Source organism: Budorcas taxicolor, chromosome 3, assembly GCF_023091745.1.
Source record: "Budorcas taxicolor isolate Tak-1 chromosome 3, Takin1.1, whole genome shotgun sequence".
Taxonomy (NCBI): domain Eukaryota; kingdom Metazoa; phylum Chordata; class Mammalia; order Artiodactyla; family Bovidae; genus Budorcas; species Budorcas taxicolor.
The window spans coordinates 33,412,334-33,466,454 of NC_068912.1; the positions used below are offsets into that span (position 1 = coordinate 33,412,334).

Here is a 54,121-nt window from a genome sequence, read left to right on the forward strand (position 1 = left end):
TGCTTTCAGACCACAACAACATTTAAAGGAAGAGTAAGAGTTGTCATGAACTATCAGTAAAAGAAAGCAATAAATAACACAGAGGAAGACTCAACAACAGAAACAATGTCTGTAATAATAGAAGTATTAAAGACATTCCATGGAGAAGGCAGTGGCACCCCACTCCAGTACTCTTGCCTGGAAAATCCCATGGATGGAGGAGCCTGGTAGGCTGCAGTCCATGGGGTCACTAAGGGTCGGACATGACTGAGCGACTTCACTTTCACTTTTCACTTTTATGCATTGGAGAAGGAAATGGCAACCCACTCCAGTGTTCTTGCCTGGAAAATCCCAGGGACACCAGAGCCTGGTGGGCTGCCGTCTATGGGGTTGCACAGAGTCGGACATGACTGAAGCGACTTAGCAGCAGCAGTAGCAAAGACATTCCAAGTGAGGGTCCTCCGAATATTAGTGAAAAAAGCAGAATACAAAACTATGCACATTATGATCACAGTTTTATATCAATAAAATGAGAGAAAATGTATATATAGTATACATGCAGATTAAAAAAAGGATAATATTAATAGTGGTTGTCTTTGAGGGATAAGGTCCATCTAGTCAAGGCTATGGTTTTTCCAGTGGTCATGTATGGATGTGAGAGTTGGACTGTGAAGAAGGCTGAGCACCGAAGAATTGATGCTTTTGAACTGTGGTATTGGAGAAGACTCTTGAGAGTCCCTTGGACTGCAAGGAGATCCAACCAGTCCATTCTGAAGGAGATCAACCCTGGGATTTCTTTGGAAGGAATGATGCTAAAGCTGAAACTCCAGTACTTTGGCCACCTCATGCGAAGAGTTGACTCATTAGAAAAGACTTTGATGCTGGGAGGGATTGGGGGCAGGAGAAGAAGGGGACGACAGAGGATGAGATGGCTGGATGGCATCACTGACTCGATGGACGCGAGTCTGAGTGAACTCTGGGAGTTGGTGATGGACAGGGAGGCCTGGCGTGCTGTGATTCATGGGGTCGCAAAGAGTCGGACACGACTGAGCGACTGAACTGAACTGAACTTGAGGGATGGCAATGGCAACCCACTTCCAGTACTCTTGCCTGGAGAATCCCATGGACAGAGGAGCCTGGTAGGCTGCAGTCCATGGGGTCACTAAGAGTTGGATACGATTGAGCGTCTTCACTTTCACTTTGAGGGATAGGATTATAAGATTAATTTCACATTTATATTTTATACTTTCCTGTATTTCCCAAATGTTTTATTGTGTTTAGATATTGCTTTCATATATAGAAAAATAAGTATTACTTTTTTGTTGTATCCTAAATCAAACAGCCTCTTTAATCTTACACTGCCACCCACTTGTAGCACTTTACTGAGTATCTTCCACATTGCCTTTCAGGAACATCATGATCCAGAAACACGATGGCATCACAGTGGCAGTGCACAAAATGGCTTCTTGACATCTCGTGTCGGTGCTCCTGCATATCAGCTCTCTTGCAGCCTGTCACAGGGACTCGGTCGCACCTTATGTGAATTAGCTCATAGAACTATTAAACCATTCGTGTAATATGCATTGGGCACTTTTCTGTTAATTTCAGAGTAGGTTGCTTTTTGACACTCTGTGGATTTAGTTAGGAAAGGATCATGTTTTGAAGCAGCAGGTTTAGGTCACCTTGTATATAGAATTTTGTTAAGTTTAATAAACCTGGTTGGAGGAAAGCTTGGATCTTTTCTGAATTCTTTAAACTCTTAACAAATGTTCATTTTTTTAATTATCAAATTGTAATTTTTCTTAAAAAGGGTAACTACTCCAAATTGTTCTCTTTCAGAAGCTCCTGAAATACATAGATTCTCACAGAAGCATCTATGGATATGTAAACCAAGTCAAGCTTACTGTTACCCCATAATAAAAACATAATAGCAGATATCATAAGTATTTACTATATGCCAGGAACACACTTAATTCTCATTAACAACCATATATGGGTTTTCCTAGCAAAAAGGTGGAAGCAACTCAAATGTCTTATTGATGGGTGAATGGATAAGCAAAACATGGTATATACATACCATGGAATATTATTCAGCCTTTAAAAACTAAGGAAGTTTTGACACATGCTATAGCATGGAGGACTCTGGAGGACATTATGATAAGTGAAATAAGCCAGTCACAAAAAGACAAATACTGTATGATTCCATCTATATGGGGTGCTACCAAGAGCAGAAAAATTCATACAGACAGGAAGTAGAATGGTGGTTGCTAGGGTGAGAGGGGAAAAATGGGGAGTTACAGTTTAATGGGTACACAATTTTTGTTTCACAAGATGAAAAGAGTTCTAGAGATGGATGGGGTGATGGCAGCAACAATATAAATTATTTAATACCACTGAACTGTACGCTTAAGGATGATTATGATTTAAAAAATGATTATAATAGTAAATTTTATGTTTTATGTATTTTACCACAATAAAAGTTTTAATTTAAAAATGAATAAAAATACCACATGAATAAATAATTCAGCACAATTCCAAGAGGAAGATCAACTTATAAAAGTGAAAAGGATTTTTCTGTATCTCAAAATAGAAAACAAAACATTTGCAATAACAATAAAAATAATACATTTAGGAATTTAATAAAGGATAAAACCTATATAGGGAAAAAATTTTTACTCAAGGATTAAAAAATGAGCAGCACTAAGTAATTATGAAATATAATAAAACAAAATATCAAATCTGCAAAGACTTTTTCCTGAATATAGTTTTCCTAATTTTTCAATATAGTCCTAATAAAGATGGCAGTAGAAAATTTTTTTGTTAACTTGATACACTTTTCTAATATTTCATGGAAGAATAAAAGTTTCATAAATAGTTGTCAAAAAAGCCCATATGGTAAGTACTCATTTGTCCCGTTTTGCATTTGTATAATTAAGGGATTAGCAGTCACCATTTGTACCTAAGATTTCAACTCCGAATCTTACTTGTCTTGGTTTCTCCCATACAACAAGGCAAGTCATTCATAATTATAAATAAATTCCTTCCCTCCAGAGCGTCCCTCCCCTTTGCTCACCCCATCCCTCCAGGTCATCACAGAGAGCCAGACGGGGCTCCTTGTGCTATACAGCAGCTACTCACCAGCTATCCAGCTCACACCTGATAGCATGTACATGTTGAGATGGGCAGAAGGCCTAAACAGAGCCTTGTTAACAGCCCGATCACTGCAGAAATAGGTATGATTGGCCAGAAGAAAATCTACTGTTCGAAATACGTGCTATCTTCTTTTTCAGCCTTTATCATTCTCAACAACAGAACAGTGCACAAGCAGATTAAAAAGTCTTCATTTTGTTGAATTTGAATGCAGCTTCTGTTGCACTCTAGCAGTTTAATATCTGACAGTATAAAAAGAAATCTCCAGAATAATATTCAAAAATACCAAGCACCTATAAATAAAAAGTGCTAGTTTAAATTAAGCCCAGTGGCCTACTCTTATAATTTAAGAAATGGTGGGAACTCTCCCCAAATCTTAACTCTTCTGCACAAAGAGTGAGGACAGAAGAATTCCGCTAAAAATAAAATCTTGGTAGTTCTGTATTAACACTCTAGGTCCCCAAGTGCCAAAAAGTATTCATGGGATATGTTTGTCAGTGGATTGACAGTGGTGACAGGAAAACCATGCTGCATTCTTGCTGAGTAACTTTAAGGCCAAGAAGGCTGAGGGAATTATTTATGCTTAGTTCAAGATCCTAAAAGCTTTATTAAATCAATTGGGTACAGATGTCAGAATTTAACCAATATTCCAACGGTGGTTTAAGAATTCTGCTCTTGATATTAAGCCCCACATGATTAATAAGAACCATTTTCAATGAACTAAGTATACCAATAGCAGGTCATTTAAGTGCAGTTACTATATATAGAGTCCTCACAACAAACTTTCAAATAATATTAGCCACATTTTACACGGCTGGAAGCAGAGTCAGAAAGGGTAACTTGCCCAGAGTCTGCAGACTTAAATAATGGTAAGGTTGAGATTCTAACCAAGTTTGCATTTCCCACTGTACCTCAGAGTTTTCTGTATGAAAGATATGTTTCAAGGGGTTCATCTCTTACAGCATATTTGCAGCTTTCCTAGCTTCAGTAAATGACTCACTGTTCTGCTGCATTTTAAATCGGACCCCGCCCTCAGTATCAGAGCTGTCTATCAATACAAAAGCCTCTTGTCATCCTATTATCAGAATCATAGACAGCCCTGCTTTAAAGAGTAACAAGTTCCTACCCCTCCCCCACAAAAAAATCTTACAGATGTTTACTAAAAAGTTATTTTTAGAGTATGATCCATGCTACCAACCACACCACACATAACTGCCCACTTAGAGGGCATCTTCTCAAACCACAAAAGCTCTGCTTTTTAAAAGCCTGAGAAGCCCCTTACTTTTTAAAAAGGAACATGCATAAATATGTGCAGATTTTCCAGATAAAACAAGAAAAACACACATTGGCCTAAAACACACTCTGGTTTAAAACCGGGAATGTTGGTGGTGGGGAGATGAAAGGCAATTTCCTATTTACTTTTTTTTTCTTTTTGATGTGGAGGGTGGAGCAGAGGAAGGAAATGGGATAAGAAAACTGAATTATCCCAGTTATTTTCTAGGAGACTCAGCCTTCACCATTTCCAAAATGCAATGGGAAAAAAACAAGTTGCATTAAAATTATAAGTATATACCTTTCATAGGAGGTGTTTGGAGTTAAGGTAATCAAGTATAGAAAAGTAATTAAAACAGGGCTTCGAACTTCAAAGTACTAACCAGAATCTTCAGTCATTTCACAGAAGCACACACAGAGAGGCTGCAGGTTGCCATTTGTAGCCCAGAAATATCTCTCTGGAGAAGGAAATGTCAGCTCACTCCAGTATTCTTGCCTGGTAAATTCCATGGACAGAGGACCTAGTGGGCTACAGTCTATAGTGTCACAAGAGTCAGACACAACTGAGCATACACCTCTACTGGACTTTACAGGTTTCTCAAACTCCTTAGGTCCAAAACAGAACTCAACTCTCCCCTTGTTTCTTTGTTTTGTATCTGTCCCAGCTTGGGACCTTGGAATTAGCCTAGACTTCTTTCTCATTCCCTGCATCCTGGCAGTCTTCCAAATCTGTTTCTCTTAAAGAATTCATGGGCCTTGTTCATTCTTCTGCTTGATTTTCTTCAAAAATACCATGTTGACTTAATTTCCAAGTTTAAATGTATTATTTGTACAGGCAGTATTTTCTTTAGACATTCTTTAGGGATTTTTTTAGGTATTCTTTAGACAATGCGAACATACAAGAAAGGTAGTCATTCATCCCACCAGCAAGTGATAGTTTATATTATTTTACTGTATTACTTGTATTTCAAAAAACAACAGCTTACATGCTTGGGAACAAATGTATGCTTGCTATATCTTGTTTTGCTTTGTCACTTAAGTAGGAGCATTTTTCTTGTCGTTAACAATTCTCAGGAAGCATGGTCATACTCTTGAGAGTCCCTTGGACTGCAAGATCAAATCAGTCAATTACAGGAAGTCAACCCTGAATATTCATTAGAAGGACTGATGCTGAAGCTGAAGCTGAAGCTCCAATACTTTGACCACCTGATGTGAAGAACTGACTCATTGGAAAAGATCCTGATGCTGGGAAAGGTTGAAGGAAGGAGGAGAAGGGGACAACAGAGGATGAGATGGTTGGATGGCATCACCGACACAATGGACATGAGTTTGAGCAAACTCCAGGAGATGGTGATGGACAGGGAAGCCTGGCGTGCTGCAGTCCATGGGGTCACAAAGAGTCCGGCACAACTGAGCGACTGAACAATAACAAACTGTTATACTCTATGTGCTGCTCTTAAGTTCTTGCCAAATAACTCTGATAATTATCTTTGTTAAAAAAAAAAAGAAGAAACTATTTCCCAACTCTGGGGCCCCACCCCCTGCCTTGAGCATAGAGTTAAAAGATAAATCGAAGCATATTTAAAGTGATAAAGAGTTTTTTTGAGCAAAAAAATATTTGAAGCGGGCACGGACAAACCTGAAGAGGTTAGGAGCAGTCTATCATCAGGAGTTTAGGGAGAGGCTTGTATTTCAAAAAACAACAGCTTACATGCTTGGGAACAAATGTATGCTTGCTATATCTTGTTTTGCTTTGTCACTTAAGTAGGAGCAGAAGCAAAGCAAGGCAATTATTGATTGGCTACAGCTTAAAGCCTAGTTCAGTTCAGTTCAGACACTCAGTCATGTCCAACTGTTTGTGACCACATGGACTGCAGCATACCAGGCTTTCCTGTCCATTACCAATTCCCAGAGTTTGCTCAAACTCATGTCCATCGAATCGGTGATGCCATCCAACCATCTCTTCCTCTGTTGTTCCCTTCTCCTCCTGCCTTCAATCTTTCCCAGCATCAGGGTCTTTTCTAATGAGTCAGTTCTTTGCATCAGGTGGCCAAAGTATTGGAGTTTCAGCTGTGTGTGAATGCCTGTCTCTAGGTTTTAGTTTCAGACTCTTTAAGCATTTACAGGCTTAGGTTTGGGTTTGTTTGTGTAGGCCACACAGCACTAGAGCCACCTTAAGTTTCTAGTGGCCTCCTTCTGCTTTAGCCAAGTGACTTATCAACTTCTTGTATTCGCTACAGTACCAGAGGTGTTGATCCAGGTATAGCGGGAGGTTTGCCACGGTACAGACTCTTCCTGGTTTAGCCAACAAGTAATTTAAAGCAATTCTACTGTCTCAAATCATCTTACCAAAAGCCTAGGGACTTTTGTTGTGTAGGTATGGCTTTAGCAAGATTCAGTGAGTTGCCAGAGGAGCATTGTCTTCCCAGGCATTAACAGAGAGAAAGAAAGTAGTGAAAAGGCAAAATGAATAATGGTTTCAAATAGGAGATGAAGATCTTGATCTATGATCTTGGGAGAGCTGTCCACCTCAAGATGTTATCTGTTTCTGGGGAGGAACTTCCGTAAGCCAATTTTAATTTTAGGTCTCCAGTTAGTACACAGTTCTTGGAGTCCGGAGGAGCCCTTTTTAATTGGGAGATATGGACCCAAGGTTTAAGGCTCTGAAGTTTTACTGCTGACTTGGTGTGGTACCTTCTAAGGAGGTTCAAGAGCAACCTTTGTTTTTAGTGATTTCAAATCAGAAGGGTGGGAGAAAATTGGAAATCTTAGTTTGGAGAATAACTAGATATTTGAGAAAACTAGAACAAAACTAGAAAACTAGAACAATTCAGGATTCAGCTTAGTTTACAGGTATTTAACAAAAGCTCAGAAACAATGAATAGGACTAGAATGTGATACCCACAAGATTCTATTATACTTTTCAATTGAAATTTAATTTTTTTGCAATCACTCCCATCATAGTAAGACTAACTTGTTTGCAAAATAAGTCTAGTCTCATTAAACTTGGCCTGATTATTTTCAGAGGTGCAGTAAGAATAGTAATTGACCATACAGTTTCTTTTAAAAAGCTCTTATTCTAGAACTTTTTTTTGCTAGAACTTTTAATAAGGAATCTTAGATTGAACTTTTAAGGCTCTCCAGATTAAGAAGCCAAATTAAGAATTTGTCATTTCAGACTGTATCTGGAATACCTACAGATTTGGGTGAAATCCTCTCTTCTTGAGGTTCCCAAGATATCCTGAGGTTCCTGGGCCTGCCAGGAAGTGACCATTCTTACTTAACTGGTAAAGTTTCTAGGAACCCTGTAAACAAGATGCCAAGTCAGTTTTTCTTTAGGAGCTTTATTGCATCCATAAATTCAACCTTAGTTCCTTAAAACTGTCTGGTCATATCTGATTTTATGTATATTCTCAAACATGACATTCTAATCAAAGCCTTGGTAATATACAATGCTTTCAACTGTGTCCTGTTATAAGGACATATTCTTATTGGGCTTATGTAAATCACAGTATTGCCATGAAAATAAGAATACGTAACAAATTTCCAAATTCTGGAGGGATCAGGTAGGGAAAAAAAGTGAATGTTTCACTTTTGTTTACCAAGGTACACTTTACCAAATTGCCTGAAGTAGTTAGTTTAAGAGAGAACAAGGTTTTGTTAAATCTGGAAAATAAAACATTAATGAATAAGCAGTATTTCAAAGAAAAAGTTGTTAAAAAATTATCATCAGTTCATTTAATCATGTTATTAATTCTTATTGATATTGAATCCTGTCTTTTTCCTTAGCTTTGAAAATTCTTACCCAGTTCACTTTTATGATCTTAAACTTATCAGAAACCTGTATTCTAGATCTTTCCATGAATCTCTCAAGACAAAGAGGGACTTCTGTGAAAGCATCAGTAAATAAGTCTCCGTAAATGACGAAAAGACTTTTTAATAAAGTCCTTCCATACCTTTCCTTACCCTCCAGACACATTTTACCTTCCTTCTTACTTTACACACACAGTTGTTTCCTTTCACCCTTGTATTTCTAAGTGGTTTTTAATTACATATAATGATTAGCATTTATAACCTTAGAATCCTTACTTTCTAGTAGAAACTAAAGAGAAGTAAGCAACTGTAGACTGTCTGTTACACTAGCATTCTGTGGATTGGCACATTTATAAATACATTTCATAATTTCAAGAAATATATTTTTCCTCATAGTAAAATTTTCAACGTGGCATAAAACATGTTTGCCAATAAACCCAAATATCTTTGAAACAAGGGTCTGGGGCTCAGTGGTAAAGAATCCACCTACCTGTGCAGGAGACACCAGTGATCTTTAGTTCCTCTGTGATAAGAAGCCAAAGTAAATACAAAATCAAAAGTAGGTAAATCTGTGTTCAATAATTAAGGTTTCAATATTTTATTTTATTTGGAAATGATCTAGATAGTCAACGAATATCCAAAATTTAACTTCGTATAACTTTTTCCTAGTTTCCAAATTGCCCTACACACAGTTTTTGTCCTTCTAATAAAAATCACCTTCCTGAGATCTACATTTCAAAGAAATGTCTCTTGAGATCTAGAATACTTACATCTCCAAGCTCTAAGGCACAGAAGAAAGATGTTAAGTTCCACCAAGAAGGACCCTGATTCCTTAAATCCAGATGTTTTATAACATCTGCAAGCCTTTTGAACTGAATGGGGAGGTTTCGAGATTGGTAAAAAGGATAGGTGGGCTTTTCATTATTTCTAGAGCTACATTTCTGTTCTTGTCAAGACTTGATTTTTAAGAATGATTTGTAGTCCTTCTTAATCCCTCAAAGAACTGGGTTGCAAGCTAAATGATATGAAGAGGCCCAAAGGACCCACCCATCCAACTATATTATCTTCAATTTGCTTCTTCATGTCAGGGAGATTCTCAACTAAAATGAAAATTAAGATTCCTCTGTTCCAGATTTAGGGCTGTGCCTCTTTTGAATGGTTTAGTAAATCCTTCCAGAGTGGCTTCAGAATGTTTTTCTTTTTCTCTGGGTACCCAGTTTCCCTTCAGCTTAGGGAAGAAGGCCTAAAAAATGTTCCTATCATACTCTGAATATCAGCTTCCAATGTGGCCAACTTCTAACCATGGAGCTCACTAAAAAATCCTTTGAAATATCTTACTAACACATTTTAGTTGGGACAAACAGTAAATATTCCTGGCAATACCAAACAAAACTTTCTTTTACTTTTAAACCAAAGGTATCCATATCAAATGAATCAAAACCAAAACCATGGCTTAATCACGGATGCAAGAGGCATTCCCAAAGAAGATGAAAAAGATATTACTCCCTCATCCGCAAGATCCAGAGCCACTTCCAAAGATGGCCAAAGACAGACTTAGACAATACCCCTGAGAGAGGGCGACAGTGGATACTAGCTACAAACAGGGTGCCACCCACATTCCTGTCCAGCCATATTTTGGGGGCCTCCAACATGACAGCTGAGCTGCCTGCACAGATACAGAGCTGCCAACCTGCATGCTCTGATGGGCAGAAAGCCAAGTCAAGGTCTCAACACAAAACAAGATAAATGAGAAAGAAATAGCAGTCCCTGGGTGTAAGAAATAAAAACTTAAAAATGGACCATTTTCAAGAATAGCTAGCTTTGAGTGACAGCTTGCTGATGTAATAGCCAAGAGCTGGGTTACAAAACTGAAAAGTGCAGGCAAAGGGAGGGCAGGATGCCTAGTATTTTTGCACTTGTTTATCCTATTGGTGAATTCAAAACATCATGCCACCCCATGGACTGCAGCACCCCAGGCTTCCCTGTCTATCACCAACTCCTGCAGCTTGCTCAAACTCATGTCCACCGAGTCGGTGATGCCATCCAACCATCTCATCCTCTGTTGCCCCTTCTCCTCCTGCCTTCAATCTTTCCCAGCAGCACAGTCTTTTCCAATGAGTCAGCTCTTTGCATCAGGTGGCCAAACTATTGGAGCTCCAGCTTCAGCATCAGTCCTTCCAGTAAATATTCAGGACTAATTTCCTTTAGGATTGACTGGTTTGTTTTCCTGGGAGTCCAAGGGACTCTGAAGAGTCTTCTCCAACACCACAGTTCAAAAGTGTCAATTCTTTGGTGCTCGGCTTTCCTTATGGTCCAGCTCTCACATCCATACATGTGAGAAGGAATAGGTGCTCGAGAAAGGGAGAAACAAGATGTCAAGGGGCCAGCCCATAAAGTGGAAGGAGATAAAGCTACATGATGTCTGGGAAGATTGCTTACTCCATAGTACTTATCTAATGAGGAACTGGGGGAGGGACTTATGTGCTAGGGACAAATTGCTCATTGTAATGACTCTGGATGTGCCTACCCACCAGACACCCAATCTTGCAAGACCATCATTAAAACTTTGCTTCCCACTCACCTTCTGTCTCCAAGTCTGAGTTTGGGTTGGTGTGTTTCTCACACTGGGGAGGGGAAGAATCCAATCATCAATGCAGATGTAAATGAAAATTCACAAGCCACCATTCAAAGATCTAATTTTTTTTCTCCTGCCACTCTGAATCTAGAATGGAAGGAACTCTGTAAAACTGCACCATAGGTGGTGGTCCAGAACTGACTTTGGTAAGAATTCTCACCCTTTTGGGGCTTCTGCCAGTTTTCCCAGGATCTTATCAGCAGGCTCTCAAGCAAGTGGGGTGTCCCAGCAGGTCTCATCCTGGCCACTAGAAACTTGGGGAACCACTGACTGAAACCGCCTGCCCTGTCCTGGCACCATAGTAATCACTTGCATGAGTTAGCTTAAATAAGAAATCCGGGTAAGGAATGCAGAACAAGCTACCAACAACCAGAAATATTTGAGAAACGTCAAAAGGTGAGAGAAGACCCCAGTCCATATGTCCTACCAACCTCCCAGAATCCTGGCTGGAATCCATCTTGGCTGAACAATGTGAGTGCCACCAGGAAGGATCTTGAGTCAAAGGTGTTAGCCAGAGACAACCCAGGAACTAACCCCATCACCATAAAACCTGAGACTGTAAGCCATGTGGCAAAGGAGCTCTGCTTGTTTCCTTATCCTGAAGCTCTCTGCCCAAGTGCCCCTTCCCAATAGTCTCTTACTTTGTCAGCACATGTGTCTCCTTAGACTATTAATTTCTAAGTGTTAGACAAGAGTCCACTCTTGGGCCCTGGAAGGGGTACGCTTCTAGCAACAAAATTGTAGGGGAGAAAAAATAATTTTCCTTCTACTCTTAAAGTGCTTGGCTGAGCCCCTTTTTCTCTAGAGCACCTCATAAGTGGATAAACTTTTCTAGGTTAAAAGCTTTCCACTGTGGCCACTGTAATACAAGATTATCTTTGGTAAGTTTAGCCTATTTGTCACCCTTAAAATTTTATTCACCTGAGACCTCACACAGGACCAGCCCAGTTTCAGTCCAACCCAACCCTGGACCCAGGGCAACTCCAGCCAGTTTCTGAATGCAGTCTGGAAAAACTAATGCTCAAATAAGGTCTGATGGTTCATGAAGCAAAAGCTGCAGAGCTGGGATGGAGGAAGGGCCAACCCCCACCTCCAGAGGCAATGAGACAGCAGTGAGCCCAGTGGGCTCACTGGGTATCAACCTTGGGCTCCTCAGGGTCTCCTTCCTTTGCTCCCTCTTCTGATACCAGAACTATATTTGAACAAAAATCAGTTCAAACTGCACAGTAACTAGATATTGGGAGTGCTCCACTGACTGGAGCTCAGGGAGAGGTTTTTACAGAGAGAAGGCAGAAGCAAAGTAAGGAAGTTATTGATGGGTCAAAGCTTAATTCCTGGCTGATTGTGACTGGTCATCTTTAGGTTTCTATTTTGTAGCCCTGTTTCAATTTCTGGTTTGCTTTCATAGGCTGACTTGGCATTAGAGCCACCTCAGTGTGTTGGCCTCCTAGTTTAACAATAGTTATCCAAAGGATTTTCTACTTGGTTTACTCTGGTGCTTGTTTTTGAGATCACGGTGAACAAGTCTATCTTCTGGGTCAGGGTGGGTGGAGGGAAGGGCCTAGTATAATGTCAAATCCCAGTCTCCCCTCCTCCCCTCAGGAAGTAAAGTCCATCAGCAGGAGTGCCTAAGTTGGCTCTAGCCCTGAGCTCTTACAATGCTTGCTTGTTTTCACAGGGCAGCCGAATGAAATGCTTTAGAAAAAGCAACATTCTGGAAAACCGTATAACTTTTCTTCCCAGATTGCTTCAAGTCTGTGGAGGATTCCCTTGCTGAACGCCACATCAAAGGTAGGATGAAAATGGGGTTGTGTTGGAGTTTGTTCTTTATCATGTTTTGAATGACCAGCATCTCTCCCCGCACAGCCTGCTCACCAGACAGTCATGCCCCACACTCTGCTGGCAGATTCTCCTTTCCAGGAAGAAACAGACTGCCTGCCTATCTGCCAGTGGCAAATAAAGAATGCTACTCCCTCTCTCAGAATATTTACATTTTCCTTTTGCTATTTCTCTTTTTATGTATTTATTTCATTGAACCACTTGTGTGAAGGTAGAAGACATGACACTTCACTCCTGAGCATTTTAGCACACGTCTCTTAAGAACAAGCACATTCTCTGACAGAACCACGAGCCCACAATCACCACCAAGAGATCTAACCTGGTCTACTATACAGTCCTTATTCAAATTTCCCCAACTCAGTTCCCAAAGTCCTTCCCAACTTTTTACAGGCCTGGAATCCACTCAGGGAAGTCATTGCCCTTTGTTGTCACGTCTGCTGCTAAGCTGATAAGTCACTTCAGTCATGTCCGACTCTGTGCGACTCCATAGACGGCAGCCCACCAGGCTCCTCCGTCCCTGGGATTCTCCAGGTAAGAACAGTGGAGTGGGTTGCCATTTCCTTCTCCAGTGCATGAAAGTGAAGTCGCTCAGTCGTGTCCGACTCTTAGCGACCCCATGGACAGCAGCCTACCAGGCTCCTCCATCCATGGGATTTTCCAGGCAAGAGTACTGGAGTGCGGTGCCACTGCCTTCTCCGGTTGTCATGTCTATTTAGTCCCTAAGAATATTTTCATTTCAGCAACTGCTGTGAAAGGGAATATCCAAACCTGAAGTTCCCCATTCCTTTGAAAATTTCTCTAATTTTAAGAGCTTATTACCCAGAGGACCAGAGGGTGGTACACAATTTTGCCCTAGGATTTGACTTCAGACCTGGGGGGAGGACAGTGTGAGGAGTGACCACCCAGCAATTAATGAGGTCAGGCTTTGCAGTCAACTCCTTTGCAGTTCCTGCCTGAAGTGAACTGGTCATCTTTTAGAGGCCATTCTCACTTTTCACTTCCATGCACTGGAGAAGGAAATAGCAACCCACTCCAGTGTTCTTGCTGGAGAATCCCAGGGATGGCAGAGCCTGGTGGGCTGCATCTATGGGGTTGCAGGGTCGGACACGACTGAACCGACTTAGCAGCAGCAGCAGCAGCAGCAGCACACTGGTGTAAGAGAGATTTCTGTGGTTGTTTTGATGTCCTTCATATCACAGCCTTTTGTTACATTTTTCTATTTTTTCCCATGGTTCTGCCTGGTTTGTGATTATGGAATAAACAAAGATTAAGGGGAGTCTAGTTGGGCAGTCTTATGTTAAGGACATACTGCAAGAGAACTCTCAGCACTCTGGAATTCCAGGGGAAGTCAGGCAGCAGACCTCCACAAATATTCCCCAAATGGTACAAAGCCTTGCTTGTATTTGTGAGGCTGAGATCAGAGAGCCTATAAACAACTTTAGACATCAGAAGTGTTGACTAAAAAGATGTACAACTTGAGAGTTGCAAGTTTTATCTGGGGCAAAATGAGGACAGCAGCCTGGGAGACAGCACCTCAGCTAGCTCTGAGACTGCTCCAAAGAGGCAGTCAGTGAAGGTCAATATATGATTTTGGTGAAGAGGGGAGTTCAATGCAATCAAGTGCTTACTTTACAAAAAGTTTTCTGCTAGTCACAAGAACCTGAAGTCATCAAGATGGGATTTAGTGATTTTCTAGATCTGAAGAGATGTTAAGGATTGGGATCATAAAATCAGTTCCTAAAAATATCTATCTAAAGACCTGCTCCACCAGATTCCCTGGAGCACAGAGGCCTCATTCCACCTTGAATTCCTTCAGGGGGTGTTGAAGGCTAACAGCTACAGTAGCACAGGGTTCAAGCTCCAGAGGCAGATGGCAGATCCCTTGTTGCTGTTCAGTCGCTGGCAAAGTCTCTTGGAAAATGCCAATTTCTAGTTGACAGGCAAGTGCCAATTTGCTGACAAGAAATCATCTATTCTTAAAGAGGTGGGCTGAAAAAAATTACAAGTGGTTTTTAAATTTATTTTTGGTGTGCTGGGTCTTCATTGCTGCATGTGGACTTTCTCTAATTGCTCCAAGTGGGAGGTTACACTCTAGTTGCAGCACATAAGCTTCTCCTTGCAGTGGCTTCTCTTGTTGTGGGGCATGGGCTCTAGGGTGGACAGGCTTCAGCAGTTGCAGGTTCGAGTTCTAGAGTACCAGCTCAGTAGTTGTGGTGCACGGACTTGGTTGCTCCATGGCATGCGGGATCCTCCCGAACCAGGAATCAAACCCATGTCTCCTGCATTGGCAGGCAGATTCTTCACCACTGAGCCACCAGGGAAGCCTGGCATAAGTAGTTTTATACCACAGAAAAATAGAATAAAGTTTAAAGTTCAGATCAGTTTCTCAACTAAGCCAACGTCTGTCTTGGATTTGTCACAGGGATCTTCTGCATTTAAAACAAACGAAGCATCATGCTGAAGAGGAAGTTTCAACCTTACAAGAAAACCCTGGATGGAGGTTGGGGATGGATGGTCGTATTTCATTTCTTCCTGGTAAATTACTTTCTCCTTCCCCACTGCCTGAAAGAAAGTTTTCTGGGGAAAGGCTCAGAGCAGCCTAACAAGAAGATCACGCATGAGCCCCTTGACATTTGAATGGAAAGGGGATCCAAGTGAGGCCAGGAACTGCCCATGAAACTTCAAGTTGAAAATGTTCTCCTTGAGTGAAACCAGAAACACTGCCATCCTGTCTCCTACTCCTCCTCAGCATTCCTTAACCCTACAGAATGCTCCAGCCACCACTAGCAGCTTTGCCCTGGCTGCATGGCAGTTAGGATTTGGGGACAATCACATTTAGCCATCCGAGAAATAGCACTGCTGCTGCTGCTGCTGCAGCTGCTAAGTCGCTTCAGTCGTGTCCGACTCTGTGCAACCCCATAGACAGCAGCCCACCAGGCTCCCCCATCACTGGGATTCCCCAGGCAAGAACACTGGAGTGGGTTGCCATTTCCTTCTCCAATGCATAAAAGTGAAAAGTGAAAGTGAAGTCGCTCAGTTGTGTCCAACTCTTAGCGACCCCATGGACTGCAGCCCACCAGGCTCCTCCATCCATGGGATTTTCCAGGCAAGAGTACTGGAGTGGGGTGCCATTGCCTTCTCTGGAAATAGCACTAGAAACTGCTAAAATTTGCTTCTGCCAGGGTGGGCAGGGAGGGGATTCCCCAGCTCAGTCAAGTAAACATGTAACTGCTGCAAGCAACCTCCTTCTCTCCTAGGAGGCGGGGACCTTTCTTCTGTTCTGCCTGGTGTCCACTTCCCAACCCATCCCCACCAACCATAACTTATGCCAGAGTTAGGCCCAATGTATATTTCTGACATGTCTGGAAAGGAAGACAGGGTTGTGAATCCTGAAACTGGAGCCTGATTTTTTCCCTTCATTCATAAGCAGATCCAACTCTTTTTAAATTAACTTCTGTCCCTCATCCTCCCAGAAGCTCTGGGGGTTGTTATGTGAGACTGTGGTGATCTGAACCAGCATGGTCATCCTGATGGGATTGATGAATACCTTCACTGCTATACCTTAAACCCTGAGTGTGGCACCAGTTCCAGGATGCCTCTTAAGTGTTCCCAAGTAAGTCAACTTTAAGATGTCCTCAACAAAGATATCCTTCCCTCCTGATCTTCCTCCTCAGCCCAGTCCTACAGTAAGAAGCTTCCAAGAAGGGGAGTTCAGGTCCTGGTGACTTCTAACTAACCTGCAGCCCACAGTATAGAAGGACCACACCTCCTCCATCATGACAGAGAATGGGAAAGGAGGAAGGCAGAGGTCCTCAGCCAGGATTTACATAATACAAAACTCATAACCTAAGGACTATTTGTTAAACATTAGCTTCATTACTAAAGAACACGGAATCTCTTTTCCTTCCTCCCAGAAGTGTTACTAGAAAGGAAAACAAGGACACACTAAGTCTGAGAGCCTTCCTGTGGCTGGGCCACCTCCTCACATCCCAGGCTTTGCAGAACCGGCGTTATTGGTGAGGACCTTGAGTTCTCCCACTTTTTCCTGCATTATGCTCTGAGGATAGGAAGTTATCAAATTTAGTGGCTGCTAAGAACAGTTGTCTAATAATGAGATTAGTAAACAATCTCTCACTTTTTATGGGCTTCTCTGGTGGCTCAGTGGATAAAGAATCTGCCTGCAATGCAGGAGACACAGGAGACGTGGGTTTGATCGCTGGGTTGGGATGATCCCCTGGAGCAGGGCATGGCAATCCATTCCAGTGTTCTTGCCTGGAGAATCCCAGAGACAGAGCATGGCGTGGTGGGCTACAGTCCATAGGGTCACAAAGAGTTGGACATAATTGAAGTAACTGAGCACGCACACTTTTTGGGGGGTGGTGCTACTCTTAAGCACACACATAAAACATTTTGGGTCCGCAAAATGTTAATAATTAACTCAGGCCAATCAGCCACAGTAGTAAGTTGGGTACTTGGATGATGATGCTTTCGTGCCTGTATAAGTCTGCTTTTCTAGAATAGATGAGCTCCTGAAAAGGTGAGTGAAAAACCCAGGAAATAACATATCCTTCAGGAGCTCCCTACTTTTTTTTTTTAAAGGACTCATTCTGACTTACCATACTTTAAAACTGCATAATCTGCATGACTGTTTTCTGTATTCAGCCTGTCTCTCTGGACTGAATGTTCTATGAGCACAGGGCCATTTGCTGGGTCTGTTTACTCACCACTATAAGCCAAGTTCCCTGATCAGCAGCCAAAACACAGAACGCACTCAATAAATACCTGCTGGAAGATGGGCGGATGGATGTACTGATGGACACATTCATGAATAAACAAGGTGATAAATATGAAGTTGGAGAGATGGGCAGGGACTTTGGAGGACTTTTAAGAAAAAATACAGATCTGAGCAATATTGAAGAGATATTGTTAAGACTGTAGAGTAACTGAATATCAGGGAGACAGGGAATCATGGAGTCCTAGGATGCTGGCTTGGACAACACGGAGGATAATGCCCTTCACTGAGTTGGACATGTGAAGGGGACAAAACCTAAAGAAGGCTTGAAGGGCTTAACACTGGGCACTGAGTCTGGGAGACTTGTGACATAACCAGTCATGTATGTGTTCAGTATAGTACACGTGTATCTGCAGCCAAGGATCTGCATACTGAGACTTGTGAGTTAGCAGCACACACAGGGATTTCAACTATAAGTCAGAGTATTCAAGTCACCAGAGAGTACAGTTCAGTTCAGATCAGTTCAGTCGCTCGGTCATGTCTGACTCCCTATGACCCCATGAATCGCAGCACACCAGGCCTCCCTGTCCATCACCAACTCCCGGAGTTCACTCAGACTCATGTCCATCGAGTTGGTGATGTCATCCAGCCATCTCATCCTCTGTCATCCCCTTTTCCTCCTGCCCCTAATCCCTCCCAGCATCAGAGTCTTTTCCATTGAGTCAACTCTTCACATGAGGTGGCCAAAGTACTGGAGTTTCAGCTTTAGCATCATTCCTTCCAAAGAAATCCCAGGGCTGATCTCCTTCAGAATGGACTGGTTAGATCTCCTTGCACTCTAAGGGACTCGAGAGTCTTCTCCAACACCACAGTTCAAAAGCATCAGTTTTTCGGCACTCAGTTTTCTTCACAGTCCAACTCTCACAGCCACACATGACCACTGGAAAAACCATAGCCTTGATTAGACGGACGTCTGTTGGCAAAGTAATATCTCTGCTTTTTAATATGCTATCTAGGTTGGTCTTAACTTTCCTTCCAAGGAGTAAGCATCTTTTAATTTCATGGCTGCAGTCACCATCTGCAGTGATTTTGGAGCCCCCCAAAATAAAATCTGACACTGTTTCCACTGTTTCCCCATCTATTTCCCATGAAGTGATGGGACCAGATGCCATGATCTTCGTTTTCTGAATGTTGAGCGTTAAGCCAAATTTTTCACTCTCCTCATTCACTCTCATCAAGGGGCTTTTTAGTTCTTCACTTTCTGCCATAAGGATGGTGTCATCTGCATATCTGAGGTTATTGATATTTCTCCTGGCAATCTTGATTCCAGTTTGTGCTTCTTCCATCCCAGTGTTTCTCATGATGTACTCTGCATATAAGTTAAATAAGCAGGGTGACAATATACAGCCTTGATGTACTCCTTTTCCTATTTGGAACCAGTCTGTTGTTCCATGTCCAGTTCTAAGTGTTGCTTCCTGACCTGCATATAGGTTTCTCAAGAGGTAGGTCAGGTGGTCTGGTATTTCCATCTCTTTCAGAATTTTCCACAGTTTATTGTGATCCACAGAGTCAAAGGCTTTGGCATAGTCAATAAAGCAGAAATAGATGTTTTTCTGGAACTCTCTTGCTTTTTCCATGATCCAGTGGATGTTGGCAATTTGACCTCTGGTTCCTCTGCCTTTTCTAAAACCAGCTTGAACATCTGGAAGTTCACGGTTCACATATGGCTGCAGCCTGGATTGGAGAATTTTTTCAGTAATCTTTACTAGCATGTGAGATGAGTGCAATTGTGTGATAGTTTTCAGCATTCTTTGGCATTGCCTTTCTTTGGAATTGGAATGAAAACTGACCTTTTCCAGTCCTGTGGCCACTGCTGAGTTTTCCAAATTTGCTGGCATATTGAGTGCAGCGCTTTCACAGCATCATCTTTCAGGCTTTGAAATAGCTCAACTGGAATTCCATCACCTCCACTAGCTTTGTTCTTGTGATGCTTTCTAAGGCCCACTTGACTTCACATTCCAGGATGTCTGGCTCTAGGTGAGTGATCACACCATTGTGATTATCCGGGTCGTGAAGATCTTTTTCGTACAGTTCTTGTGTATTCTTGCCACCTCTTCTTAATATCTTCTGCTTCTGTTAGGTCCATACCATTTCTGCCTTTATCGAGCCCATCTTTGTATGAAATGTTCCCTTGGTATCTCTAATTTTCTTGAAGAGATCTCTAGTCTTTCCCATTCTGTTGTTTTCCTCTATTTCCTTGTATTGATTGCTGAGGAAGTCTTTCTTATCTCTCCTTGCTATTCTTTGGAACCCTGCATTCAGATGCTTATATCTTTCCTTTTCTCCTTTGCTTTTCGCTTCTTTTCTTTTCACAGATATATGTAAGGCCTCCTCAGACAGCCCTTTTGCTTTTTTGCATTTGCTTTCCATGGGGATGGTCTTGATCCCAGTCTCCTGTACAATGTCATGAACTTCCATCCATAGTTCATCAGGCACTCTATCAGATCTAGTCCCTTAAATCTATTTCTCACTTCCACTGTATAATCACAAGGGATTTGATTTAGGTCATACCTGAATGGTCTAGTGGTTTTCTCCACTTTCTTCAATTTAAGTCTGAATTTGGCAATAAGGAGTTCATGATCTGAGCCACAGTTAGCTCCCGGTCTTGTTTTTGCTGACTGTATAGAGCTTCTCCATCTTTGGCTGCAGAGAATATAATCAATCTGATTTCAGTGTTGACCATCTGGTGATGTCCATATGTAGAGTCTTCTCTTGTGTTGTTGGAAGAGGGTGTTTGATATGACCAGTGCATTCTCTTGGCAAAACTCTACTAGCCTTTGCCTTGCTGCATTCCATACTCCAAGGCCAAATTTGCCTGTTACTCTAGGTGTTTCTTGACTTCCTACTTTTGCATTCCAGTCCCCTATAATGAAAAGGACTTTTTGGGGTGTAAGTTCTAAAAGGTCTTGTAGGTCTTCATAGAACCACTGAACTTCAGCTCCTTCAGCATCACTGGTTGCGGCATAGGCTTGGATTACCATAATATTGAATGGTTTGCCTTGGAAATGAACAGAGATCATTCTCTCATTTTTCAGATCTCATCCAAGTACTGCATTTCAGGCTCTTTTGTTGACCATGATGGCTACTCCATTTCTTCCAAGGGATTCCTGCCCATAGTGGTAGATATAATGGTCATCTGAGTTAAATTCACCCATTCCAGCCCATTTTAGTTCGCTAATTCCTAGAATGTCAACGTTCACTCTTGCCATCTTCTGTTTGACCACTTCCAATTTGCCTGGATTCATGGACCTAACATTCCAGGTTCCTATGCAATATTGCTCTTTACAGCATCGCACCTTGCTTCTATCACCAGTTACATCCACATCTGGGCATTGTTTTTGCTTTGGCTTCATCCCTTCATTCTTTCTGGAGTTATTTCTCCACTGATCTCCAGTAGTATATTGGGCACTTACCGACTTGGGGAGTCCCTCTTTCAGTATCCTGTCATTTTGCCTTTTCATACTGTTCATGGGGTTCTCAAGGCAAGAATACTGAAGTGGTTTGCCATTCCCTTCTCCAGTGGACCACATTCTGTCAGACCTCCCCACCATGACCCGCCCGTCTTGGGTGGCCCCACACGGCATGGCTTAGTTTCATTGAGTTAGTCAAAGCTGTCATCTGTGTGATTAGATTGACTAGTTTTCTGTGATTATGGTTTCAGTGTCTGCCCTCTGATGCTCTCTCACAACACCTACCATCTTTCTTGGGTTTCTCTTACCTTGGGCGTGGGGTATCTCTTCACGGCTGCTCCAGCAGAGAGCAGCCACTGCTCCTTACCTTGGATGAGGGGTATCTCCTCAAGGCCGCCCCTCCTGACCTTGAACATGGAGTAGCTCCTGCGCAGCTGGGCAAGAACCCTGGGGAAAGTGAGGCCTAGGGGATGGGCGGAGGATGGCTCAGAGGAAACTGAGAAGCAGTTAGCAGTTAGCATCCCAAAAACTAAGGCAGAAATGTGCAGAAGCAGATGGTGCAGAGAGGCCAGATATGATAGAAATGATATGACCTATTGGTTTTGCAACAATGAAGTCTCTAATAACATTGATAAGAGGCATGCATTGGAGTGAGATGAGAGGAAGCAGAGATAACCTAACAGACTAATCTTTGATGAAAGAAGTTTGTGAAGGTCAAGAGCTAAGGTGATACTAGAGAGGAACCTGGAGTAGTATAACGTAGTTTTGTTCAGTTGTGTTCAACTCTTTGCGACCCCATGGACTGCACCATGCGAGACTTTCCTGTCCATCACCAACTCCCAGAGCTTACTCAAACTCGTGTCCATCGAGTCGGTGATGCCATCAATCATCATGTCATCCTCTGTCATCTCCTTCTCCTCCCGCCCTCAAATCTTTCCCAGCATCAGGGTCTTTTCAAATGAGTCAGTTCTTCGCATCAGGTGGACAAAGTACTGGAGCTTCAGCTTCAACATCAGGACTGATTTCCTTTAGGATTGACTGGTTCGATCTCCTTGCAGTCCGAGGAACTCTAAACAGTCTTTTCCAACACCACAGTTCAAAAGCATGTCAATTCTTTGGTGCTCAGCTTTCTCTATAGTCCAACTCTCACATCCATATATGACTACTGGAAAAACCATAGCTTTGACTAGTCGGACCTTTGTTGGCAAAGTAACATCTCTGGCTTAATATGCTGTCTAGGTTAGTCATAGTTTTTCTTCCAAGGAGCAAACGTCTTTTAATTTCATGGCTGCAGTTACCATCTGCAGTTATTTTTGAGCCCCCCAAAATAAAGTCTCTCACTGTTTCCATTGTTTCCCCATCTGTTGTTTGTCATGAAGTGATGGGACCAGATCTTGGTTTTCTGAATGTTGAGTTTTAAGCCAGATTTTTCGCTCTCTTTTACTTTCATCAAGAGGCTCTTTAGTTTTTCTTCGCTTTCTGCCATAAATGGGTGGTGTCATCGGCATATCTGAGGTTAATGATATTTCTCCTGGCAATTTTGATTGCAGCTTGTGCTTCATCCAGTCCAGCGTATCTCATGATGTACTCTGCATAGAAGTTAAATAAGCATGGTGACAATATACAGCCTTGAAGTACTCCTTTCCCAATTTGTAACCAGTCTGTTGTGCCATGTGCCGTTCTAACTGTTGCTTCTTGACCTGCATACAGATTTCTCAGGAGGCAGGTCAGGTGGTCTGGTATTCCCATCTCGTGAGGAATTTTCCAGATTGTTGTGATCCACACAAGGGCTTTGGTGTAGTCAATAAAGCAGGAGTAGACGGTTTTCTGAAACTCTTGCTTTTTTGATGATCCAGCAGATGTTGGCAATTTGATCTCTGGTCCCTTTTCTAAATCCAGCTTGAACATCTTGAAGTTCATGGTTTATGTACTTTTGAAGCCTGACTTGGAGAATTTTGAGTATTACTTTGCTAGCCTGTGAGATGAATGCAATTGTGTGGTAGTTTGAACATTCTTTCGCATTGCCTTTCCTTTGGATTGGAATGAAACTGACCTTTTCCAGTCCTGTGGCCAGTGCTGAGTTTTCCAGATTTGCTGGCATATTGAGTGCAACACTTTCACAGCATCGTCTTTTAGGATTTGAAATAGCTCACCTGGAATTCCATCACCTCCAATACCTTTGTTCGTAGTGATGCTTCCTAAAGTCCACTTGGCTTTGTATTCCAGGATGTCTGGCTCTAGGTGAGTGATCACACCATTGTGTTTATCTCGGTCATGAAGATCCTTTTTGTACAGTTCTTCTGTGTATTCTTGCCACCTCTTCTTTCTATTTATGTTTGGTCCATACCATTTCTGTCCTTTATTGTGCTCATGAAACATTTATGTGCATGAAATGTTCCCTTGGTATCTCTAATTTTCTTGAAGTGATCTCTGGTCTTTCCCATTCTTTTGTTTTCCTCTATTTCTTTGCACTGATCAATGAGGAAGGCTTTCTTATCTCTCCTTGCTAGTCTTTGGAACTCTGCATTCAAATGGGTATATCTTTCTTTTCCTCCTTTGTCTTTAGCTTCTCTTCTCAGCTATTTTTAAGGCCTCCTCAGACACCCATTTTGCCTTTTTGTTTCTTCTTCTTGGGGATGGTCTCTATCCCTCCCTCTTGTACAATGTCACAAACCTCTGTCCATAGTTCTTCAGACACTCTATCAGATCTAATCCCTTGAATCTATTTCTCACTTCCACTGTATAATTATAAGGGATTTGATTTAGGTCACACCTGAATGGTCTAGTGGTTTTCCCTACTTTCTTCAATTTAAGTCCAAATTTGGCAATAAGGAGTTCGTGATCTGAGCCACAGTCAGCTCCCAGTCTTGTTTTTGCTGACTGTATAGAGCTTCTCCATCTTTGGCTGCCAAGAATATATCAAAATGATTTCAGTATTGACCATCTGGTGATGTCCATGTGTAGAATCTTCTCTTGTGTTGCTGGAAGAGGGTGTTTGCTATGACCAGTGCGTTCTCTGGGCAAAACTCTATTGTTATTAAACAATAATCTCTGACAAAGCCTGTGTTCTGCATTAAAAAGGAGCCACTGTGATCCAGCCCTCCTTTCCCAAGACAATATTCTTAGAATGGTCTGGTGAGGGAGTTCTTACTATGGGAGTGGGGGTGGGGGGACGGCATGCTTTTAATGATAAAAAGGAAATAAGAGGGCTGCAGAATTTCTAGGGGCTTTTATTTTGGGGGAAGACCATTTATAATGTCTGATGTGGACTCTGGAACAGGACTGAAACCCATCAACCTTAGTCTAAAACATGAGATGAAATAGTAGACTACAGACTTCAGTTAACTAATGGAATATCTAGACCTTGGGATCTAGCCTGAAAGTCTAGATAGATTTGTACTATCTAAGTCAAATAGGAACAAAGTTGGAAGGTTACAAGTTAAGGGAGGGAGGCACAGTAGATACAAAGGCTGTTTCTTGGTCTTCTTGATATACACAGTGGAAGGTACAGTCCCAGGGAGTAGAGACAAGTCACATCTAGTTACTGCTGCTATGCTGAGACATCAAGGAAAGACCAGAGACAAAAGGTTCTTTTTTGGGGACCAGTAGTTCGCCAAATTCAGGTGGCTAAGAACCTAGAAGCCAGCATCCTGCAGATGCCAGCACGGAGTCCATGACCACAGAAGAGGAAGGGTAATTTTATAGAATGAGGACCCATTGTATTGCTCCTTGCTCATTAGAGGATGCAATCACCACTCTGTATTCTGAACCAGAAGAAACAAGTCTGTGTCATTTAAAGTTCATGCATATTCTCTAACCTCATTTCCTGATAGAGGTACCTTTGAGGAACATTATGATTACGAAGTGCTTGATAAAATACCTTTTCATTTTTTAATATATAGCCCTGGTGTCCATAGCATTGTTCACTCTAAATAAGTAAAGTCTTATAGTTTCTATCAAGTCAGAATGGGAAGAATACATTAAAGGACTTCCTCCTCACCATCTCTTCTTTTGAAGCCTTTGAGCCACCACTGATTCCTAGTCCCTCACTCCAGACAAGAAATAATATTAATCTGAAGAGTCTGTTGGTGAGGATGGAGCAGAACGTCTTGGTTACTTTATTTAGCAGGTAGAAGCTGAGAAAAGGAAGTTTCTAAATGGAGGCAGGTCTCTGATTTGGATGAGTCAGTAGATGGTACCCATCAAGAGAAATGAAAAGGAAAACAGGCATGGGGGAAGAGAAAGATGAATTTACTTCTGAGTAAGTTAACCTGAGTTAGAAAGATATCACAGACAGTAATATGAGTCTCAAGCTCTTGGGAAAGTAGAATGGTTACACAAAATGACAAAAACATAGTTAATAGGTTATTATTTACCAGAATTTTCTGTCTTCACAGTCCTATGAACTAGATGGAACTATGAACTATGAACTAGTCCTTTATCTCCACTTTACAAGAGAGGAAGTGCAACTTTCGTAGTTCACCCGAGGTCACACCCCTAGTACAAAGCAGAGCCAAGATTCCAGCAGAGGCAGGCTGACTGCAGGCAGAACACAGTATTCACAACTCCAACATGACTTCCCTCATAGCTCAGTCAGTAAAGGATCCGCCTACAGTGCAGGAATCTGCCTGCAATGCAGGACACCAGGCTTTGATTCCTGGGTCCGAAGATTCCCTGGAGAAGGAAATAGCAACCCACTACAATATTCTTGCCTGGAAAATCCCATGGACAGTCAATCATAGTGAATGACTGTCTATGTCTATCTCACTATAAATTGAGATCAGTGCAGAACCAGAGAGAAAGAATCAGTGATAAGGAACCCAGGACCTGTGGTCCTTCCACAAAGCATAGAAAGTGAAGTCGCTCAGTCGTGTCTGACCCTTTGCAACCCCATGGACTGTAGCCTACCAGGTTCCTTCATCCATGTGATTTTCCAGGCAAGAGTACTGGAGTGGGTTACCATTTCCTGCTCCAGATCTTCCTGACCCAGGGATTGAACCCAGGTCTCCCACATTGTAGGCAGACGCTTTACCGTCTGAGCCACCAGGGAAGCTCTCCACAAAGCATGGCCAACTTCAAAGCAGAGAAAGTAGCCTTCAAACAAGGCCACTGAACAAAGGAAAAGAAAGGGGCCACTAGGAAGCCCCTGTAGACAGAGTGAGTAGGCGTGGTTTCTGGGCTTTTTTACTAGAGACTGGCTGAGCCTCCCTTCCAGTTCCCCTCAGAACCTTGCTCCTCACTGACCCCCTTCTAATCAGAATTCCAAGAAACAAATGAGAGTACTGCACTGAAAGAAAACCTGACCTCAAAGAGGGTGCTCCCCCTAGTGGAGAGAAGGATGGTGCGGGCAAGGAGGGTAAAGTGGGACTGAAGAGTGGGGCACATGACCCAAACATAAGGGGACCATACACCATCATTAACCCTTGCTGTCCCGGCATATTCAGCTCAAAAGCAGAGTTAAAGCAAACTCTTGGGTTATTTGGACCAACACATCTCTCTCACAGAGGTAACTAGAATTAGCTGTTTTTAACAGATGCTATTGTTAACAGAATGGTACAGTGGTTGGTCAATAAGCTCTCTAAACCTTAACTTCCTGTATTTCTTCCTATCTGTCTGGCTGTGCTGGATCTTTGTTGCAACACACAGGATCTTCAATGCAGCACAGAGGATCTTTAGTTGCGGCATGCTAACTCTTAATTGTGGCATGTGGAATCTAGTTTTCTGACCAGGGACCAAATCTGGACCTCCCTGCATTAGGAGCATGGAAGGAAGTTCCCTGAATTTCTAATACAATATTAACATACCTATTCCATGCGCCGTAATGAGGATTAAATCGATGCTTTCATGTAACGTGATTAGACACTCTAATGGGACAACCATCCCATAAAATACGTTACAAAAAGGAACTGGCAAACAAACTTGTAAAATACAGGTGAGCCAGAATCACAGCTGCCAGCAGTCCTAACCTCCTCTGTAATGGCTTACTCACCACCTGACTTGGACTCTGCTCTGCTTTGATTTAGGTAAATGTATTTGTGATGGGGATGACCAAGACTTTTGCAATTTTCTTTGTGGTTTTTCAAGAAGAGTTTGAAGGCACCTCAGAGCAAACTGGTTGGATTGGATCCATCATGTCATCACTTCGTTTTTTTGCAGGTATAAGCTTGTTTTCCAAGGAGAAGGAACACACAGGGCAATTTCAAGAAGATTCATCGGTCAGTCACTCAAGACAGAAGCATTACTAAAACTCAGGTTCATTTATCAATATGTAAAGCTGAGAAAAGTAAGGACTTACAGTGTTCACCTCCACTTAACTTGGCAAAACTGGAAAAATTGGGGTTCAAACAAATGAAGTTGAAGAATAAATTTATCATCATAGGTTCAGTGAGTCAGTCTCTCAACTGGGAAGTCAGACCATAAAGCTCTGACCTGATCATCTAAGCATACTCATCACAGTGTAGATAAATAACTGAACTTTGTTCTAGTTTTAGGTCACTGGACACAATCTTTTCTTGCAGAGGTTTTATAATACCTTTTCAGTAAGCTTCCATTCCAAACCTGCTTATTTACATCTTTTCTTCAAAACAAACAAAAAACAAAAACTCTTCTTCTAAAAAAGCAAAATAGTATGGAACTAGGAATATTAAGAAACCCAAGAGACACCCTTTGAAGGATACACAAAAGTAAAGTCCTTTCATTTTCCCTCAGTTGCCCATTTAAACTGTACACCAGAAGAGAAGGGATGCCGGGGCAAATTTAACTCGTATTTGTTTCTTTTCCCAAGGTCCCCTAGTTGCTGTTATTTGTGATATAACTGGAGAGAAAACTGCCTCCGGTCTTGGGGCTTTCCTTGTTGCTGGTGGATATCTGATCAGCAGCTGGGCTACAAGCATTCCCTTTCTTTGTGTGACTATGGGACTTTTACCTGGTGAGTCCACTGTGAGAATAAGACTTAAAAAAAAAAAAAAGGAACCAGGAAACTCTCCTTTTACTGTGAGTTCAAAAGGCCAACTTATATTACCTCAGGTTCAGGCGAATATCTCATCCAGTACCAAGCCACTTTATGTGAAAGTGACTCCTAGCTATTAACATTATGTTTTCCTTTTAGGTTTGGGCTCTGCTTTCTTGTACCAAGTTGCTGCTGTGGTCACTACCAAATACTTCAAAAAACGATTAGCTCTTTCTACAGCTATTGCCCGTTCAGGGATGGGACTGACATTTCTGTTGGCACCCTTTACGAAAGTCCTGATAGATCTGTATGACTGGACAGGTGAGTCCTGAACCTGCAGAATCAATTCTGCAAGATTTAATGTTGAGCCCTCCCCCTTTGATGACTAGAGAGGAGGTGAGCATGATTCTTCTCTGGAGAACAGATAGCAAAAGAGACTCTGAATTACTTCAAGGCCTTCCCTGCCTACACAGGCAACTCAGAGTTCAAGTCTAAGGGGATGGAAGGCAATTTGTGTGGCTGGGGGAGCACACCTTTGCAGGGATAGCAGTACTCCTGGGAAGCAAGAATCCCTGCCTCAAACAAAGCTTCTCTTTTCACATTTTTTAAGAAAAACATCTGCATTAGAAAAATAAAAGACTCCTCCATCAGATTCACTAAAAAGGATAGAACTGGGCAAAAAGAGGATTATGTTCCTTAATAATATTTATATACTGTCAACTATAAATTTTCATGAATGAATAAAAATCATTCACTCTATAATTTTTCTCATACCTGAGATAAAACAATTGGTTTAAAATAACCTCGTTATTGGTGAAAAAAATCTATGTAAATATACATATATGACTATTCCTACCTACAGAGCAATTTTGTTGAACTTTCCCTTTTCTATTCCTGATTTTAAAAATCACTAATATAGTGAACAGCACCAGCTGACAAATCCCTAAGACAAGATAGCAAGATAGTAGAACCTACAGCCAATTCTATCTCTAGAAGCAACACACACAAGTCACAGCTTTGGTCAGGACATGCTGAAGTTCAAGCAACTACTCAGTTTCAAAGGCAACACTGGTATCTGTCTTCTTTCAAGGAATCTAAAACATCATGAGATGAAACAGCTATCTCCTCTTCTAAAGCAGTTTCCAAATAATTCCCATTGCCCAATTTGGTATTTTCTGTACCTAAATCTAATGCCTCAAATCAGAATTTAAAACACATTGTAATCTTCTAACATTTGAAATATGACTCCCCCTCTCCACCCCAACCAACACACCAAAACATTTTTTTCCTCTAGTACAAATAACTCCTCCCAGGCCACTTTTGGTATGGCTTTCTGGCTATCTCCAAAGGTCTCCGTTTTCACAAAGATACAGCAGTGTGTATGGCTAACAGTTAAGTCAATGGATTTAAATACTTTCAGCTAAATTCAAAGACAAAGCAGTGCTTTCAGGAATTATTGTACTATGAATATTTAGTTGTGGGGCCTCTACTGAGTCTAAGGATACAGAGTATTGTGAAATCAAAGAGGTAATTTTAGCTTCTCAATTTTTCTCTCCTGTTTAGGTGCCCTTATATTACTTGGAGCTATCACATTGCATCTGGTTCCTTCTAGTATGCTCTTGCGACCTATTCATATCAAAATCAAGAGCAATTCTGATATTAAAGATGAAAGTAGTTTATCTCCAAGTGGTCCAGAGGCAGCATGTGGAACAGAAACATGCTGCAATGAGATACAAGAGCTGGCCATCAGGGACAGTATTATGCACAAGGAACGACGACCAGGTATAAGTTTAACTGTCTCACAAAATCAAAGCAAAGAGTCCAACAATGAACAAAACAGAAACGGACTTTTCCAAAAAACTAATGAAGAAACTTATTGGAAAAAGGATACTTCGCAGAGCTGTAAACAAAAACTCTTTGACTTTTCTCTCTTTAAGAATCCTTTTTTCTACATATTTACGTGGTCTTTTCTTCTCAGTCAGCTGGCATATTTCATCCCTACCTTTCACCTGGTAGCCAGAGCCAAAACACTGGGGATAAACATCATGGATGCCTCCTACCTTGTTTCTGTAGCTGGTAAGAAAGCCTACTTCTACCTTACCCTCAAAAGGAAAAATATATTCTACAAAAATTGGTTACATTTTATTAAAAAGTTGAAGAAAAATAATATTTTTAAAAAGGAGTTTTGGGAGGGCCAGGAAAGCAAGTCTTTTGAAGCTGATGGGAGCAGCAAGCTTTCCCGTCCACAGATCTGTCACTGCATCTTGCACACAGGCTCTCCCTACAAGACAGTGGATCCCAAACCAAGTTTTATTTTCACAGGTCAGTAGCTAAGTATTTGCTAGATACTGAACCTTACAAAGCTGGATCGTAGTGGAAACAGTCATTTTAGGAAGCAAAAAAATCTGACGTAGACAGCACAGTGCAGTGGTTTAAAGAACTGGTTCTAGACCTAGATTTTCCAGGTTCAAGCTTTTGCAGTGTATGACCGTTATGACCTTGGGCAAGTTACTTGCCGCCTCTGTCTCCTGATTTCCTTATCCGCAATATATGAATAATAGTATCTACTCTCCTAAGGTTACTAGGATTAAACAAGTAATGCATGTAGAGTTTAAAATAGTACCTGAACTATCATTAGCATTCAATAATGTTTTAGCAATATTTGTAGCTAACGATTTTCCCCCTTTAACTCATAGTAAAGGGATAAGACAAGTATGTGTATTTAGGCTAGTCATTAATGGATTGGCTAACATTTAAAATGAACTAGAATGAAAAATAAAACCAATCATTTTAGTTGAGTATTTATAAAAATAAATGGAAACAGAATGCTTGATCCAGAAAATATGGATTCTTTCAGCTGACAAAACAGGGAATCTAAAAACGTGAAAATGAAGGAAACAGAACTGCTTTGCGCTACCTGGAAATTCTCAGTAGCACAACATTAACTTCTCTCTTGCTAATTTCTGGAAAAGACTTTTACCAAGTCCTTGCAAAACTGACAGCACCCCATTTCCAACTGCTTTGGTCAAATAAAACTTGTGTGCGCCAAGAAAAAGATACATAGCTAAACTGATGTTTTCCACTGAAATATCTGGTAGTATCAATTTAGATCAGATTAGGGCTTTACAGGGCTTCCCAGGTGGTGCTAATGGTAGTGAAGAACCTGTCTGTGAATGCAGGAGACACAGAAGACTCAGGTTTGATCCTTGGGTTTGGAAGATCCCCTGGAGGAAGGCAAAGCAACCCAGTCCAATATTCTTGCCTGGAGAAACCCATGGACAGCTGAGTGTGGCAAGCTATGGTGCACAGGGTCACAAAGAGTTGGACACGACTGAAGCAACTTACACACACACACACGGCTTTACAAGGCCAGAATATAAGTTTCGATATGCATTCTAGGAAAAACCTGTAAAAACAGATATGGAGATGGTAGTATGCATTTTAAATACCTTTTTGTGGAGCAATTTGCATTTGAACCGTAGGAAGAATTTTAAGTAAAAAACAACTGCAGCTCAAGCTTCTCTTGGTGAAAATCTCTTTCAGTATTTAACTGGTACATTACATATAATAGGATAAAGGATAAGAAGGTTCTATTACCATGAAACTCAGTAAAAAATGTTATTCTTAAATTTTATTTAAGTTACACCACAGCGCCAACATTCAAAACATGATTTCCCATTTCCAGACTTCCTACATGTTTTCAAGTTAACCATAATAACCTTTGGAGGACTTAACTACCCAAACCTCATATGCAATTTTAAGAAAGTGTCTCAACATCTATTATTTTTTCCAATGTAAGACTTTATTATTTATACTCCAGTCATCCACCATTTGACTTCCCTAAGACACTAACCTGTGGGTCTACTAATCCTCAAGAAATCTCACTTCCTCACCTGTAGGACCTCTTCAAGGGAGGCCTACTGAGCCCAGGGTCTTCTATAATCTGGTATTCCCAGTTTGGTGGTATAAAGTTTCCAAACACAATCAGAATAAACAATTGATAACTCCTCCACCCAAATCTGGAGGGGTTTTTTCAGTATTTTATTAAATGTTTGGGTACAAAAATGATAGAATCTACTGATACAAAGGAAATCAGCCCTGAATATTCACTGGAAGGACTGAGGCTGAAACTCCAATACTTTGGCTACCTGATGTGAAGAACTGACTCATTGGAAAAGACCCTGATGCTGGGAAAGACTGAAGGCAGGAGGAGAAGGGGACAACAGAGGGGGAGATGGCTGGATGGCATCACCGACTCAATGGACATGAGTTTGAGTACACTCTAGAAGTTGGTGATGGACAGGGAGGCCTGGCCTACTGCAGTCCACGGGGTCGCAGTCAGACATGACTGAGCTGAGCAACTGAAACGATACAAATCAAACCATTTTTTTTTCTCATATGCCCTAGCCACAGGGTGAATGAAGTCTTACAGCATAGGAAAAGATGCCTTACGCATTTACATTTTTCAAAAGGGCTAGAAAAATGCAATTGGGATTTCATAAGACCTTTTCAATACTGTTCCAGGTATCATTGAAACAGTCAGTCAGATTATCTCTGGATGGGTTGCTGATCAAAACTGGATCAAGAAGTATCATTACCACAAGTCTTACCTCATCCTCTGTGGCGTCACTAACCTGCTTGCTCCTTTAGCCACCACATTTCCATTACTTATGACCTATACCATCTCCTTTGCTGTCTTTTCCGGTGGTTACCTGGCATTGATACTTCCTGTACTGGTGAGTAGACACACTTGTTAATGTTCTTACACCATTTAGTAAAAGTATGAAGAATCATCTCCCCCAAAGAGAAAACATACTTTGTATTACTTTCATAACTAAAAACAAAAACAATATACCCAAGGCCTCAGAAACCATGTAGCTACATCCTATCCAGCTATTCATCTTATCTTGAAAAGAGGGATGATGAGAGGACTAGCCATGTGGAACAGGAAAGAAGCAAAAGCAAAATAGGGAACAGAAGGATTCTACTTTATCAGTCTCCCAGGTTAGGCTTCTATTCTTTACTTCAGCTCCAGAAATTTCTTTGGTTCTAGGATACATCTGGGAAGAGTTCCTTAAAAGAAAAAGGGGCTCCCTGACAAGTGATGACCTCTCTCTTGTTGAGAGAAGTTCTGTATACCTTAACAGGGATATTGTGCTTTTAACTCCTCTCCATCTTTATCCCAAATCGACATAAAATCCTAGAGCTGAATGGAATGGAGTTGTAGAAATACTCAGTTTTTCTTGGAACCCCATGGGTCCTTAGAACTAGGTTCCCAGTGTGCCGGAACATAATCCCCAGGAATCTTCAGGCCTGGTATCAATATTAGCATAAGTGGTGAAGAGTATTATGAGGCTTAAGCAAAAATTAAAAGTTTCTAACACTTAAATCAACTTCCTGTGGTATCTGATTTCTTATAAACCAGTGGTTGGTACTCAGCCATAGGTGGACTGAAGAATACTACTATCAGCTCCAACTGTAAATATCATTTCCTAACAGAAAAGAGCAGTGAGACTCAGGGGGGAAAATATCCCTGAACTAACTAACTAAAAGATTTTTAAAAAGAAATTAAAACCAATGGTTCATATCAGGGTAGAATGCCATCCAAACCACTCAGAAGCCAACTGTTCATAGCTTGAGACAACATACACAGTATTTTATCCCTCTGTAGGTAAAAGTCTCTGTAGAATACCACCCTCAATATGGTTAACACTGGATTCTAATCCCTACAGGTTGATCTGTCTGGGAATTCTACAGTACACAGCTTTTTGGGACTTGCAAGTTTCTTTGCTGGGATGGCTGTCCTTTCTGGACCACCTTTAGCAGGTAACGGCTCAGCCTTAGTAAACTTCAATCACAATGAACCAAAATGTTGATCCATGATTAATGGTAACATGGAATGACAATATTAGATAGTTAAAAGAAACTGATGATCATCTCTGCTGTTCATGTACCAACTCGCACAACTCCATTATGAAACCAGGAGAATCTGAGGGTTAATTCACCAGATGTGCACTAAGCAGATTTCAGTCTTGTAGCAGGGACTGTGTATGTATCTACTTCTCTGGAGAGACAATCCAGAGTTTTATCAGAAGCCCAAAGGTATATGATGCTTAAAAATAAAAAAAACAAACAAAAACTACTAGCACCTTTTATCTAAACATCAGTCATTACATAGCTTGAAAACTGCAGGCCTGATCCCTTTGCTCTTCAGACGTGCCTTAAGACTAAATGCCAGAATCTGTGCAGAGGACATGTGCAGCCACTAGAGAGAGACACATTAAGTGTAAGCATAGTAAAACTTAGGGGAGTTCTGTTTTTAAATAAACTTTAAGACCGAAGTATTGTTTTACATTCACTTTTTACCTACTGGAACATAAGACTATTAAAAGACTAACCACTCACACACAAATATTTTTAGGAAACAGACTTAAGCCTTAGTATCTTATGCTATAGGTTCTCAACTATTGAGAGCCTATAAGAATTACAGTATATAGAATATACTATATAAGACATTAGTAAAAGAATTATAGTATGCAGAATTACAAATTACTACAGCATTTCTAATCATCCACAATAAGGAATCCAATCTAAAAATTACTTTTGCTTCCCTCAGTCCTGAAGTAAGACAGAAAAAGAGTGGGATCTTGCCCCACATTTTTTTAATATGTTTTATAATGACATAAGATTTGCACTTCTATAAACTTGAGACTGAGAAAAGCAAATATCAAAAGAAAAAATATAAAAACTTAAGAAATTATTACTGAAGGTAAAAAAAAATGTACCACTAATCTGAGGTTAAATTTCAGTATACCTATCTAAAGAAAAAATGTATACAAATATACAACTAAGTCCTGATTTGAATTTATGAACACACCTCTTTCCATGAGGTCTAACTTGGCCAATACTTCATAACTGGAAAATAGGCAAGAATTTTATAGCCCAGAATTATTATATAACAGGAGTGGTAAAAAAAAAAAAAAAGACGAAACACTAGAGGCTCCAAGAAGAGTTACGCTATGTCCTGTATCCAGGTCAGTGAAATAGAGGAAAATAGAGTTCAAATACAGTTTGCTGATAAATTTTTTCAATCTTAACCCTTCTTCGCTCACTGTGCCAAAGACACTTTGGAACTTTCTAAGTTCTGTTAAGCCAAAAACATCGGAGGTAACAAGTACCAGGGCACAGAATATATTATTCAAATGATAAAAGCAAGTAATAAAACTACATGTTTAGAGATACACATTTTTGTATACATTTAAAATGTTTAACAGTTCAATGTATGTATGGGAAGACAACACAAGCATTGTGAGGAGTATTACTTAAAAGGAAAAAGCTATATATATACACATGTAGGTTTCAAAACTAATTTGTTGGTCTTTAAAAAAAAATTTTTTTAAATAAAAAAGGACCACAGAGCAGATCAGAAAACAGAGTGCATCACTTTATTGTGAAATTTATTTCACAAGCACACACACTTATGTAATAGAAAAAATATATATGTGATATAAATACATTTCTTATTGTGAGTCAAAAGAAAAGTTACAAGCCTTTTGTTACCCAATATCCACAATATCCTAGCACCATATCTAAGGATAAAGACAGAGCTCATGGTAGAATTTTTACCTGCTAACTTTCAGAATACTATGTAGGCAATCATAAATTTTATAAGTTCTACAAAAAAAGTTAAAGGAAGTGATAAGGCTGTTGCTAAAAGCTTAAGTATAGATTTTTAGTATTGATATATAATTCAGTTAAGCTTCCTTCTCTGTATCATGATCTCTCATTGACTACAAAGTTGTGCTAGGCATCCTGTTGAAGGGAGATTTCAGGATAGTCCTTGCTCCTGTAAGTCACTGTTCTGTGAAATGACAAAGAGGATTTTACAAAGGCTGTTATATTTGTCCCTAACTTCCAGCAGCAACTACTTAAGAACATCAGAAATAGTGATTTGCAGATCCATTTATCTCTCAACTGGTATGGACAGTTATACTATTGTCTTTAGCTTTAACTAAATTGAAAGGCTTACTGGTTACAAAATATTTTTCTAAACCAAACTCAGATCTTCTGAACTGTATGAGATCCTCATTTTATACTTACCTAGATTTGTTACTATCAAATTAGAAAAGTTGAAATTCCTATAAAAATTACAGGTATTACAAGTGAGCAATCGAGCAAAGAGTAAAATGTTTCACAATAATCCTCAGTCAAAAGACTAGTTAAAAATGGTACATGAACAATAATTTTCTCCTTCCTGTATGGAAATGAAAAAGAAAAACAAGTTAGTCCTATACAGCATATTTTAATAACTCAAGGAAAGGTCGGGGGGGGAAGCATAGGACACCCAAGGAACCTATTTTCTTAAAAAAAATGTTTTAAGAAAAAAGAATGTTTAAAGAAGTAAGAAAATTATATATACACTTTTTGTAACACATAATTATTAAGAACTACAGTAGCAACAAAATTCTTTATCAGATCTTGACTAAAACTGACAGGGATTGAAATAAATTAGTAGTTCTAAAATTAATCCCCTCACACACACACACTCCCCACAAGGGATCACTCTGCCCACTCCACCTCACAGCCCTCCCTGTTCTTGTCACTACTGAGCAACAAATTCAATTTTAGTTAACAACATGACCTGCTTCAGAATGGGTCAGCTGACCCAAGTGTAGGTCAAACGTCACTGTTCATCCAAACCCAAATTCTGTTTTTTTGCTGGTAGATGCCATCCAGAACTATACACTAACACCAAGATGGAAGCTTGAAAGATTGTGAAAAAATAAAAAATATTAATATTTTTAAAACATAATATACATTTCCAATAGACCTCTGTTAGCAATATAAGTACAAAAATAGTGCTTTGGGCAATATATCAATACAAGACAGATATACATTACTTATGTGAAATTCCTAATCTTGTACCCTAGGGATTTGACATGTGAGCTCAAAATGCTATGGACTGTTCAGTTTCATTTAAAAATAAAAACACCAATGGCCCATATTAGCTGCCTATAAGACAAACTGAGTATAGTTCCCTTCTTCCACCTACCCCTCCATTTCCCAAATGATAAATGCATATATTAAGCTAAAATATATGTTTATATTTGAATCAAATGTCTGAAAACTCACTTAAAATGTCATAGATAACTGTTTTTTGTTTTCACCACCAAAACTTTATTTTCCATCGATACAGTCGAGGTCTCTCTTATCCATTTAGCCCTCCCCTCTGCCCCTTTGCCTATGATAACCACTACTCTGATCTCTGCATTTACATGTTTGTTTGTTCATTTATTTTTGTTTGTTTCATAAATCATAGCCAGGACTTAACACTAGGACTTCGTCTAGAATGTTTCTTTCCCTCTTGCTATGATTTTTCAACCTCACAATTCATCAGAAATACCATGGAGCAAAACTGGTTAATTTTGCATCAACATTTTATCTGTGTTTTACAAGAGAAGACAATGACTAAAATGGAAATTCATCCATCTAAGCCTGTCTCTCTATTAATGCAAAAAAGTGCATCTCTTCATGAAATGAGATCATTTCCTACCTCTATTCCATCCTTATTTCAGATACAATGTTAAACAAATATTCCACCCAGTCCTCACTCAAACTTTTATCAACCATGCCCTCTACAGTTTTACCAGTCATCTTACCCTGTCAGTTGAAAATTTCTCTATGGCCTAAAATTTTATTTGGAAAACAAATACACAAACAACCTTTTGGTCTGCTATAAATCCCTTTTGGATATTAAGGGTATGGGGGACAAGTAAGAAGGCAGAACAAAGCTCCTTATCCGTTAAATCCTGAAGAATATATTATACTCTGAAGAGGCAAAAGAAAACAAATCATTTATTTTGATTTATTTATGATTTAAATCATTTATTTATCCAGTGGTTATTTTCCCCATAAACAACAAACCGCACAGAATTTTACTTTGATTCAGTATCCCTAAGATTAATGAATCCCTATAAAAACATCAAAAACAAATTCCAAACAGCTCTCTACTGTGGTTTAAAAAAAAGAGGAGGAGGTAGTCCTTCCCTTGCAAGGCCAAGAAATCAAGTTTCAACATCCTAACACAGACCAAAATCCTCTTAATAAAATTTATAACACAGAGCCAATAATTAAAGCACTACCAGTAAATCTTCCAGCAAACTTCTATCACAGGGTCTTTAGGGAGTTCCTATCTTAAAAGACACTGAGGTTTATATCTGCTAAACCATGTTTCCCAAGACTTTCTCCCCTCATGGCACATATAGGAAGTATTTGTACAGCACACCCAAAGTAAAAAGACAAGGCTGCTAAAAGCCAGGACCCCAGGAATGTGAAAAGATCATTATCTCTGTACCTCAGAAGTCTAGCACTATGCTACAGCCCAATAGCTAGCTAGGAGCTCTAGTTCAACAACAGCAAATCACTTACAGAATTCTCAACTAGTCTGAACTACTACCAAGGAACTTTGGAATTAAGGGCCTTTTAGGAGTATTTTAAATCTTAACAAAAAGACCAATAATAAACTTACAGTAGTAATCCTACTGTAAAGGATTTATAAACCCAGCTAAAAATCACCTTCTGAGCTATCACAGACATGAATACTTTTTAGGCAAGATGTCAGTCATTTTTAAACATGTATGGTTTAACCCATAAAATGATAGAGTAGTTTTAAAATGATGACATTTAAAAAAATGAATTTAGAATACTATATTAAACACCAATCTTGAAAGATTCTAATCCTTTTTGCCTATAAGAAAACTGGTTTTCAAAACTGTTTAAGGAAGCTGAGTCCTATCTCCCCAGTTGTTTTAAATTATCACAGGAAACATTATTTGACATTTCTGTCCAGAACAAAGGTTACACAGTTATAAGGATTTGGACCCCAACTTCATTGTACGTAAGAATCAAATGGGTGCCGCCTAGGAGGAAGATGTTTAGGAGCCAATGAATTTGCACAATTAACATGCATCTTAAGTGTATCTGGCACAGGTAGTCTGGAGACATTAAGGAAATGCTTAGAGGGCACTTCAGCTTAGGAAATCTGCACCAGCAGCCAGTACTCCTCAGAATGTTGACTACATACAGTATTCCCTAGTGTGGAGTGGAGGCTCAGATCCATGCATGCTTTCCTAGACTGTAGCTGGTATTCTCTGCCATTCACAATGCTTTTGCTATGACCACAGAGAAACCCAGTCTTAAATGTCAATTTATGTGTGTATTTCCTTTCAAAAATGATTAGAATGCAGTGGTTTCCAAACTACCAACAGTAACCCTGAAACTCATTAGGGCTGAAAGTACATTTGTATACAGCTACTTTATGCTATTATTAAAAAAGTACAAAGATCTAATAAAATCAAACCAAATATACCATCTTTTTGTTTGTTCGTTTTTGACTGTGCCTGGCAGCATGCAAGATCTTACTTCCCTTGCACTCTATAGGGGAAGCATGGAATCCAACTGAACCACCAGGGAATTCCGTATAGAGTCTTTTTTTACTTTCAGTGGTGGGGAAAAGCTAATTATTCCAACAAGAGAGACGTTTGGTTAGAACAATGAAGCTATAAATTTAACTTAGCTAGTTGTTGTTTAGTCGCTAACTCGAGTCTGACTCTGCAAACCCATGGATGATAGCCCACCAGGTCCTCCTGTCCATGGAATCACCCAGGCAAGAATACTGAAGTGGGTTGCCATTTCCTTTTCCAGGGGATCAAACCCACGTCTCCCGTGTTGGCAGGCAGACTTTTAACCCCTGAGTCACCAGGGAAGCCCCACATTTACCTTGATTATGAAGCTAATACTTTCACAGGACAACTAATTAATAATAATACAATTTAGTCGTCTATCTCACTTTTCACCTATTTGCTATTATAAACAGCATCATAAAACTAGCTACTCAACTGTACATTAATATCCTACTGAATGGCAATTAGATCTTAGAGAAATAATTTTAAAATATGCAAATCTCTCAATTCTCAAGCATGAACAGGAGAAATAGATTTAAAACAAACTGTTTCATTAAACTTTGCACTGGGAATTCCCAGGCAGTCCAGTGGTTAGGACTTGATGCTCTCACTGCCAGGGACCCGGGTTCAATCCTTCGTTGGGGAGCTAAGATCCTATAAGCCACATAATACAGCAAAAAAGTAGTAATAATAATTAAAAAAAAAAAAACAATCTTTGCATGGAAATAAAACTTTTGCATGGAAGGAGTTCTATAGTATGCTAAATAATTCCCTGCCCTGCTAAGAAAATATACTAAATATATCTTAATCTTTAATGTTTCAGAAACAAGATTCTGACTTTAAATGTGTGTGAAATGAATGGCTTTATAAGCAGTTTTCTCTCAAACTGTTTAAGTCCCTCTAGGATTTATAAAACAACTCATTTTCACTATTTTTAGCTTTATCCTCCTGACCCTTCAGCAGCACTAGCTACCTCCTTGTCCAAGAACTTCTAGTCTTTTCCCAGAGTACAACTTCTAATACCCCTGCTATGTATATACACTCTAAAGGACTAAGGGAGGGGTGACAAAGGATAAAAGGGGGTGCTGCTGATATCCAGCTTCTCCTTTATAGGCATTTCTAGAAAAGTTAATTAGAATGGTCACCTGTTTCTTAGATATCTAAAGGTCAGTCAACATAATACAAAAACATGTGAGTAGGTTTCACTATTATGCTTATCTCCAAGAAACATTTAATTGAGGTCACTGATCAAGCAAGGAGTTAGTAAGTAGAAGCAACTTAAAGTTAGCTGAATTTAAATAAAACATCCCATTTATTCATTACATTTAGAAAAGGAAACAAAAAGCTAATAATGCAAAGAAACAAAAATTAAAAGTATTTATCAGAGCCAACTAAGAGAACAGAGGACAGGATAGGAGATAAAGAAATACACAATCAGATAAAAATTTTATTTTAATCAGACCCAGCCAGTGAGAAATCACGTTCCAAGATATAAGTGAAAATCAAAAGACATGACGTCAGCTCCATGCAGGCAGATATTTTCATCCATTTTTATCCAGATATAGTCTTAGTATCCAGAACTGTGCTTGCACATGGTACCAAAATTTTTTGAATAAATGATCAGAATAGCCTTAAGGTTTTTTTAGGATTTTAAATATAAATACTTATAAGACTCATATTATTATAAGTTTGCATCTACAAACATAATATGCATACAATAATCTAGAAAAGATTGTGAAACCCTAGAGGTCCTAAGCCCTTTTCAGGGAATCTGAGGTCAAAATTATTTTCCTAACAATGTGTTACGTCACTTCAGTCATGTCCGACTCTTTGCGACCCTATGGACTGTAGCCCACCAGGATCCTCTGTCCATGGGATTCTCCAGGCAAGAATACTGGAATGTGTTGCCATTTTCTTCTCCAGGGGATCTTCCTGATCCTCAGGGATTGAACCTGCATCTCTTGTGTCTCTAGCATTGGCAGGCAGGTACTTTACCACTAGCACCACCTGGGAAGCCCTTTCATAATAATTTTGAGACTTATGCCTTTTTCATAGGAATGACTTTTGCAATAATGTATAAATATTGGTGCCTTGTACTAATATTCCTTGCCCCCAAACTCACTTAAAAAAAAAAAAAAAGGCATTTCACTTAAAGTTCTAGTGTGTGAAAGTCTTTTTCGCTCAGTCGTTTCTGACTCTTTGTGATCCAATGGACTGTAGCCTGCCAGGCCTCTCTGTCCAGGGAATTCTCCTGGCAAAAATACTGGAGCGGGCTGCCATGCCCTTCTCCAGATCTTCCTAACCCAAGGATCAAACCTGGGTCTCCTGCATTGCAGGTGGATTCTTTATCATCTGAGCTACCAGGGTGATTCGAGTATGTGCCATCAACCAAATGATTCTGAGAACCCTTCAATTCTTGTTTTAAAAGAACACTTTGATTTCAGGGAGAAATACTGTCATTGTTTAACCCACTTGGCCAAGTCAGTTCCTTTTCACTTGTTCTCACCTGAACCATCCCTGCATAGCCCTTATTACAGGTGTAATACCTAAAGCCCCACTAACTATGAGTGCAGGGGCCATGTCTAGTTTGGCTCATTATGGTATCAACACCTAGCACATCGCTGGGAACATAGAAAGAACTCAAATGTTTGTTCAGTGAAGAAAAAAAGATAATAATCAGTTCTCACTTTTTCCCTTGGAAAATAGTTCAGTTTTTTTTTTCTTTGTAAGAATAATTGTAAAATGAAATGGTGTGTGTTCCCAATTTCTCCAACTTTCATTATAACACTGGAGATGGGCTCTGGGTCCACAATTACTTTTTCGCCAAGGTTTAAACCACTAACTCAGATGGAACTGATTCAGCTTCAACAGAAAATAAGACAGGTAAGCAGCTTGACTAACTTTCTAATGGGTCACAATACAGACTAATTACAGGAGGCTCCTTCCTTCAATGGTTCATGGCTGAGAACTACTAATGGCACGATTTATATCATTAATAGAAATCCTTCCTTCCTAATAGGCTGGTTATATGATTATACCCAGACATACACCGGCTCCTACTACTTCTCGGGAGCATGCTATCTCCTCTCTTCAGTTTCCCTTTTCTTCGTACCATTGGCTGAAAGATGGAAAAACAGTGTGACGACAAAGAGAGAAGACTGCAGTCAAGTGAGAGGCTAAAAGAAAATCCAAACTAAAAGTCACTGGAAGAAAAAGCATAGAAGAGAAGTACCCTCATTTATAGAATGAAAAGGTGAATCACATAGTTTTTTAAGATTCCTTTTTTGCTTTAGCATTCTGAAAAACGTCTAACTGGTGGTAAGAAAAGAGTAATAGCAACTTAACAGTTTGCTTCTTAACTAGAGATAACCTTTTTCTTTTCATTATTTTGTTTCTTAAATTTTCTATAATAAACATGTTTTGCTGTGCAATAAAACATAAATAAGAACTGCTAAAAACCCAAACAAGAAAACTTTATTTCAAGATTGTTTCTGAATACTATTTCTATCCATCCAATGTTACTTTTTCACTATATTTAATTATCTGAAATGATCAAGCTCACTATGTAGACACAACTTTAGAACAAGTTTTATATGAAAGTTGAATAGGTGGCTCTTAATGGGAGACAAACTAAGATGTTTTCTTAAAAACCATCCTAGTGTTCTCTGCAATACCAGTCTCTCTAGAATCTCCTTCAGCTTCTGTTATTACTATCATTATTCCATCTTTCCATTCCTCTCTGCTTTAAAGTATATTAATTCCCTACAGAGAAAAATCCAAAATGAAAGCCTGGTTTTAGCTCCAAAATGTGGCACTCTCCCACTCTCTACATGTACCTTTGTGCCACCAGTTGCAACCCCAATGGCTTGCCATTGTCCACCAGACAGTCTCGCTTATCCTTCACAATCTGACTCACCAAAGGCTTCTGGAAAACCTCTCGCAGCATGAAGTCATTCTTTCCTCTGGAATCTCATCTGACTTTTAACAGAGCACTATATGAGCTGATATGTCAATCTTTGGCATCAGTCTGCAAGATTAACAGGCCCAGCACCAATTTTGGAACCAAATTTATCTGAGTTCAAGTCTAGGTTATCTTAAAAACTGTAGTTGGTCATGTTTGAAATGTACAGGTTTTACACATAGATGTTAATGTCTAATATTCTTTTTACATTTTAGATGTAAGACAATATGAATAGTCAGAAACAGTACCCCCTCACACAAACAGGAATAATAATAAATCCAAGCTCTGCTACTTGTTACTATGTAACTTCATGAAAATTAGGGACTCAACTGCTCTTCATGAAAACTGGGACTCAACTGCTCTTGAGTCCCAATTTCCTCCTCTGTAATATCAGGATGCCACCAACCTACCTCACTATGAGGATTAAATGAAAACATACTTGTACCAAGCAAAAAACTCTTCAGAAAGAGTAGCCACCAATTTCCTTTCTTCTTTCTACAGCAAAACACAAGATTTAAAAAATCAGTGACTTACTAGGAACCACTCTAATCCGCCCCAGATTCCCTTTTGAGCAAAAATAGTTCTCTAAAAGACTGACTACCTAGGACAACTAGATTCTTTTCTCCAATGAAAGCAAACTATACATTGTAAGTAGAACCAACTAAACAGAGTTCCCTGGTGAACTAGTGGTTAGGATTCTGGACTTTCATCACCATGGCCTGGGTTTAATCCCAGGTTGGAGAACTGAGATCCTGTACACTGTGCAGCCAAAAACAAAAAACATAACAAAACAGTAAAAGTAGAACCAACTAACGAACTCCAAGTTGAATTCTGATTTACCCAGGCTTCATGACTCAAACACAACTGAGTAGTTCTTCATCCTACTCAGTGGCAATAGGCCCCTCTAAATCTGGGTGGTGTGGATCAAGAAAGGGTGAATCCCCAGACCATAGAAAGCTAAAGACTTAATAACTAATGTACTCATTGTACTAACAATTAACTTAAAATGTTCCTATTTACTTCTGCCCTTGAACACAACAATATTATAAGATGTCAACACATTTTTAAGTAACCATAATCTAGAAATATTATCTCAGACACATATAGGGTTTCAAGAAAAGCAAAAGAGTACACCTTTCTCAAGACATCCCAAGTGGGAGGGGGGTTGGGTGTAGGGTCCCTGGTGGTCCAGTGGTTACAACTCTGCCTTCCAATGCAGGAGGCACAGATTTGATCTCTGATCTGGGAACTAAGATCCCACATGCTATGAGGTGCAGCCAAAAAAAAAAAGATATCCCATGGGACAAAGAGGAAACAAACAATAGACATCGCATGTGTTTGCAGAAGTAGGCTGGTGAATAACCTTATATCAACATCTAATACATACCAGTCACTGAGGCAGATACATTTTATATTTAATCTTCAGAACCCTTAGAAGAAAATACTATGATGACCATTTTACAAATAAATAAAGCTAAGGTCAAAGAAATTAAACACCCAGTATGTAGAGTCCTAACTCAAACACAAACTAACAGAAAACCCTATACTTTCCTTTAGACAATCTTGGCTTCTTGGCAGTATACAAGATTATGGAGTTAATTTCATTGCAAGCAGTTATCTTGTAATAAATTTGTTCTAACTCAAATTGGCATCATTTTAATATCTAGGTTGAAATGAAAAAGAGGAAAATATCTAAGAATCAAAACAAAGCCACAAAACATCTGTTACAATACAGGAAAAATGTAGTTATTAAAAAATAATGAACATTTTAAAATCTTCCAATATTCACCAACCCTGACCAAAGAAGGTAATGCTTAAGTATGGGCCACTTATAATTCCTTAATACAAAATTTTAGTTGAAATGTTTATAAAGTTTAAGAATTACCTATAAATACATATATATTTATTTAGTAGAGCCATGATAATCTGAATGTAAAAGTTCAGTTGGAACTTTTCAACACAAAAGTTCAATACTTTCTTCACACTTACTGAATTATTTAAAACTATTAAGATAACCATTTCCAGCGGTTCTAACTCAAAGAAATGCCATACCATTAATGTAAAAGGAATTGTCTATATACGCTGTTCATGAAATACTGTTTCTGGTACTAAAACTCTACCTTATAGTACTTTTAAGTTTTAAACGTTCTTTCCCACCTATTACTTCATCAGCATCATGTCAATCCTGTGAGGAAGATGGATAATTATTAATATTCCTATCTTATATCTAAGGAACAAAAGCAAATTAAGACCAAGTTATTTGTCTAAAGTTACAAAGCTAATCCTAAGGGAGCCAATTGTGAATACTAATTAACAATGTTGATTAGAGCATAGCCCCTGGCTTTTCTTCTTTGATGATGAGTTTAAAACTTAATAAAAGAAACAATTATATTTAAATGGACTGAAATAATCTGTGGTATTTTTCAAATAATCTAGGGACATTAACATATGTGATGCTATCTGTTTATCTGCAAAAAATCAGCTCCTTAGTACATAAACTTGCCTAATTGTAAAATTAGCTTTTTCCATGAGGAGAAAAAAAAAAAGCACAGTGTATTATTAATATTTGAATTTAGATGTAATTTTTAAAAGAAACAGACTCCAAACCTGAGGACCTAAATTTAAAACCAAAGCCCAATACTTTTTAAAAACCTTGAGTGATTCGCTTAAGACAGAAAAAGCTTGTATGAGGCTTTATGTCCATATATTTGCCTCATTTGGCTACTCATGCACCACAAGCATCTACCTAAATGTCTCATGTTTATTACCCATAGTCTTCATATATACAAACAAATGAAAAACAAAAAAAGGCCTTGGAATCATCTTTTAAATAAATCAGATTAAAATTCATGTTTTATTTCTATGAGAGGGAAGCTGGCATTGTTTACCTAGGATTACTGAGACAAATAAAAACAATCATTTCCTAAAAAGAACTTACTGTCTTGTACATTCTGACTAACACATCATAAAAATCTACTTTCATCCAAAACAATGATCAGTAACAACCTAGTGAGGCTGTTTCAGAGATGCAGAGGATAAGATGGGGCTCCACACAGAGCCAACTGTCTGGCTTGCCTGGAAATCAGGGAGTTCCTGGGACGGCGGACTCTCAGTTTTAAAACTAGGACAAGTTGGCCACTCTTACCAAGGAGTAATAACACATGTGGATGTCTGGATACTTCAAGCCACATTTACCAAGAATCACAAATTTAATTTCTTTTATATCATTCAAGGGCTAGTAAGCAAAGAGAAACAAATGGGATACACAGCAATACTTAAGGAATAGAGGCATACACTTTTTAATGAAAATCCACTTTCAGGCATTAACTGATCAATAACTTGTGAAGTGAAATTTCAAAAACTGAATTAACTTTTCTGGTGGCTCAGATGGTAAAGCGTCTGCCTGCAATGCAGGAGACCTGGGTTCAGTCCCTAGGTTGGGAAGATCTCCTGGAGAAGTGAATGGCAAGCCACCCCAGTATTCTTGCTTGGAGAATCCCATAGACAAAGAAGGCTGGCAGGCTATATAGTCCATGGGTCGCAAGAGTCAGACACGACATAAACAAACACACCCCCCCCCCCAAAAAAAATTCCAATTTTCACTTTTACACTATTTTTACAAAACTGACAAACTGGGCCAAAATAAAGCCAAGATGTCCCTTTCTTTGGTTGGTGTCAACACATCAACATTCTTTTGGCAAGGAAAAGAGAAATCTATCCTTTAAGAGTAGTATTTCAGGACCAAGGAAATGAGCCTTCCTTCAATATCTCAAAGCTAGTCAGAGTTCAGTATAAATTATTTACATATACCAACCTCTAGAACAGAGGACTTTACCACACTTGATTAAGCCATTTCAAGCCTAAATGCCCCAGCTATGCAGCACAGTCCTCTGAAGCCATGGTAATAAGATGACTCACCAAGTGGCAGGTGTCTTAGGTTCTACGATTAATGGGTGTCTGCCTGGATGAGAACATATGTATGTGCCCAACAGACGATCTCATCCTGTTTGGCTAAGAGAAGAGACAGGCTAAAAGAACTGGTCAGTAGTACAGTACCTGCTTTATAATGGAAAGAATCAGACTTTGTCCCAGAGACTTGTAATTCATGCAGACTTTTAAAATGTCCTCTGTATGCATTATACCCCAATTTTCACTTACCAGAAAAGTACAACAGAGTGATCTAAGAGGATAAAAACCAACTTTATCACCCCGAAATTAGATATAGCTGAAATGTGAGAATTATCATACTGAGTGCATTGCTTCAAGATATGTGAAGTCAGAGTCATGAGAATATTAAATCCATATTTAAACCCTCCTATTACATTTGATGACTTGATGTCAGTTTCCACTCAAGTAAAAATCAGTAATTCATATTTGAGTTCTAGCTCATGAACGTATATATCCTTATGTGAAAACTGATACCATGCCACAGTTAATAAGATACGGGTTTATAAATATGGAGTTTAAAAGAAACTTACCCTTTCCCTTTGTGCAGCTCTGACTTCCAACCCAGTTTCTATAGAAACAGAAGGACAAGTGCCAATGCCAGAAGTCTGCCAATTAGAACTCATCTTTTAGTTGCTGAATAATAAAGCCATATCCCAAAGTCGGCTATAGGTTTTTGATTGTCAGTAGTTCCTAAAAAGAAACCCAGGAGGAAAAAAAGACATTTAACCAATTACTATACTTGAAATGCTCCCTCCTTTAAACTTGGCTATTAAAAGAAAATAGAGGAGGGTAGATCTAACACCATGTGTTAAATTTTTTTTTAAATTAGGGCTTCAGACACTTCTACACTTAAAAAGCAGCAAATAAAAGGTGTCTTTGAAGGTTCACAATACCTTTAAGCTAATGTATTAAAGAACACTCATGTATCACAGACATAAAGTATTTTCAACCACCAAACCTTAAAGTTCAGATGAATTTCATCCTTTTTGTGGAATGAATTTTCAGTAAGATTTTTAACACTGCAGAGGGTAAACTTCATAAGTAAAATTTGTTGGGAGAAATAAAGGATACAGGTAAATTTCCTTTGAAAAATAAACAATTCTCATGTCTCAGGAGGAATCTATAAATCATAAATGAACCCTAAAGAGGTTTTCTAAAGATGCTGACATTGCTGTGCTTGATGAAAAATCCCTCTAAAACTTACATGCCAATTGAAAAACTGTGAGACATGAGAATAATCTGGCTGCAATTTCTCATTCGGTATCAACATGGCTGCTTGGTTAATGTACTTTAGAATCCTTTACCTTAAAAACTTAGGCATTAAAAAAGCATTTCTGTAATAAATTGATACCATGCAATTCACAGTATTTTCTGAACATTCACATTGGTCCATTCTCTTCAATATATATCTTTATTACTTGTCACTGTGAGCTTTAACATAATTAGATTCTTATTGCTATGTGTGGAAAATCAGTTTCTTAATGAAGTTACTTTTGTACTATGACTAAACAACAAAAGCAATCAGGAACCACTCCTCAATCCTGTCCATATCTATGCTCTCCACAGAAAGCTCTGAATCCATCTCTACCAAATCTCCTAAATTATGGGGCACCTATCAGTACAGTCTCAAATATTCTCACCTGTATCTATCAAAAAAGAACATGCTCTATCTTACAATGAAAAGAGTGGACTAGAACAGAATGGGAGGGAGAGAAAAAACATATTTAAATGTAACAAAATAAGCAAGACCCAACTAAGTAGGATGGGCTTCCCAGGTGGTACTACTGGTAAAGAACCCCACGTGCCAATGCAAGAGACATGGGTTCAATCCCTGGGTCAGGAAGATCCCCTGGAGGAGGGCAGGGCAACCCACTCCAGTATTCTTGCCTGGAGAATCCCAGGGACAGAGTCAGGTGGCAGTCCAAAGGGTCACACAGAGTCGGACACAATTGAAGTGACTCAGCAAACCAACTAGGATAGACAACAGATAACCCTCCCATGTCTTGGTGACAGAGACCTCTGGTAATTTTCTGGTCACTAGAGTTCACTATCTATGAACACTTGTACCTACTTTTCTTGATGAAAATATGTATTTTTTTTAACCCTTAAAGTAAATGTCCTTTACTCTAGCATAAATCTGACAATCTTATGCATGAGGGATAAGATGCTAATCACCAACTTTTACTACCCTAAACATTTATATATCTACATATTAGTAAGTACCTATCAAACTTTCCAGTAGAGGAATCACTTGGGGAATCTGAGTTCATTCAATAGGTTTGTGTGAGGGCTTCTAGTTCTACATTTCTTAACAAGCTTCTGTGTGATGCTACTACTGCTGGTCTGAGGATCGCACTTTCAACAGCAGAAATTCTACAAGGCTAAACAATATACACACTGCACTGAATCCAAATTCACTCTGAAAGTTTTTGGTTCTGATGTCTGAACAATTTTTAAGAGGCTGATTGTGTATGTGTTGGTCAGTAAGTTTACAATTTGACTCTCAAGCAGTGATTCTCAACTTTGGCTACACACTAGAATCAGGTGAGCACTTAACACTAGCACCTTGGCAGAACCCCACTGGACCTAGATGAGTCTCCTGGCTACTGGTATTAAAATTCCTCACATGATTTTAATGCATAGCCAGGTGTGAGACCTCTGCTACAAAAGAATTCTAAAGAATGCAGTTTATTGAAGTGCTTCTCTATAAAAGAATATACATAAACTATACAATTATCTTGGGAGCAAGGCAAAACTGAGAGTCAGTTTCTATATGCTAAAATAAAAATTTTATGAAACAATTTCCCCAAAATTCCTTAAAAACATGAAATATATATGTATATGTGCCTCAAAGTGTTCATTTTACCTGTAATAATAGTTCTACTCTGAACATTAATGCAATAAAAGGTTATGTATGGGTTTTTCATTTAGCCTCTTTTTTGGAGTTACAGCAGAAATTATATGTGACTACAGTGTAAACTGTCGTGACAACTTGCTGAAAGCAGAAAGAAAACTGACATGCTGAGAAAACGAGGTTATATGAGGAAGGCCTCAGGATGGCCAACAATTGTGAGACTGAAGAAATAAAATCTCTATTATAATATTTAAATAAAAGAACAATGCTTATCTCTAAGCAAGAATATATTCACAGTCTTGCAGAGAATTTGAAATGCTAATCTATCTTTGAAGGAAATATTATTTTTGATGTGTTAATGGTTGAAAGATTTCCCGTTTTGAACTACTTATACTGCCTTTGTCTTCAATTTGTATAGCTAATTAACTAATTCTTCAAATAGTTTAGTATCTACTATATACCAGGCACTGTTCTAGATCTTGGGAATAACTGAAAGAAATCTGAAAGACATTTGTTCCTTTCCTGAGATATGTAGCCAAATCTTGACCAAATCACTTGACCCCCTTGCTTAAAACCTCTGCATTCAGCTTTAGAACACAATCGAAACCCTTGGTCCTTGGCAATAAGGCTCCAACTTAGTTTATGACCTCCCTTCCCTGATAGCTCACTTGGTAAAGAATCCACCTGCAACGCAGGAGACCCCAGTTGGATTCCTGGGTCAGGAAGATCAGCTGGAGAAGGGATATTCTATATTCTTGGGCTTCCCTTGTGGCTCAGCTGGTAAAGAATCTGCCTGTAATGCGGGAGACCTGGGTTGGATCCCTGGGTTGGGAAGATCCCTTGGAGAAGGGTAAGGCTACCCACTCTAGTATTCTGGCCTAGAGAATTCCATGAACTGTACAGTCCATGGGATCACAAAGAGTCTAACAGGACTGAGCGACTTTCACTTCACTTTCTTTGGTTATAAGCTCCATGAGAAATAAAGACCTCACCAATATAATCCCAAGACCTAGAATACTGCTTGATGCATAATAAGTACCTGAATATTTGAAGTATTAAATAATTAGCTACACCAACTGAAGATAAACCCAGTAACAATAATTCAAAACGGGAAATCTTTCAACAATTTACAAGCCAAAGATACACTCAATTTTACCTATAAGTCCATTGTACCTCACTCAAGCCTATCAGTAACCTAGTTAGAAGTTAGTAGACAAAAGTAATGGTTCATTCACAGAAATTACTTACATGTGTACATACACAATCAATCTCAAAATCACTTTCAATTTCAAGACAGACTACAATCAAATTATTTTTTAGATTAACGGAAAACTTAAGGATATCTCAATCAATTCCTGACAATACACCCCTTAGCTAAGCCACAAAACTTTTCTGGTATCTCTTTAGCATTTCATAAACTAAACAGCAGCCCTTCTTCACAGACAGTTATAAGGTAAAATTTAACACTCAGACTGAATATCTGGGGGAAATAATTACATGACAATAAAACTACTACTTGTGACAATGTTAAGTGCTCAATTCCATGGCATCTGCTGCTTCCTTCTGCTTGTCCTTTCAATAGTTCTCAATTTATCTTCTGGAAGCTCCTCTCAGCTTCACAATCTGAATACTATTCTGGTTCTCCTACCTGAGACTCTTTTCTGGCATCATCTTCTTTTCCCATGCCTTAATATGACACTACCCCAAGTTTACACTTCAACACTCTTCCTCTCTAACCAATGCTGCTCAACCCACGACCACTGAACAGACTACTACATCAGAATTACCTGGAGAGCTTGTAAAAGAACAAAGACTCCTGGGCCATGCATGCTGGTCCTAACAAATCCCAATTTCTGGGGTTGGAGAAAGGGCCTGTATGTTTCCCAAGAACTTCATAAAATCCACCACCCAGACATTTTCTCAGGTTTGCAGCTTTAATCCCATCCCAGTCTCCTGAAAACAGTGTTATGACAGTACAGTGACCAAAAGCCCTAGCTAGAACAAAAGCCTGGCCTAGAACCCTGGCTGTATCACTGTGAGAGTATGGTCTGTGGTGAAAGGTAGATGAGACGATGTTTGTCAAGGACTTGGCAGAATGCTTGGTCTCAAGTATCTAATAAAAATGACTGCTATTAGTACTGTTGTTTTATATCCATATCCCTCAACTAACTATCCATCCTCACTCCCCACCTGCCTAAAACCAGCCTTTCAGGACTCCCTATTGTTGCTGACCCAACCATATTACTAGTTTTCTAGACTTAGCCTGAATCTTTCCCATATATCAACAAGCTGCTCTATTATTATTAATCATGCTTGATAGACTGACATCTCAATTCCAACCTCCCTCCACCATTCTAGGTTCTAACAAATTATTTTTTAAACTCTTTCATGATCAGCCCAGCTTAAAAGTTCACATACTCAATCATATACCCATATTGCCAGTAAGAAGTCAATTAATCAAATATTGGCCTGTGACATTTCTCCCATGGTTGTCTTGAACAATGAACTTGCCCCAATATTTAACTATTTCCCTGTTTCTATCTAGTTTCTCCAATCATAGGAGTAGAGACTATTTGATACATTCTTCTCTATGGTCAATCTTACTTAACATACAGCCAGAATTTAATTTATACAGGAATCCTACCTGAATGCTTAATAACATAACATTTGGGAACAGAAGCATGTTAAACAATTTTACCTCAAGATTAAAATCTTGGTTGCTTCTCAGCAACAAGCTTGTCTGAGGTTTGAAGAAATTTTGTTTACTCTGCTTAAATTTATAAAATTAGTCAACTCTGTTTAAAACTTGTAACTAGGTTATAATTCAAGTTTTTAAGTAAAAGGCTCTTAACCAGGAAAGCTTAAAAATAGCAAAGTGGAATGGGAGATAGAGGTGATGGTCAGATAAGCCATAATCATATATCCTACTGCAAAAAGAAAAATAAATGCTGTACAAACCATAAGTATTAAATTTATTGCCTCAGATAAACAACTTGTAAACAACAATGTGACTTAACCTACTGAAGTGGCAAGTTATAAAATCTAGGCTGTTTTACTAGTCAGAGTAATCCCCATTTTCAATTTTAATACAACTAGATCCTTCAAAATGAACTCAGAGATGTTCTTGGAACTATTTCTTTTACAGCAGAACCCTAAATCAAGATCCTACAAAAGACACTGGGAAACCACACATATAATCCAAAAGGGCAGTTTCCAATTTATAAAACAAGGACTCTAGATCTAACACTCAACCCAATTAATATTTTTTTCTTCATGGTGTAAGTAGAAATAAAATGATTTCATTGAGTGGTTTCAAAAAATAGTGTACCCTGTGGTGGATTCATGTTGACGTATGGCAAAAACAATACAATATTGTAAAGTAATTAACCTCCAATTAAAATAAGTAAATTTATATTTTTAAAAAGTGTACCTTTCCATTTTGCATCACATATACAATAAACAAATGCCAAACAAATGCCCTGTCTGCAATATTTTTTCTTCTTGAGATAAAGCCTGAGATCTTAAGAGATACCAAACATGTAGGAATAGGTTTTGAGTATAATAAAATTTTCCTCAAATTGCCACAGTGATTTTCTTTTTTTTTAAAACTAATTAGAAAAACTACTTAATGAGCTTTCAGTATGGACTAGTCAGAGAAAGAAAATACACAGGAAATTAACATTTCCAACAGGAATAAACAGCTTAAAGAAATGTACATGACAGATCATTTAGCAAAGCTTTAAATGGCAGTCAATTCATAAGCAGATGTTTTACAAATTCTTGAAAACAACATACTGAGAACCTGAAAACTGCTGTACTTCACTTTCCCCATTTGGAAAGAGATGAAAAACAAGTATCTAATGAAACAGAAAAATCCTCTTCAAAATTTTTGATCCCATTTAAAATACAGCAAAGAAAACCTAAATTGTATTATACATTTAAAAAGCTGTCCTTGTGTTCAGCTGCCAAAGCCTCACATTTGATTAATAACAGAGGAAGGGGCTGGAAGGGCTCAGAAGGTTAGTAGCACTAAATGGACAATGAAAATGGTTAAGAG

General features: G+C 39.3%; 2 protein-coding genes across 2 annotated transcripts in view; both read left to right on the forward strand.

Annotated features, from left to right (window-relative positions):
• The window catches only part of LAMTOR5 (late endosomal/lysosomal adaptor, MAPK and MTOR activator 5), a 5,091-nt gene extending 3,383 nt beyond the window's left edge, over positions 1-1,708 (forward strand). The window contains exon 4 of the mRNA XM_052637569.1: positions 1,389-1,708. Within this exon, the coding sequence (XP_052493529.1) occupies positions 1,389-1,449 (61 nt within the window). The 3' untranslated portion in view covers positions 1,450-1,708. The remainder of the gene's footprint in view (positions 1-1,388) is intronic.
• A 13,434-nt stretch (positions 1,709-15,142) lies between these two features.
• SLC16A4 (solute carrier family 16 member 4) lies at positions 15,143-42,481 on the forward strand. The gene is made up of 7 exons (XM_052638033.1): positions 15,143-15,223; positions 26,914-27,046; positions 27,675-27,818; positions 27,999-28,160; positions 32,364-32,575; positions 33,572-33,665; positions 42,321-42,481. Exons 1-7 carry the CDS (start codon positions 15,143-15,145, stop codon positions 42,479-42,481), a joined length of 987 nt encoding a protein of 328 aa, XP_052493993.1.
• Positions 42,482-54,121: the final 11,640 nt, after the last annotated feature.

Coding starts and splice junctions, on each gene's coding strand:
- SLC16A4 (XM_052638033.1), top strand. CDS start 15,143: ATGCTGAAGAGGAAGTTTCAACCTTACAAGAAAACCCTGGATGGAGGT. Junction 15,224..26,913: donor TCGTATTTCATTTCTTCCTG/GTAAATTACTTT, acceptor GCTTTGATTTAG/GTAAATGTATTTGTGATGGG. Junction 28,161..32,363: donor AGATCTGTATGACTGGACAG/GTGAGTCCTGAA, acceptor ATACTGTTCCAG/GTATCATTGAAACAGTCAGT.